The sequence below is a fragment of the Thalia democratica genome, chromosome 8 (genome assembly GCF_965202585.1).
Source record: "Thalia democratica chromosome 8, ktThaDemo2.hap1.1, whole genome shotgun sequence".
NCBI classification, from domain to species: domain Eukaryota; kingdom Metazoa; phylum Chordata; class Thaliacea; order Salpida; family Salpidae; genus Thalia; species Thalia democratica.
The window spans coordinates 48,248,495-48,320,583 of NC_139172.1; the positions used below are offsets into that span (position 1 = coordinate 48,248,495).

The following is a 72,089-nucleotide window of genomic DNA, read 5'->3' on the forward strand; positions in this document are numbered from 1 at the left end:
ATCCGGATCCGGCCGGATTCTAATTTGAAAAAAAAGTCCGGATCCGGTTCTGGCCGGACTCTTATTTGAAAAAAATGTCCGGATCCGGTTCCGGCCAGACTCTATTTTGAAAAAAAAAAGTCCGGATCTGGGTCCGGTACATCACTGGCTGTAAAACATGTGTAAAACATAATAACTAATTAATTTTTAGATTAAGTCATTAAAAGCTGTGCTGACTAAGTTAACTAAAAAATTATTTAAAATAGTTTGATTACAGTTTAAAAACATACTAAACAATAAACTTAGGTGTGTATATTTGCTTATGAAACGGTGATAGTTTTCAGTTTATCTTCCTACTTACAACTATATAAAACAAAATAAAGATAAAAAATGCTTTTAGTGTGAATAATAGTTTTTGCTAAAGCTATGTAATTTTTTTGTCTTTTATAATATAAAAATATGTGTTACTTAATAATCAAAACAAATAAGATAAACTATTATCCATGTCTTTAAATCTTTATTATACAAAAAGTCTCGTTTTTTAAAATTGATGATGATATAAATTACTTATAAGTATGTTAAAGGTTTTATTTAGTTTACATTTGAAAATTTTTATATCTATACATAATCAACTTTCAACTAACAAGTACATAGAGCTACTAAAAACCTTAAGTTACAAACAAAGTTTATTGAGCAGTAAACACAAATCTAAATAAAGCTTATCAAAAGTATTTAGTTGTATTTAATATGTGTACATAAATAAAACAACATTATTCATACACTTTCAATCGTATGTATAATTTTAAACAGTGGCATCTAGAGCCTTGCTAAGACATTTTGAAAAAATCCCCTCGCTACTAAAGTAAAAAACTTAATAAAAGTGTACTTTTCTGTTTTGTTAAAAACACATTTATAATGTTTATTGAACGATAAAAAACGCTCAAAAAGTATTAGAGAAAATGAAAACAAAAATTTTTAAAATTAAACTTTTAAACCTTAACAAATATAACAATTAAATAAATAAATGAAAGAAAAAGAAAATAAAAACTATGTCATTTGTTTACTTAAAAAAAAAATTTAATGATAATATACTCAATAACTTGTCTTAATTAAAGTACAGTCTAACCCTAAGACTTTAAAGAATATAAATAGAAATAGAAAATTGTTTTGGACTTAAATTTTAAATTTAACTTAATTGGTAAAACACGATAAACAATACTAAATTGACGTTAAAAGATATTCAGGTAGTGCGAGACTCGATAACCGAAAGATTCTTCGTGCACCAGTTGCTAGGACCAAATATTTTCAGCGTTTATTCTGCATTCTATAAACTAATATTACTTAAGGAAACACGAAAATATTTGAAACAAAATTCATAACTTCGTTATATAAGTTAATTTTTAATGAGCTGAAATCTCTTTACATTGAGCATTGTTATAATTTTATGGTAGAAAATAAATTTTTCATTTCATAAAAAATAATAAATTTAGTTTATTTAAGCACTGACGAGGTCTTTGACCGAAACTTAGTTTGTAAGATAAATTTCTTAAACAATAGATTCATTATTTCTCCTCTAGTAGTTGAGATCTTTTCATCTCTTTTCTAAAAACCAAAACATATAACACAAAGAGTTTAAATGAATACATAAAAAAATGGTTAAAAATAATTGAAAATTTACAAAAATCACACTGAATGTATGAAGTAAACTTCAAAATTTAGTTATCCGACTTTATTATTTTTACATAGCATCAGAGACAGTTTTGCTTTAAAGTAAGTCCATATAAAATGAAACTATTTTTACACTGTTCAAAAAGTTATTAATCATAGCTAGTACCTGGCAAGTTAACGAGTTGCCTATTTGACTAGCATACTTATTTAAACCATAAATCTTTAATTAAAGTCAGAGATTATTGAGTTTTCAGACAACTACAGTTGTAATTTAAATACATTAAATAAAAACTTACTTTTAAATGTTGTTTGGCGGTTTTAAATCTTCTAAAGCTAATACCTTGAATAAGTTTTATTTTAGGTTTAAACGCATTTTGAGATGCTATTTAGTGTTACTGAAATATAATAAATCGAGTAACTTAACAGGAACACATATTATTTTTTAGCACAGAGGTCAGCAAACTGCGGCCCACGAGCCAGCTGCGGCCTGCAAGACAAAATCTGCGGCCTGTAAATGTTACCCGCTTATCAAAACGGTTAAGTTTTTTTTATTCGGTTAAAATACTATAGTTTGATTAACTTTGTTTTAAGTTCCTGGACAACATTTTTAAACCATTAAAACTATGTACTGCTTCAGCTTAAAAATGTGAACTTTTTTTGTTTGTTTAATAACTGTGATTGTAGCTATTTATTTATTACTCAGCATTTTTTACATGATTATTTTAACACTAATTTTTTTTTAACTCTTTCGGCTGATAGCTAACTATTTTCTATAGCTAGATGGCAACGTTTTCTTTTTTAACTTAAAAAGGTGTTTAGATAAATAATTAAAGTTTATTAATTAAAATATCTACTCTCTAAGTAGGTCCTCTAAGTGTTATTAAAAATGACTGAAGCTAAAACAAAGTTGAAATAAAAAACGACTAAAACAGAAACTGGGGCCACAAAAATTTTTAAAATTTATTTTGGCTTTCAGGGACCATTTTCCTGTTGAACCCTGTGTTAGACTATGAATAACATACTAATTTTTATTCATTTTTACTTAAAAATATTTCTACCTAAAATCTATTCTAAATACCAAGAATAACTACAAACAATAAAGTTTCAAAATTTCTCTTATCAGTTTACATTCTAAAAATATGAAGTTTACATCAAATTTGTATTTTATAAGTTTATACTTGTTTTGAAATGTCTTGTTTTAAAAATAATTTTAATGAAAAGTTTTTTTTTCTTTTAACATTAATCTATTTTAACTAATGCTAGTACTAATCAAAATCATTTTTATTACCAGTTACATACAGTTTCAATGTAAGATTAAAATAAATAAAATGAAAATATTTTATATTGTTTAAACGAATACTGATCATAGTTAGTACCTGGCAACCTAATGAGTAATTTTATGAAAAGTTTCAGATGTGTTTATGTTAAGGTATTAGAAGTTTATGAATGACCTTGTTTTTAATGTTACTACAGTGGCTTATGATAATTAAATTTAAAGTAAGTTTAACTTTGATATTAGTAAAATAGAGTCTTAAAACTACTTTTCTGTTAAAATAACAAATAATTTGGTTTTTGAAAATATTTAAACTTTCACAAAAAACAATTTTGAGTTAAGTTTCATTATCTTTAAGTAGCTTTTACATTTTTACTTACTTTTAAAACTTGAAATACAATAATTTGTTAGTAGAATGACTTTAAATTGTTTTTTATAGAAACTTCTTACTTAAGAATGTTGTTTAAAGAAACAAAAGGACTCAAGCAAATTATTAATTTCGTGCAAATAATAATATATTTAATTCTAACAAGTCTAGAAGAATAAAGTATGTCATCACTAATTTACCATAGACATTTTATAATGAACTTCTTTGTAACGTATTTTTAATTTTGATTTAATCATATTATAGTTGTTTAAAAAACAGTAAAATAAAAACACTTATACGTTATTTAGTTTATATCTTTCTCTTGAAACGTTTTATCATCTTTGTTTTATACATATATGATAAGACTTGATACTAAACTTTATTTTTAATATTAGTAAAAAAACATACCTTTAGTCTTATTTACATATTTAATTTCAGATTTATATTATTTAAAAAAGATTTACAATAAAATAACAAAAATTAAAGCTGTAATTATGCTTACATCGATAGTGAATTTTTTTCGATAAAAACTGTTATAAAATACTAATTAAAAAAACTGTTAAACGCCGATTAAAAAGTAAAAAAAACTGGACAAAAAAAAAACGATTTATTTTGATAGAATAAATATAAAACTTCTAATAAGTACAATTCTAAACTACTTGTAATATAACAAAGATCATATCTCAATACAGAGAACCCGACGTTGTGTCTAATGTTTTTAAGGGGTAGTAGGGATTAGTAAAGTAAAGAGATTAATGCAACAATCGAAACAGCACTTATTTTTTATTTACATAAAACAAAAAACACAAAGATACATTATAGCTACACCACACTATACTAAAACTACAGTTAAACACAAATGATAATAAAATACTAATAGGTATCTGATAATATAATCATGAAAGCATCTTAAATTTAACTTGTTTGTAATGCAGGGGTCGGCAAACTGCGGCCCGCGAAGGATAAATCTGCGGCCCTCGAGCACGTTATTTTTATGAATGGAATGCGGCCCGCGAAAAAAAATTTTGCGGCCCGCGAGCATGTAAATGTAGCCCGCTGAGCAAAAATGTATTTTAAATTAAACTTGTTTGATATATTTAGTTTAAGTTCCTGTATAACATCTTAAAATAATTAAAAGATTTTATGATTTAGCTTTTAAATGTGAAAAGTACAGGATAGCAATCTACCAGGTTTTTTTTTCTTAAATTCATAATAACTTTCTCTTTACAACAGCAAGTTATTTTCTGAAAAAAGAGTAAAAGAGCTTTAAACTAATAAGTTAGTAGTATAATACCTATTTCTTAAAAACTAAATGCAAATGTTTTCCGTTTTGTACAAAAGTAATGCACAGTAATTAACTAAAAGGTCATTTCTTTACAGTTTAGTTTTTTTTATCGTTTTTTATACCTAAGTTTCTATTACAGATGTTTTATTTCTAAATCTCATATTCTAGTTTACAAAAAATCATTTAAAATAACAAAATAATAACAACAATAATAATAGTAAGAAGAAATAAGGTTAATTTTATTTTGGTTTTGAAACCTTTGATTATTTAGAAGTTTTTTTTTCCATTTAAAATTAATTCTTATGAATACCAATGAACAAAGATGCTCATATTTTAAACCACTTTATATTAATGCTTAACGAGATAAAATTTAGTTTATGCATAGTTATCTAATATAATTGTTTCTACATGAAATATCTAAGTTTGTATAGACACATTTAAAACAATATATATGACATAAATTAAAATATAGTTTTTGTTAGGTATACTTTTTGATTTTTCAAACCTTGTTTTTTTGGAAATAAGTTAATTTTTGTGTTGCATACTAATATAAACAGTTGCTGTTTTTTGGAACTACTTAATTAATATAAACTAGATTGAGAAATGGTGATTTATTAAGTTTGTATATTTTTAATCAAAACAACTCAAATTCGATCAAATAAACAAATAAAAATTGCCACACACTCAGACTATGACTGTTTGAAAACTTCAAATCTCAAGCCAATTTAGTCATTTTTCAGTTTTTGGCTCGAACTGCTTTTTGTATGCTAAAATATCAGGGTAGTTTTGGTCACTCGGACTGACTTTTTTGCTTTAAAAAGTGGTAAATTAAGATTATGATGTATGCTTTGTTCGATGCACAGTGTTGGTTTAAATTAAAATGTATATTTAAATTTAAGTCTTTCAGCTGATATAATTTGAATTATTATTAATGCTAATTGTATACATATAAGTGATAACAACTAGTGTTAGCAAAAATCACGGAACAGCTTGGAATTTGACAATTTCTACTTAAAAGATCTGAAAAAGCCTTGAATTTGAGAGTTATCGAAAAAACCTAGAATTTTAAACAATTTTACATGTTAAGTAATGAGATTTTGATTTGACACAGAAATTCTACCATGTTAATATTTTTTATTAAAAACACATTTAAAGTATCTAAACAGTATCTTTTAAATTTTTCTATATTATTTAAGACAGTTTTTTTATACCTTTAACTTAATTATATACTAAAAATAGAAGCAAAAAGTTGTTCTTTTAGAACAGGGGTCGGCAAACTGCGGCCCGCGGGCCAAATATATATAATAATAATATAAATGTTGTTTATTAAGAAACACAGTTTAACTTAGCAGTATCTATTAAATTTATCTATATTATTTAAGACATTTATTTTTACCTTTAATTTAATTTTATACTAAAAATAGAAGCAAAAAGTTGTACTTTTAAAAACTTTATATTGGTGCATTGCACTTTTGCTTTTAAAATGTATTTACCTATTGTTGTGCTTTGTATTTGAACTAAACCGAGAAACACTTCTAAAATGTCATAATTAGTAAAAACACCTGTGATAAAAAATCTAAAATTAGCATCATCTGTTGTGTCAGTTCTCTTATCTTAAAAAATTGATTTAAGTCCTAATTTGATTTATGCGGCTTAATATTTTTCAGACATTTCCTTAACACGACTTTTTGTTAATATTGAAAAGTTAACAAAAATATCTTATTAACTCCAACAGAAATTATCTAAATCCGTTTTCAACTCTAAACGAAATCTTTTTTTAGCAAATACTTTTGCTTCTTTATAACTTGCCTGAATAGTTTTTTATAATCAATATGTAGTTACTGAAAAAGATTATGTGCGTTGTTAAAACTGATGTAAGCGATTTTTTTTCGGTTCTCGCAATAACTCCAAACTAACGTATTATAGTTCTCATATATCGTCTTATAACTCACATTTACTCTTTTTAAATACAATGATTTTATTGCAGATAAAGAATTGCAATAACGCTCAATAAAAAATAGGTTTTTGTAATTCATTAATAGCTTAATAATTTTTTATACAATTGTTGAAAGTGTTTAGAACTTAATTTTCCATGCAATCTGAATTATGTTAGTTTTTTTATTTATTAAAATTAATTCTCTGTTAAGAATCTTTGATACTACTTTGTTTTGCGAACTTTATTTTAAACAGGGTTGAAAAACAGGCTAGTTTAGAAATTTTAAAAACTCAGGCTTAATTAAACCTGTTCAAGAAATGTCTATAAAACTCAGGTGTATCTGAATCTTTTATTTCAAACACTTTACAAAAGTCTTCGAATTCTCAGAATAGTGTTTATGACTGTAGTGTAGCTTACTAATTGTAAATTTTTATGTCTATTTACATATTGTGCTTTTTTATAATACTGATATTTTAAGCTTGATTAACAGAAAGTTTTTAGCTATTTTAACTTTGAATACATTTCAGATATTTTTGATTTTAAAATGGCAACCGTGTACTAACAAAATACTTTATAAAACTATTCAAACATTAATTATGTTAAAAATTGATTTAGCTTATCTACTTGGCTTTTTATTTTATTTTACTAACTAATTACTGAATTTTCAAAAGAATGCAAACTATTTAAGACGCAAAAACTATTTTTAAAAGTTAATACATTTTAAAATATGAAAATGTGGTTCATAATATAAAAAATTCTAAAAGTGACCTATAAATACTTTTCAAGCTCGGTTTTTATAGAGAGTAAAGTTGTAAGTTAAATAATAAAAATAACTTATTAAGTTTAACTCATTAAGTGTTCAAGAAAGAACATATTTTATTAAGACTTAAGTATAGAAGATATAGTAAATTATATTCCAATAGATATTTATATATTAAATAGACATTCTATGTGTAGCTAAAAGTCATTTAAAATCTAAAGTGAATAAAAGTAAAACTATCTATGGTGTGACTAAAACTAAAGCCAAAAAATTATTCAAATATAACTAAAACTAAAACTTTGGCCCGCGAAGTTTTTAAAAACTGGAAATTTGGCCCGCGAGTACCAACTGCCTGCCGACCCCTGTTTTAGAACTTTATAATGGTGCATTGCACCTTTGCCTTTAAAATATATTCACCTATTTTTGTGCTTTGTATTAGAACTAAACCTAGAAATTCTTCTAAAATGTCAAAATTAGTAAAACCACCTGTAATAAAAATTCTAAAATTAGCAATATCTGTTATATCAGTTCTCGCATCTTAACATATTGATTTAATTTCTTATTTGGTATATGCGGCTTTATAATCTTCAGACATATCCTAAACAAGATTTCTTGTAGATAATGAAGAAATAAACAACAATATTTTATTAACACAAACACAAACTATTTAAATATGTTTTCAACTTTTAACGGTATCTTTTTTTAGTAATTACTTTTTCTACTTAATAACTTGCCTAAACAGTTTTTTTCTGATCAGTCTGTAGTTACTAAAAATAATTATGTGCGTTGTTGAAACTGAATTAAGCATTTTTTTTCTTTCTCGCAATAACTCCAAACTAACGTATTATAGTTCTTATAGATCGTCTAATAATTTACATTTGATCTTTTTAAATGCAATAATTTTATTGCAGATAAAGAATTGCTGTAATGCTCTATATAAAATATTTTTTTTTAATTCATTAAAAGCATAATGATTTTTATACATTTCTTAAAAATGCTTAAAACTTAATTGTCCATTCAACCTGAGTTACAGTAGTTTTTTTAGTTGTATAATTAATTCACTCTTATTAAACTTCGGTATTTCTTTATTTTGTAAACTTTATTTTAAACAGGGTTGCTAAACAAACAAGCTAGCTTAAAAATTAAAAAAAAAATTCAGACTAGGTTAACGCTGTTTGAGAAATTTTTATGAAACTCAGGTGTATCTGAAATTTTTTTTTCAAACACTTTAAATAAATCTTCGAATCCTCAGAATAGTTTTTACGACTGTAGTGTAGTTTACTATTTGTAATTTTTTGTCTATTTACATACTGTGCTTTTTTAAAATAATGATATTTAAGTTATGTTTTTAAGCTTGACTAACAAAAAGTTTCTAGCTTATTTAAATTTAAGTAAACTTTTAATATAATTTAGACATTTTTGTTTTCAAAGTTGCAAACGTGCAAAAGACTAATTAGTTACTGATAAGGTATTTTATTTAAGTCTTCTAGGATTAATTAGGCTAAAAAATTTAATTTAGTTAATCTACAATATAAATATGTATTAATTTTATTTAACTTATTGCTAAATTTTCTTAAGTGCAAAACTTTACATTAAGGTATCAAAGGAAATGGGGAATAACACGCACAATAAAAAGTAAGTAGTTTAAAATAATTTATTAAACTTAACACTTTAACAATTAATAACAAAACTAAATTTGTTTATTTATTGGTTAAAATAAAACTATTTAAATGTTTTTAATCAATTTTAACTTTTTTTGAATGTTTTAATAGAGCTATCATTTTGTTCTAAAATTAACTAGTTTGTTTAAAAAAAAAACTTAACTTGTTTAACACTTTTTTCTTTACAGAAGACCCGCCGCAACAAGGCTAGAAAAAAAAAATTAAGAAACACCTGCAAAGCAAAAATCGCAACAAACTCGAGAGGGCGCAAAACCGTGAAGAAGCTCAAGCAGGTCAAAACCAACCCCAACCCCCACAACCCAATCAAGCCGGACAAAATGCCGACCAAGAGAACGATGAGGAAGACGTCGATGAAGATAGAAGTTTTTTCTTTTTAGAACTTTTCCAGCATCTTACGCTTTGGATTGAAGATGTTCCAGAAGACGAAGTGCCAAAAGACGGAATTAAAAAGATTGGCTTGAATGGGTTCAAAAAAGAAATCGTTTTGAATATAGATATCAAAGAAAGGTTGAAGACAATTCTGAGTCAAACTACTGACAATCACAGAGTTGGCATTGAAGTTAATTGCGACGAAATAAAGACTCTTTGTGACATGCTAGTCGAGATCGAGTGCTATGATAAAGTTTGCGAAAAAAATTTCTTAGACCAAGCAGAAGAGTACTACGTAAGGGTCGCAAGTAAAAACATTGTTGACATGTCGTCACACGAGTACGCTGTCGAGGTCGAAACTTTAATTGCAAACGAAAAAGCACGCACTGGTTTGTACGATAATTAAAAAACTACTGATAAGACCAGAAGCGTGTTACAGAAAATTCTCATTTCTGACCAATTGCAAGCAATAGCTCATCGCCAAGGATGCGGCGGAGTTCCGAGAATGTTCGAAGAAAAATCGGAAGAACAGCTCAAGAGTGTGTACAAAACTTTCAAAAGAGTCAAAGGTGGACATAAAATCATGCAAGACTGTTTGGCAAGTTATGAACTAGCAGCAGGTGAAAAACTGTTGGAAGAAACGGCTAGAAACTCACAAGCCGCGGAGCATGTCAACGGATTGGTTGAGCTTAAGAACACTTGTAATAGACTTGTGTCGAACTCCTATTCCAACAACCATGAGTATAAGCTTGTGGTCGACGGCACCTTTGCTAAAATTGTCACCAACAAGAAAGTCTGTGAACACTTGTGTATCTTTATTGACATGAAAAAAATGAAATCGATCACTAACGAGCAGGAACAAAATGAGATGGGAACAATTTTAACTCACTTCATGACAAATTACAAAAAATTGAAACCGATGAAGTAAAACATTATTTCAACGCAGCGTTTAAAAAGTATTTGTGCAAAAGACTCGTGAGGCCCAAATCTCCATACATGGCCTACGACAAAATTGTTGTTGATTATTTGAAAGAATTCGGTCACCCGTACGACTCAAAAGAACCGATCAAGATAATAAAAGACTTCGAGACGTCCAAAAAATTGAACAAAGCCTTCAGGAAAGAAAGAAATCCTTGCAGAGATGTTAATTCGAATTTCAGAGTAATGAGCGCTCGCACATGGCCTGCTTATAAAAGGCTTGACGCAAATCTTATACCTGCGGTTGTAAGAGACGGCTTTGAAAGATTTCAACATTTCTACCATCATAGAGCGGAGGAGAACACATACAAGACTTTGAGAGTTTTGAACAAGAACTTTTTAGCCGAAGTAAGTTTAGACTTAACAGTCAAGACATACACTCTGCATTTGTACTCTTATTACCAGATATCAGTTATTGAGCTTTTCAATCAGAGAAGTCAATTTACTTTCGAAGAGATGTTAAACCAAACTATTTTGTCTGAAAACGATTTAACGGAAGTACTTCGCTCTCTAACATACGAGAAATCCAAAGTTCTTTTGAAGAATCCTTCTGGAAATACTTACTCACCCACTGACAGCTTCACGGTCAACCAAGGTTTGGATCATGAGTCCGACTAGATCAACGTCCAAATGCTTCCGAAAGCTTAAATTTGACGGAAACAGCGTTTTTAGTTATAGGTTGAAAAATTTGAAAAAATACATGTTCATTGTATGTATAAGTAGTGGTATATGTTATAGATTTTAATTATCTTTTATTAAATGAAAATTCCTAATTAAAAAAAATCTTTATATAAGTAAAGTAGTTTAAAGAATTTAGCAGCACTTTTACTTAAAGCTTCTGTTAAACTTTTTTAAGGCAGATTTTGATTTTGAAACGTACTTTTTTTGTTTTGAAACTCGTTTCTTGTTCTTATGTCGAAGTTTTTTAGGTGCAAATAAATTAGTTTATATTACTAAAATGTTTTGTGTATATTTTCAAACTTACATTAATCAGATTCAAACTGCTTATTTATAATATAGTACTTGTATGTCGATAACAAATAATTAAATATTGTGATGTTTTGAAGCATCTTTTGTTGAACAAAACTACTTGAATTTTAACCCCTTGCTTTTACAAAACGAAAAACTACACAACTAGTTCAAAATTTATGTTAATAGGAATCTGGTTGAAGATCAACATCCGACCAAATACTATTTAAAAATAGAATTTTAATCTGGCCGGATCCTTTGTTAAAAAATTATTCAGATCTACATGATTCTTTATTTGATGAGTCCCGTAGATTTTTTTTATTAAGAAGTTAACAGTAATTTTAAAGTCCAACAACAGATCATTTTTATATTTTATTTATTGTATACCCATTAAGAATTAAAATACTTTATACTACGTTTAATATACAGATAATTAGATGTATTTAATCAAAATTAAACACATTAAACTTATTTAAAATTACAATTACTAAGCTTTATACTAAAATGAGCTGAACAATAGTGTTTGTCACTTCCTTTTCAGTCCTGTTTTATGTAGCTTTTACATATAAAAATGTAATATTGCTATTCTCAAGACCGTCCTTACGTTATTTTAAGTTAACCACGTACCTTAATAGCAACTGATTACTAAATTTAGGTTTAAAATTTCAAAGGTTCATGAAAAGTTCCAAGTACAACTGTAGACTGCAATTTTATTTTTCATATGTAACCTTTTTTTTGCGAAGTTTAGACACATGTTTTATAGAAATGTGTTTTTGCACGAGTTCCATCACAATCAGCATCTATTTAAAACTAAATAACCTAAACTGTGAAAAGAATTTTAATGTTTTTGATGCTAATAACGTTTACATATGGTGAATAATTTCTTATGAATTTTTTAAATTAACTTAACAGTCTACAAGAATTAATAGATTGCAGTAATGAAAGGTGTTGACTTTTTATTTGTAAAACATGTTTTTTAAGAATTTACAGTTTGACTTATGTTTTCTAGTAATTTTCAGGCTAAATTGTTTTTTTTTTTTTGCACTGTTTTGCAACGAATAAAAGTTTTTATTGTTCAAAATGTTTGCGGTTTTTTTTTTCTTATGATAAACTAGTACAAATGTAACGTTATTAGTAATACAAACTTTGATATACACAGAACAGCCTTAAATTAAAAATAAACTGTATTTATTGTATATATTGAAAATTAATTCATATTTAAACTAAAATGGGAGTAAATGTGACTCTCTTGAGGTAGCCAATTATTATTATCTTTTTTTTTTAATTTCTTTAAAGTTTTATTAGAAATTAAAAATTTAAATATTTTTTAAATAAAAACAAACATTAGTCATATTGTAACACTAAATGTAACTTTAAATTGTATTATACTGTTTTTTATGACAGTTTTATGTCAATGACCGCTTGATCCCCGTTTTCAGCCCACTGTGCATCAACCATTTTAAACTATTTTTTTTATTTTTAATCAAAGTAGATTACGTAATGTTAAATAACAAAATAACAAAAAAAAACGTCGAACAAAAAAGATTATAGTAGAAAATATTAAAATTAGTTTTATTAAGTGATCTTAGACTCTGTTGTTTTAAAAAAGATTTATATTTCGTCTTAACTTTTAAATATTTAATAGTTTACTAAGCAAAACTTAAAAATTGAAAATAAAATTACTAATTAGCGTAAGGGAAAATGTTTAAATATAACCATAATTAAGTAATTTCTAAAAAATATAAAATACAAAATTTTTCTTTATTTATTGTTTTAAACAATTTTTCAACCTAAGGCTTTCAATCCGCCTCGACTGTTGTATACAAATTAAATTTACTATAAGTAAAAACAAATTTAAGTTCTAAAGTTTAATTTTCACTAATATAGCTTTGTAGCTCTCCTATGCAATATTAATATAATAATAGAACTTTTTACAACTTTTAAGTAACAAAAGTATTTTGAAAATATCAAGTTTCTAGTTAAAACGAAAACTTATTTGCTGTATTCAATTCCCAGAAAAACTTTTATGTTACTTTTAAACAAACTGTTAAAAAAAACAATACAATTTTAAAAATTTTCAATGGTAAAAACTTTGTCACTAAGTAAATTTGTTTTGTGGAAACATCAATATGTTTTAAATATACAATTAATTAACTATAATTGGCTTAAACTGTTTTACAAAAAGTTATCTCAATAAACATCATACTTAAAAAAGATAGAGTCTGTTTTCTTTTTATTTTATTTACGTAGAGCTTTTATTGTTTATCAATAGAATAAATATTTCTCATATAAAAAAAAGTTCAATAGTTTTTTAGTGTTTAGGCTTTAAATTGTATACTTAAGACTAAATTTTTTAAAAGGCGAAAGAAAATATTAAAAGATAAATTAAGTGATTGAACTACAACTCGGCAGAAAGCGGTTGAGATATCGATAAAAAGTTACTTAATGTAATTAGTAGGTTTTAAAAACAAAAAATAGAAGAACTAATGAACGTAAATACAAATAAAAAAAGTATAGGTTACTTTTATTTTACTAAGAAAAGAAATTGATTTGCTTTGAAATATTTTGAAAACACACACAAGTTCTATGAAGTTCTATTTATTAAAAATAAAGTTTAATTTTTAATGATTATTAAATTTAAAATTTTCAAGGTAAAAACTTTACTTTTTATAATTTTTTATTATCTATAATTTTTGTAGTTTTATATATTTGTTTTTATGCAGCTTTTTACATGATCTTTCTACATATATTTGCATATTATATTGAGCTATAAACGTTGTAAATTTTTATACCTTTATACTCCCTTTGTTTCTGATGTAAAGATAAAACCGACCTGAAAAATTTATTAAAAACATAATACTAAAAATAAACAATCCGTTTTTTGAATTTAATAAAAGTTGTTAAAACAGTCGACTAAATATTTAGTATGTAAGCAAGTTTAGTTAGTTTTTACACCTTGGTTTTTGAACTTTTTACTTTCTTCGTAAAGTTTATTAAAAGATAAAACTTTTTAAAATATTTCAGTTTTTGTGTTGAAAGGTTTAAAAGAATTTTATGATGAATTTGTTTAATATTTTTTTCCTTACTTTACTATAAAATGTTTTTTTTTGTAAACTTTTTATTTATGTGATGTTTACATACCAATGTCCTCGAACTAAATTTTTGTACGAGAAAGATTTGAAAAACTTCAGTCATTTGTATTATTTTTCAAATATATATATAATCTAATTTATTATAGCAAGCTACCGGCTAACATAAAACGAGAGAAATAAAAAATGAGAGTACAAATCAAAAAAGTAAAAGAAGCGAATATTTACACATAAAGTTTTAGTTGCATTCGAAGTGCTAATACAATTTATAAACACAAGTTGAGCGCCTCTCTGTTTTTTAGTTTAGATGCTTAAGTTTTAATTTTGTTAAATATAGGCGAAGTATTATACGTATATATATATATATTATATAAAGTTTTAAATTTATTTTTGCAACTATTGTTGTGTGTCGTTACAAAATACCGACAAAAATATCACAATTTAATTTTACTAAAATAAATTGGCGTGAGTATTACTTTAAAATTGCTTATAATTTTTACTATCGAAAATTTCTTTAAGCTATTTTTTTTTCTAAACTAAAGTAGCTAACCAAACTAAAAGATTTTTTTGATAAAATGATCTGCACACTTTGTAATATTTATAGAATTTAGAAGAAACAAAAATATTATGAATTTTGAATACTATTTATTTCTACTCATCAGCATCATAATGAAGACAGAAACGTTAAGGCTGAAGAATTACACAAGTTAGTTAAATGTTGACATTTATTTTCAATTTTGTGTAGTTTTTTTTAAGAATTAATTTTACTGCCTTAATTATAACTTAGGGGATTAAAATATATAGTTTAAAACTACTTAGGATATTGATATAAAGTAACTTATACAATTTTTTTTGTTTTTGCACTAAGTAAGGAAATCGTTATAGTTTTAAATTATAAAACTAATTTAGTTATATAACTTTTGTTTAAAATTAAAAAAAAAAACAAAAATTTACAAATTCTTGTCTTGATAGCATTGATTCTATCTAAGGTATTTATGTGATTTATACTATCCAATTTTGAGAACTTATAAAACTTAAGCAAAGGTACAAAATATAATTTTCTATTTCACGCCAAAACGGTTTTGTTTAGTAAGCAAAAATAGACACTAAAGTCATGAAAGAAAAAGAAATAAATATTCTATTTTTTTATGTAATTTATACGCATTTAACTCATAGTTTTAAAACATAGTTGTATTCTTAGTTTATATTTTTAACAAAAGTCATAATTGTTAACAATTCTTAGATCATTTGTAAAGTAGCACTGCCCTAATAACGACGCTATAACTTTTCTTAAAACAACATTTGTGGTACTTCAAAAGCTTAAGCGACAAAAAGTTTTGCAAATAGTTTCAGTTTTGATAACTGAAAATAATTCAATCAGAAATTTGTACACGTTTAAGCTAAAAGTATTTAAAAACATTTTTATGACATTGGAATTTATTTTTAAATTGAACATTAAAAATCCCTCATCGTATATACATACTTTAGTTCTTTTAAAGATTAAGTTATGGGTGAAACATTGTAACTTTTTAAATCATTTGTAAAAAATTCTAAACTAGTTTTAATGGAAGCTGTCGTATCATTAATTGTGTTAGCTTATATTGTTAAAACTTTAATAATTATTTTCATATTGTTTTTTAAGTTGCTAACATTTAGGAAAGTTACAAATTTTATCTAGTTAAAAATTGCATTGAAAGTGATACGGCTATTTTAAAGCTATTTATCTAAAACAAAAAATACAAAAACGAAAAAATAGAACAAAATCAACGTAAAAGGGATATGTTTACAATATTCGTTTTGAAATTATAACTATTTAACGAGTTTTTTGCAAAACTAACTATATTAGCTTATGCTGACTATTATTTAGTTTTTAGAAGTTTAAAACTTGCTATGTTACTTACAATAATAAAACCCTGTTTAAAAATTTTAATTGTTTGAATAGTTCATCAAATACTGCAAAAAAAAAATTGTAATTCAGATATGTTTTGTACCCACGGGTTAAAATTATTTAATATGTTTATACAAAAACTACCGTGTTATTATTAGCATCAGCTTTTGTTATAATTTTTATTTTTTTTTATAACTCTCAAAACTTTAACCTTACCAACAATACTGCAACCTCAGTTAAAACAACAAATGTGTGATAAATGAGCCACTGTTGAGGAAATTCTTATTTGTTTTGTTCTTTCGATTTGTTTGAGTTTTGAATATAATAGGCGTGAGAGATAAATAACTCAACAATTTTTAGTGTGTCGGTCAAAAACTTTGTGTTTTTTAATTTTTTACTGAGTTAAATAAGTGATTAATTGATAATGATTATTTTTGGTGGTAAATTACTAAGAATATATTTGATATAGAATTCAGTATATAAATATTATTACATTTTAGACGCTATAGATATGTTTATGTTTATTTTGTTTATAGAATGTTAATATTCTATGAATCTAACCAGTATTTGACTAATTATAACTGGTTTTAATTAAGTGTTATCAAAATTATTTTTGCGACAAAGACTTTAATTTATTAATCGGCAGTTCATATTTATTTTGTGTCTATTTATGTAAAAGTATTTTTTTGTTGTCATAATTTTTTGGGTTTAATCAGATTTTAGTTGATTTTAGGTAAATTTTATGCTTAACATTTTAGTTAGAAAGACTTTATTGTTTTACTTGCTATTTAAATATTTTAAAATAAAATTTCTATAAAAAATTCTATAAAATGTTAAAAGTAAATAACTAAAATATATTTAGTTGATCGGTAATATCTTTTAGTATAGTTTTAAATAATTTTACTTTTTTTTTTGTTTGTATACCAATGATATAAATTAGTGAAGATATACAAAAGTTTGTTTCTATATACTTTATTTGTTTGAATATTATTACTTGTACTAAACTTAATTTAATTATGCATTATCAAGTTATCTTAAATTATAAGTGTCAGTTTTTAAATTTAGTTTCATGACAAGTTTAGTTAGACTGATGGAAGGCTTTAAAAAGGTTAATATTTTTAAAATATTTTAAGTGTTATTATTATAAATAAAATATGATACTGAATATTTTCTGAAAAATCAAGAAAAACATGAAAACTTTCGGTACATAGTTATTGTGTTATTAGACTTTATAAAGTCAGACAAAGAATTTTGTAATAATTTATAAAATGCATGCGACAATTTTATAACCGCAGCAAAACTAGTTTTGAAATAAAAGATAAACGAATGGTATGTTTAAAAGCTGCTTCCGTTTCAGTAGGTTGGAAAATTATATCATAGACAAAGTATTCATTAAAAATTTGTCAATAATAAAATATTATAAAAACATTATTCATCCTTTTTCAAAACTAAAACAATCTTTTATCACTAGTTTTCAGTTAAAATCTTATAAAAAGATCAAGTTATATTCAGTTAATTAGTTAAATACGAAAATCGCAATAAAAATATTAACAAACACGTTTTGAAGGGCAATAAAGTTATAAAATATCAAAAAACACTTAAAATTTCTTTCAGCGATCCAAGTTTGATGTGTATTTTGATTTTAACAACTTTTTAATAAAGTCTTGAAATTTTTACGACTTTAAATTTGATTTTAAAGCTTTCCAAACTCGCATTTAAAAGTTCAAACTGTTTTCATAAAATAGTTTTTGCTTATCAAAAGAAATACGAGAGGTATTAGTTAATACAAAAAAGCTGTGTCAACACACACTTAAATAGTGTAAGGCTCTTTTTTAATTTTGGAGTTGTTTGAACTTAAAATATTTGTGAATAAACTTTTAAAAAATTGTTGAAGTTTACAATACACAATTAAACTTGACTTCAACAACTTTTTTCTCTTCTTTCAAAATATTTAAGATAAATTTTAATTCGTTTGAAGAGCTGTGTCAATACCAATTATGAAACTCAACTCCATTATATATCTTATAGCATTTGAATAATTGAACTAACTTGAATGTTTAAGCTGTGTAAAGTTACATTATGAAATTTAATTTTATATCAAAGCAGTGTTAAAATAAAAATTAAAAGTTTAGTGGTTAAAATGTTACGATTTCGTCAAAATTACTATTATTTACAATAATTCAATTATTTAAAAAAGAATTTCAATTAATTACTCTATAAGTAAAACGTTTAAATTTTTTTAGTTTGAGCAAACGCACAATTGAGTTTATTTAGTTATTTACATTATTTAACAAATAATATAAGAACAATTAAACAATTAAACTAATATCAAAGATTCCGCTTCATATAAACACTAATAACAAGTTACCGCAAGTTTTGGTAATAAAATACGTAATTGACAGTACGTAATAGTAGTTCAAAAAAATCCTTGCACTTTGAAAAAATCAAGTAATTTTAAATATGATTCGATTTTATTTGACAAATTACCTCTCTAATATTGACTTTCGAAACGGATAATTGAAATCTAGAGAGTCGGTTAACTGAACTGTTTGAGGGTTTTGACCCCATTTTAATCAGACCACACAGCCTTCTTATGAAGGCAGGAAACTGATTTTGACGCGTTGATTGAACTTTTTATTAGCAAATTGACTGTTTTTTTCATAAAATTAATATTAAAGTTTCCTTATGAGATGTAAAAAGTTAAGTTTTGATATATTTTTTTTATTTTTATATTAATTATGATTATTTTTTCTGAATTTTGTACAGACAAATTTAATGATTTCATGTATCTAACCGTTAGTGTAAGATTTCGGTCAATATGCGAGAAAATTAATGGTTATTTTTCAAAATGGATCTTTTAATAAAGTTTGCAAATAAAATTTTTGACAAATTAACTATAATAAGTAACTAATCGTGTTTATTTTTATAATTTTTTTTTTATTTAAGGGCGGTGTTTATTGAATTTTTATTGTTGAACAAGGGTCAGTAAGAGTTTTGATTAAAGTAATAATAAAGAGTCTTTTATTTTAATTATTTCTATCTCCTATGTATTAAAAAATACAATATTAATCAAATAAACCACAGCAGAGTTGTTATACTTCTGAAAGCTCCGTTTATGTTGTGCTTTTTTTCGAAATTTTTTAATGCTTAAATCGGAATCACTTATACTTTTGCCAACGAAGCTTTTGTTCATAGTACAAAATTATATATAGATAGCTTTTAAACCTTACGTTGACTTATAAATACATAAAAGCAAAAGGATCTGAATCAAAATTTTTCTGTATGTATTAATCAACTTTTCATGGTTAATTGAAATTTAATGTCGGCAGCCTTTGTTAGAGTTATTAAACAAAAATATACAAAATAAACACTTTTTATCTACTAGTTAAAGTTTTGATTTTTATTTTTATGTGGAAAAAGTGATAACTAATGTAATAGATAAATTATCTAATAAACCAAAATTTAATATATAAATAAAAAGCGAATAACAACGTACAATTTATTAAGCTTAAATAATTTTATTTAAACAAAGTGCAGATTGATGTCTTTATTAAAAACTTAAATGTATCAGTTCAATTTTACTAGAGTTTAAAAAAAAAAATTGACTCACGTACTCAATTTGTCTATGAAACACCACCTTTATACTTAAAATACATGATAATAAAAGTTTTTTTAACCATTATTTATTTATAGTTCCAGTACGTTATAGTTTATACTGCTTAACTTTTCAATGCAAAAACGTTGGTAGCAGATATGACAAATATTAATTTTTTTTAGCAAAATATTTGACTAAAACAAGTGTACTTATTGAACTTTTCAACTTTTGCTAAACTCTTCTCATAGCATGCTTAAAGCTGAGTGACGCAACAAATGTGATAAATCACGTATGTTTTTTTTATATAATTTTGTAAAAAAAAATACAGTTTTTTTACAACTAATATATTAATGACAAGCATTTAAACTGATATTTATTAAATTTAACTTTTTATTTTGATTTAAAACTAAACTATACTCATATTTATTGTACCTTATTTGTTACAATTATCAAACATAAAATAAAAAAACATATGCATTTACGACCTAAAAGTAAATTATAGAACTTGTATTTTTAAGAGTTAAATTTTTTAACTATTTAAATAGAACCAGCCACAAACCTAGTAAAAAATATTTGCTTTAATTTTTTTCAAACATATTTTCAGTTGATAAGGTTTAAGTTTTTTTAACTTATAAATAATACGTCTATACGCTACACATCATAACAGTTAAATTTGTAATTAAATTTATTTATTTTAATCTTCAGTATCAAAACATAAAATACTTCATCACTAAGTATATTTTCAGTTTCTTAGAGTGAAACTTTAGTTTCTAGATTGCATAATCATACTTAAACTAACTGTTATCTTAAAGTGCTTTTGTTGTCATCGAGTAATCCTACTTATTTTATCTGTTTGGACAGACCTTTTGTAACTTTCTAAAGTATTTTAAATTTATTAAAAACAGTTTAAAATTTAGTTTTTAAGTAGTAAAAGAAAACAAAATATGTTTAAAATTAGTGGATTAGTGGAGGAAATCGTGAGTCAACGGGTATAAACTTATTAAGTGATAGGATTAATTTTAACACTAACAAGTTTTCCTATATAAATTGTAACAACAACTATTTAAAAGTTTGTTACACTAATATAAGATCTGTTTTAAATAAATTTTATATTTTAGAGAACTATATAAATTTGAATAACATTGATTTATTTTTTTTGACTGAAACATGGTTGACTAATAAAGTCAACGATGCCACAGTGTGTCCTTTTAACTATAACATTTACCGAAGTGATAGGTCTAGTAGGGGTGGAGGTGTTGCTATCCTTTTCAAAAATTCGCTTAAAGTTATTAAAGTTAAAAACGATTCTATCTCTACAAGCAACATCAATTTTGAATACCTATGTGTAGATGTAATTTTTAAAAAGATGAAATTAAGATTTTGTTGTGTCTACCTTCCTCCACTGTCTGCTAGATGCGCACTGACTGTTCAAAATGTAATCAAAATGATTAAAATGGTTTTTCCAAAAGAGTGTTCTTTTTATGTTCTTGGTGATTTTAATATGCCAAATATAGATTGGAGGATTCCTAGCACAGATTTCAATAAACCCCATGAGTGTTTTCTTGATTTTTGTACAGACAATTTTTTAACCCAAGTAATTGAAAATCCAACCCATAAGAATGGTAACATTCTTGATCTCATAATTTGCAATCATTTTGGTCTAGATAGAATCATATCACACTCAACTAATTTTCCATTAACAAACACTTGTGACCATAACTTGCTTTCACTTAAAATTAAAATTGAAAATAAAATAGTACCTATTGCTAAAGAAGTCTCATATGACTATAAAAAAGCAGATTTTGAAAGCATCAATGATTTCCTGTCAAAAATTAATTGGACCTCTTTATTTAAAAATTCAGAAAATCTCCAGCATTTCTACGATCAATTCATCAGCTCAATCCAAATCTCAATCAAACGTTTTGTTCCAATTTTTTCTAAAAATAACAAAAGTAAAAAATATCCATCTCATATTAAAAAGTTATTAAAAGAAAAAGCGAATCTATACAAAAAAAGTAAGACAAATAAATCACTTTTGATAAAATACAAAAACAAGTCTAAAGAATATCAATTAGCTGTTAAAAAATACAACTTTGAATATGAAAACAAATTCTGCAAAAACCCAAATTTAAAAAAGTTTTATAGCTACGTGAAATCTAAACTTAAGTTAAATAATTCCATACATCTCTTATATGATAATGATAAAAACAAAACAGTAACCTCAGATTTTGAAATAGCAACACTTTTTAACATAAATTTTCAAAAAGTTTTTAAAAAAGACGAGAGTTACCAGTCTTTTAAGCTACCCCAAAATAATTGTAGTAAGATGCAAAATTTTTTCATAACCTATGAAGACATTATAAGTTCAATTAACCACTTAAAAGATAAAATCGTAAGAACGCCAGAAAACATTCCACCCTATTATATCAAGCATGTTATCCAATCAATAATATTTCCACTTTCATTATTATTTAATTGCTCTCTAGAACTATCTGATGTTCCTAAACAATGGAAAACATCTTTTATTATTCCTGTGCACAAGAAAGGTAATATACACGATGCATTAAATTACAGACCAATATCTCTAACAAGTGGCTTTTCAAGAATTTATGAACATATTGTATCTGTAAAAATTCTCAATCACCTCTTTGATAACAAATTATTAACTAACAAACAGTTTGGTTTTGTTCCAAACCGCTCATCAACCATTCAACTGTTAACATGCTTACATTCTTGGTTAGTTCCTTATCTCAAAAATGAATTTACTAAAGTAGTTTATACGGATATTCAAAAAGCCTTTGATTCAGTATCACACAAAAGATTATTAAAAATTTTAAATCAGTATGGGCTACATGAAAGCTTAATTGATTGGTTTGATAACTTTTTAAATAATAGATCACAAAGAGTACTCATCAATAATACGCTTTCTGACTCTTTAACAATCTACAGTGGAGTACCACAAGGTGGTGTAGTTGGTCCTCTTCTCTTTTTAATTTATATTAATGATATTTGTTCAAACATTGATATTAAAAGTGAGTTAAGCTTATTTGCAGATGATGCCAAAATCTTTAGTCAATCAAATACTTCATTACAACTATCTTTAGATAATATTTACATATGGTTAAAAACAAGAAAACTAAACTTAAATCCTAGCAAATGTAAAATTCTAACCATTAACAAAAAAGAATCTTCTCCAACTGACCTCTTAATCAATAACATCAAGTTACCAGAAATTAAAGTTTTTAAAGATTTAGGAATTTATATTTCCAAAGATTTGAAATGGAATGAACATATCAACTATTTATATAAGATTGCAAAAACTACATGTTATCAAATATTGAAAAGTTTTAAAACTAATTCTGCTTCAATTCTGACAAAACTATTTAAAACATACGTTCGCCCTAAACTTGAGTTTAGTACCCAAATTTGGTCACCCCATTTAAAAAAGGATATTAACAAAATTGAATCTGTGCAAAGGAGTTTTACCCGTCATATTTGTAATCGTTGCAACATATCTTACACGTCATATAATGATAGAATGATTAAATTTGGATTGAAATCACTGGAATATAGAAGATGGGAATTTGATTTATTAATGCTTTACAAAATTATCAATGGCAAATATAAAAGTTTTTTTGACCAGTTTTTTAATTTTTCCCAAAATAAATATCAACTAAGAGGAAATAATTTGAAAATAAAATGTAAACATGATTTTCAAAACAGTCAGTGGCAAGGCGCATTTTTTCACAGAGCAAAAGCTATGTGGAACAGACTACCTCAGGATATAGTATCTTGTGAGAGGGTAGAACAATTTCGTTTAAAGCTAAAAATATTTGACTTAAATACGATAAATACCAGTAAAATTAACTAATTTTCCACCGTAACAAAAGGAAAAATATTCGTTTCCCTACGCCTCCCCCCTACAAACTATTAGTTTACTTATATATTTTGTAGTTATGAATATTGTTTTATAAGCCATGATTTTAGACAAACTTCTTTACTGTGTGTACTAAGTAATATATAAATTTGAATTTTTTGAACTGAATTTTCAATTTAGTTCATTTGTTTATCATATTGTGTTTAACTTTGTGTTTCCATTTAAATTATGTTTGTATATATATATATATATGTACAATTTATCTTAAAGTTTTGAATATAAGTTTATTTTCTTTTTCTCTTTTTGTGTGTCCTGTTTAAGTGGCTCAGGTTTTGATGCCTGAGTCCAACATTGCACAATAAACAATATAATAATAATAATAATAATAATAATAAAAATGAAAATAGAATAAACAAAACTATGTAACTTTGACAGTTTTGTAAGAGCTTGAATTGAATCAAAAATTAACCTTGTTTTTTTTACCAAAAGCAATTTTCAACTATTTATTTAAACAGACTTAATTCGTTTTATAACAGTTGTTCGCTTTGACCACTTATTTTTTTTGAGAAATTAACTCACACATCTTTTATAAAAACACAAATTATTCTTGGTTTGTCGTCAAAAGTTCTTTTGCCGTCAAAAGTTGATAAACTAGCTAGATAAGAATGTTTTAATGAAAAGATCAATAGTTTACTTGCTGCAGATATACACCGCATTCTTTTACAAACTTTTTTTTTTTTAAATGCCTCAAAATCTATATATGTACTAACTTTGTGTATGATCTAAGAGTAAACAGTTGTGTATCTTACAGTTTGTATTAAATGACGAAACTTAAATATTTTTATACTATGAATTACATAGTTTATGTTCAAGTTACCTCAAAAACAAAACCAACTTAATCAATGTTTATAAAGTTTTTTTTCTTATGTTTTCTTAATTCCTTTAGATTCAATTAAAACATTTAAAACGTAAGACACAACTTGTTTGTGTTTCTTTGAAATCGATTTTATTTTAATTTAAAAATAATTGATAAGTAAGACCACCCAACAACATAAAGTTAATTTTTTTAATGGAAAATAGGTAAGATTGTTTCGGAAATAAATTTATTACGGCTCATTAATTTTTAATTTTTTAATTTCTAATTAATCTTTATACACAAGTTTTGAACGAAAAATAGTTTAAGCGTGTTAAAAAACACCTTTTACAGATGCTTTATTTAAAATAACACCTATAAGGTCAATTAAATAAAAACAATTTCCGACCAATTTGTTAATTATGTCTCATTAAAGTTTAGATATGATTTATGAAGTAACAAAACATTTTTGTGCTATTGCTTTTTATAAAACAAACACAACTTCTACGATTAATAATTTTTATTTCCATTTAGTAAAGTTTTACTTTTTTAATTAAATTTTGAGAGGAAATTTTTATTAGTAAAAGACATTTTATTTTAGCAGTCGTAAGTTTGTTTTAAGTTATTTGTCGGACATTTAAATTCATAAATGTTTTAAAATAGTTCGACAGAATAAATAATCGTGAGCTGAACAAATAAAATAAGTTGGAAAAAATGTTGAATTTCAAAGTTGTTCATGTAATTTTATATGCTTACGTCATATTTACGCAATATCTTATAATATTTTCTTGTTTGATAAAATTGTTTTTAACTATTTTCATTACTTTTATCTAAACTTTATAAACTCATACTTAAGGTTTGATTTTTAAACAAAATGTTAAAATTACTATCAATACATAAATAATTCAAGTAAAATAAAAATAAGCAAATAAAGAAAACTACTGTGTAGTGGTTTGTTTGACATATTGAGCAATATAAGTAAGTTATGTGTAATGTTAATTGAAGCATTTCATCACTTGAAACATAAATAAACTCATTAAAATAGAAAATTTCATTTTAATTTATTTTATTGCTCTTTTTATAGATTTTGCAGTACAAATAAGTTTCTTTCTAATTTATTTCGTCATAAATTACCTGAGTTTGATTAACCACAGCTGATATACTAACTTTATTTTCAAAATCAAAATTACAAAAACTTTAGAATTTTCGAACTAGGTATTTTTTGTGCTACTGAACAAGATTTTTTAGAACTTTTAACTTTTTTTCGCAAATGAATGTTTAGTTTATAATACAAAAAATGATCCACATGACTTAAAAAAAGTGTTTAAATTACAATTAAATCCTGAGAGACATAACAACATTTAAAATAAAAATAAGTATATGAAAATTTTTGAAATAAATTAGTTGTTTCTTAATGGAATTTTTACCGATTAATACTAATAAATCGTTCATTTAAGTATTTATTGTTAAACTTTTAATATTAAAATCGAAATTGGATTATACAAATTTCATAAAAACTTTAAAACAACTGCAAGCTATTTGATTTCAAATGTTGCAGACGTTTTGCGGCATTTTGTTTCTATATTTTTCTCAACCACTTACAATGCTACTGAAAATAATTTATGTTGCAACAATCAGCTTTTTTATCAACTAGCTTATTCTTAAATGAGATATCAGAAATAAACTTATTGCTATAATGTTCCAAGCTGTTTTGTAATTTCCAGCAAACTTATTTTAAACCGACTAATTTTAAAATTTTGTAGCAATGTCTAACACTACTGAAACAAAACTTACTTTAGTAACCAGTTTATCATATTGATATTTATATGATATATGTGCAGTATATGTTTTAAATTGTCAAGCTGCTGTTTCGAAAAGATTTATTTCTCAACATTTTGTTTACATATCAACACTGATAAATCACGAAGTTTGACATTGCAACCGTGATTATGTCACGTTCAAATATCTAAACTTTTTATCTTCAATAAACATTAAAAACTTTTTTGCTTCACAAAATACTACACTTTCAGCACACGTCTTACAAAAGCAAACAATCAAAAACTTTGCTTGAAACTTCAAAGTTTTAATGTTTATTGAAGTTTTCACTTTTGTTTTTTTTAAGCCGTTATCTGATTTTAAAAGCTTTTAATTTAAAATTTAAACAGTCAATTGATTACTGTTTTATTTGAATAATTCGTTTCACGTGTAACTAGTTAGTATGAAAAAAATATTAAAACTTCTTTAATCTAATGCTTCTTTAATCTATGCCAGGCGAATTTTATATAAAATAATGATTTAACTAAAACTTTTCTAAATTTTTTTAACGTTCTAATGTTAATTTCATTGTAAACTTTACTGTCTTCTCTTTTTAATGTCAAATTGAACACTTATGTAGCTTAATTAAGTTTAAAACCTCGTTAAACTTTTTAAGTAATTTAATTTACTTTTTAACTTAATATCTAAACATCAATCTATTGTTAATAAGTTCTTTTGGTACAATTACTTTACTCACTTATGACTGATGTAAATTAGAAAAAACAACAATTTCTTTAATTGTGTATGGCACATTAAAGCTAGTTTGCTAACATTCATTTACTTTGTTTGTTTTGTTAGTTTGATGTGTTTTTTATTACTTATTATGCAAAAATGTAAATTAAATTGAACTTATTATTTAAAGGTAAAAGCTTATAAGTTAAACAAATTTAATTTCATATTTCAAGTGTAAGTTTGTGAGCTATAAATTTTGTTATGAACATTAAACAAACTACTATAGGTTATTACTTTGTTAAAAATCTCAAAAATAGATATTTATTAATTATGATAAACTTTTAAACGCCATAACTTAACTTCTGAAACATTATATTAACTCGTTAACCATTAATTAGAAATTACAAACTACAGATGTTAATTGAAATACTGTTAACAGATGTAGTATATAGTAAATAAAATAAAATTCTGTACTTAGAAGGTATGTTAATTGACCACACATTTTTTAATAAAGTTTTGTGAGTGAATTTGTGTGCTTTCAAAATTCGTACGTACTTAAAGTTTCAAAATATTCAAAAAAGTTTATTACAAAAAAAAGCTGTTTTTTTTTTGTAAACTTTATACCCAAACAAACACCTAAAACATAAACAACTAAATGTACTCATCGCAATTTTTCTTATCCTTTTTTTTGTAAGACTTTGAAAAGTCAGCTTGCTTTAGTTAAAATTCTTGTTGTTTGCATGGTATTTTGTAATTTTAAATGGAAACTGAGCACAGTGTCACAATTTCTAAATATTTCAACATATCTTTCACTGGTATTTTTATAAGCAATTATACGCAAAACTATAAATAAAAACAAAACAGTTTAATACAGAATTTTCTGAGACGGAGCACAGCGTCAGATGCCAGGTCAGGGACGTTCTGGTTCCAACCAAGAACCTCATCGTATCCAATGAACCGCATCATGTGAGCTACAAACCGTGGAAATTAGTGCAGAAAAAATGCGTCGTTGTTACGTCACAATGCAACGCGACAAGCACCTACACGCAATCAGTTGTTGTTAGTTTTTTTTTAATTGTTTTCAATACAGAACTTTAAATGTTAGTTTGATTTTTTTTTCAACTTTACTTTTTTTTAATACAAACTTTTGAATGTTTATTTTTTTAATTTTGTATCTACTCAATTGTTATCGTAGCTTTTTTTTAAGTATTTAAACTAGCCTTACAGCCTGTAGTTGAAAGTAGTTTACTTATTTTAATTTTTTATACTCTTAGTTTTAATTAAAAAATATGTTTAAGTGCCAACTAATAAATACATAAAGTGTGCATAAGTAAAACAAAAATCTGTTACTGTTAGTTGCTTACACTTTAAAAACATTTAGAATTTTTTTAATAAGTTCTTTTTTTATATTATGTTTTTATTTTTAAGTATTTAAGTATTTTTTTAAACTGTAAAGCAGTTTTGGCCGGCACTTTCTGTTGTAATAGTATTTTTTACAATTACTGTTTTATAATTATAGTTGTGTTACAAGTTTATCATATTTTCTCTATTTTATAATCAATTCAGAATTATTTGCTACGGAATGATTCAAAGCTAACTTGCTAAAGAAATATTATTTATATACAGATAAAAAAGAGTTCTAAATCGGGGATACCAAAAATAATCACCATCGATATTCTACACCATGAAGCATGTGAATCTTTTAAGTGAGTTAACTTATTTATATACCTTTTATATTTAAAATACTCTTACTAAGACTTTAAACGTTTGAAAATCATAAACAATAACTTGATTTTTACTAAGCTCTATTTTTTTATAATTCTTTTGTGGGTTCGAAAGCTAAAAAAAATAAAATGGACTTTATAATTTTTTCAATAAATTTTCCTGATTAACTTTTAAAACCTTTAATAATAATTATACTTAATACCATAACTTTATATTTTAAAGGTATTTGTGACAGCTTTAAAATTTCAAAATATTCTTAAGTAATTTGGTTTTGTACCAAATTCTAGATATTTTGACGAGATTTTTAACAGCTTTAAAAGTTTCGTCAAGTTTGTTATGTTGGTGTTTGAATTTTAAGATACTGCGTAACTTGAAAAAACTTTAAAAAGCTGTCTGATAAGCTTGATTGGCGTACGTTTAAAATGATAAAAATTTTGCGCTTTAATGTAATCTTGACAAATGTATTTAGTAGCTTTCAAAATTTATAAAAGATAAACTTTATTGGTTGAAAAATTTATGAACTACACTTAATCTCTAAAAGCTACTGGAAAGTTTTAGTTTAACATACATACAAGTTTATTAGTTTTTAATTAAAGTCATTATTTTTGCTTGATCTTATTTCTAAAAGTAATAGTCTTATTTTAATTTTAACAGTGTGAAGAAGCAAAAACCAGTTTGCCATAGAAAACATTCATTTACACCTAGGTTTGCAAAAATACATAACTGCAGGTCAGTATAATTTTGAATTAGAAAATTTTAGGAAGTATTTGATATAAATAAAAGGCTACGTTATTTAATAATAAATTAAAAGTTATTTAAAAAAAAAAACTAAAATATACTTTATTCTTTTTGTGTTTTATTAAAACCTTTGATACATGATATAATAAGGGCCTTTTAAAATTTTTTAAGTAATTATTAAAAAATATATCTCTTATAATTTTAATTTTGAAAACAATATTCTCTAAAAGTTAAGGCTTATTTTATTTGAAAAAAAATAGGTGTTACGATATTGGAAGGCATTTTAAAAGGCACCGATACAGAAGAAATTAGTAAATTTGAATTTATGAAAGAGTAAAAAATATTCTTTTTTAATATTTGAAGTGTGATTTAGTGTTGTGACAAAATCTTATTTAGGTAACAAGCTATATCAAAAGTTAGTTAGAGTAACCAAAATAAAGAAAAGAAAACAATAATTATAACTAAATAAAATTATAAGCTGTGTTATAAAACCTATTACGCAACTAAAAAGTAAAATTGAAATAAACTAGCTTTACTTTACTTGTTAAATAACAAAACTAAATGCTTAAAAAGTTAAGTTTTTATAATTGAAAACAAAATAAGCAAAACAAAACTTATATCAAAAACTCTGATTTAAACTAAACGTTAACACAAAACAGATACTAACAGATTCGAAAGTTTTTGTTGTTTTAATCTTGTTTCTCAACTCTAAACTTGCCAACTTTCTGATTGAATGATTTGATGAACTCATCCCTGAACTATATGGATCCATCCTTGTTGAAATCCACTTTTTCCTTGAAGATTGATACTTATCATCATATAAAATACTGGCGCTTTTCGTAACTCGTTTCTGTAAAGATTTTCTTTCTACTGGCTGTAAAATAAATTTTAATTAATGCATTATATTAGTGTTTTTTGTAATATTTAACACATTTATCACAAATATCTGCTAATTATTTTTTTGGTTTTATGTTAAAACTAGCTGTTTGTTCTGTATAAAATCAATATAGCATAGCTAGTTTTACTAGCATGTTGATTTTATTATAAAGAACTGAGATTTTTTGGGTTAAAATTTAATAATTAGTTTTAGTAACTTTCTTCTTTGAGTGTGTTCTTCGTTCGGCTAATATTAAAATAATTATTATGTAAATTATTGTCACTGTATTTTATTGTAGTGTTTGTTATATTTTATAGCTTAATAACAACTTTTGTAACTTGTATTTTGAAAATTGTTCTGCACTGTCTAAAAATTAAAATTTAACTTGAATTAAATTTGGAACCGTTCTAATTATTTTAAGTTTATTTAAAGAAAACTAAAATGTTCCTAATATTTTTTACTTGCATTTTTTTGTTGGACTTGCGTTATACTGACTTGAAATGTTATATTAAAACCAATTATATTTTTTCAAATCATGAGTAGTTTGAAAAAATAGTGCTTAAACAACGCAACAATAAAGAGTGTTTTTTTTAACTTAACGAAAATTATAAGTGGATTTTCGATGGTATAAGTGTGTATCGTTTTTCAATAACATTTAATCAGTGTTTTTGGTATTAAACTTTTGTAAGTGTTTATTAATGTTATTTCGATCTTTTAATAAACTCTTTTTAGCACATTGAAAAGCATACTATTTTTGTGACTTTATTGGTTTTTAGTCTAAATGAATACACAAGGTCACAGTTAGTAAAACCAATTTCAAAATAGCAGTTGATTTAAAACGCTTGGTTTATTTTTTTTATTAAATTAGTCAATGGAATGTTATAGTGTTGAAAAAAATAGTTTTTAATTGAACATATATAGTACTATAAATCTATATCCTTTAAACATCAATAAATTGTAAAACATTTAATACAGTTGAATGTAAGTACAAATGCACTAAGAATTATACATACATAGAACTTAATACAGTGAAATGAATGAAGACATAACCAGCTACTTTTAAACTATATTATTTAATTCTAATGAGAATAATAAAAAAAATGATTTTAAATTGTTGTACTAATTAACTATAAAATTAATCTTACAAAAAAAAGCATTGTGCAGAATAAAGAAAGTATTCATCTTTTCAAAAACACAGTGTTCAAAGTAATAAAAAAAAGAACTTATTAGACATTAAAAAAAAATAATGTTGTTAAACTAAAGTAAACATTATTGTGCTTCGTTTAACATGTTCGATTTTTATTCATTTTTCCCTTAATTGTTTGCAACACTTATTGTTTTATAGTTAGTAGCCAGAGTTGGTTTATAAAAATTGAGTAAATAAGAAGAATTAAAATTGAAAAAATAAAAATAAAATAAAAATTACTACATATTCATAAACTTTATAGACAAAATAACCTTACAATTGAACCACAAGTATGCTAAAAGATCAGCATTAAAAGTATAACAAACGAAAAAATGTTATGAACTTTTAGAATTTATTTTTATCTTAACAATTTGTAGTTCTTTTCATCTGATAAAATATTTTATTAATGTTTTGGCAACAAACAGAAGCTCTTTAGTAAGCTCAAATAAAAATTTGTTAAAGCTATTGCGGCTGGGTGGGTGTCTCTTTTGCACGAGCGTCACTTTTGCACGAGGGGAAACTTTTGAACGAGGGTCACTTTTGCACGAAGGGACACTTTTACACGGCGACTATTTTGCACGAGCGTCACTTTAGCACGAGGGGACACTTTTGCACGGCGACTATTTTGCACGCAGGGTCACTTTTGCACGGCGACTCTTTTGCACGAGCGTCACTTTTGCACGAGGGGACACTTTTGCACGGCGACTCTTTTGCACGGAGGGTCGCTTTTGCACGGCGACTCTTTTGAACGGAGGGTCACTATTGCACGAAGTGACACTTTTGCACGGCGTCACTTTTGCACGAGGAGACACTTTTGCACGGCGACATTTTTTCACGATGGTAGTTTTTTACGGCAGCATTGTTGCACAACGTCACATTTTTACGAAGAAATTTTGCACAGCGACATTTTGGAACAATGACTTTTTTGCACGGAAAATAAATTTTGCATGTTGTTTGCATTTTGCAGGCCGATTAAAAGTTTTTTAGCTACTACCAAGTCTGTAACATAAAAAGAAACTGAAAACTAAAATTTTATAACATACTTATATTAAAGGCAAAAAATAAAAGATTTAAAATCTTAAATAGTAAAAGTTAATGTTAGAAACAAACTAGCGAAAAGATGAAATAGAATTATTTATAAAAGATTTATACCAGGGACAATAAAGTTAATTTATTTAGAAACTAGGATAATAATACTTTAAGTCTAAGTAAGTTGTTCTAGTTTATTTTGAATTTTAATATATTAATCAACAACTATGCCTTTTTGTATATTTTACTATACGGTTACAAGTTTATTGTTCATATGATTAACCTAGACATCAAAACCTAGACCACTTAAACTGGAAGACACATAAAGAAAAAATAACACATATAGTTTATTCATTATAACAAAGGTAAAAACATAATTTGATATAAAATTTAAAGGTTAACATAAAAAAAAAAATTTAACCAAAAACTTATATTTATTTACGCTTTGATGTAGAAGGAACAACATCAAGTATTTAACTGCATTGACTAACAACAAAAACAAAAACCTAACGCTCCAAGGACATTAACGTTAGGCTCTCGTTGGCTTATTTCATGATCATAGAATGCTGGTGTAAGCATCTCTTGATACTTTTGATGAACATAAGTTCAAACCTCGAAATTTTACTCTTTCATTGGCTTATCATTATCATGCAACATAAGTGTAATGAAATAATCTAAATTTAAATCATGAAAAATGCGCTATTTTATTGTTTTTTTTTATTCTCACGCTAAACTAAAAAATAAAAATAAACATCAGGTAAAGTCTTAAATACTTTTACACTTCATAAACTAACTAAATCTTTATTTTAATTTAACAATTGTTTGAAATAAAAACAAATTTAAAACATTATTTTAACAGCTATATAATGCTAATTATAACATCGAGAGAAAATAATTAAAAATAATACTCAAAATTCGTGCTTTAATGCCTTACTAAATTAAGTTTATCTTTCTATTAAAACAGTAAGAAAATTCAGATTATTTTAATTTAATGTATTCAAATTGTTTTTGTTTAAAATTAAAAATGTGTATTTAACTAGTTTATTAAATTAAGCTAATAAATACAAATTAATGAATTGTGGTACGTTATTAATTATTATATAGTTCTACGTAAAACTTCAAAAAAAAAACTGTACATTAAAATTTCATTAAAAACTACCACATTTTATTTATTTAAAACAACTTGCGTTTAAATGCGAATATTATTAAGTAATTTTTTTCTAAGTGAAAAAAAAATCTCCGTGCAAAAGTGTCTCCTCGTGCAAAAGTGTCACCTCGTGCAAAAGTGTCCCCTCGTGCTAAAGTGACACTCGTGCAAAAGTGTCGCCGTGCAAAAGTGTCCCCTCGTGCAAAAGTGACGCTCGTGCAAAAGTGTCGCTGTGCAAAAGTGTCCCCTCGTGCTAAAGTGACACTCGTGCAAAAGTGTCGCCGTGCAAAAGTGTCCCCTCGTGCAAAAGTGACCCTGCGTGCAAAAGTGACGCTCGTGCAAAAGTGTCCCCTCGTGCTAAAGAGACGGTCGTGCAAAAGAGTCGCCGTGAAAAAGTATCCCCTCGTGCAAAAGTGACCCTTCGTGCAAAAGTGACCCTTCGTGCAAAAGTGACGCTCGTGCAAAAGTGTCTTCGTGCAAAAGTGACGCTCGTGCAAAAGTGACCCGTTCCCATTGCGGCTATGTATTTTAATATTTACTTATTCAGTTAAAGCAGGGTTATTTAAAATTTTTCCTAAGGCCCATTCTAAAAAAGTGTAATAAATTACGACCTCTCAGCAAAATTGCTCAGAAACTTACCATTAATTGCGCATAAGACCTATTTTTACGATAATGTATTTTACTTGTATAAGTTTTAAAACTATTAATCAACTCTAGTGTACAGATAGATAACTTAAAAAATATCTTTTGACTAACAGTTACCCTTAAGGCTATGAGTGCTTTGCCAAAACTTACTCAAGAATGAAATATTAGTTTAAAACAGACAAAGTGTTCACAACTCTTAAATTTTGCGACTCTCCTATGACTATGTTTAAACAAATAATTTTTCATGTTTAAAAAATTAAAATCATTCAATTGTTGTTTTTCTGTTTATAGGCCTTTACTAAAAATATCTAAAACTAAAACTTTTACAATATTTGATCAACTACTTTTATTTAATAAGAGTTGTAATGACAGTGCAAAATTCCCTGCGTTGTCATTGTTTTGGATAATATTTTGAGTCAGATACGCTTCACTGCACGAGCCAATGAGAATCATCTGATGTAATGTTGAAACTAAATACTGATGCAACGGGGCGTCAAGGATGATAGGCAGTTTATTTGTAAGCAGTTGGTTAGTTTTGGTGTGCAGCTCGAAACAACAACATATATTGAACTTGTTTTGTGAATGCTTATTGTAAGTATTGTTTTATAAGTGAATAATTCAACTGGTTAATAATTGTTTAAATATCTAAGCCAGGTTTTTAGTTTTTTAGTTTTTTAAATCCTTTAAAGTTTCTTGTTAACTAAAAGTTTTATTTAATTTTTAGTTTATATTTTAAGTCTTTTGAAATAGATTTAAATAGCTTGTAGTTTCTAAAAAGTTTGTAATAGTAGTTTATAGTTTTGTGTATGCTAGTATTTCTTGTTGTGTTTTATAAAAAAGATTCATCACTCAAAACTGTCTGTCTGATTTATATAAAGTAGACTAGAGTAGCATTAAGTATTTTATATATATTGTCAACTGATAATTACAAATTAGCACTTATAAATTAGTTATAGTACTATGACCAACTTAGATAATATTGATGATAAGTTGCCTGCAGCGGGTCCTGAAAATAAGCCTGTTAGAAGGTCACCCCGCTTGCAGAAAAAGTATGAACAAAAAGGTCAGGTTGACAATCTGCCCACAGAAAGTCAACCTGTCCCAACTGAGGCCTTAGATGTTGGGCCACCAACATCAATAGCCCACAGAGTAACTACTGACAGACGAAGTTTATGAACTTTATTATGTTAAGAACGTTTATACTGTAGTAAGTAAATATATATAAAGTAATTTTAATATAAACTTTATTGTAAATCTATACTTAAAGATTTATTGCGCTTTATTTACAAACTTTTAAGCAAAATCTTTTTTTAAAGTTAATTTTTTTTATACTATTGTTAGCCTTTATTACTACCTAATTTGTTACTAAATGTTTAAAATTTTTCAAACCTTGCACTTTGTTAAAAAAAATAACAAGAAAAAATGTTTTTGTCCTTATTTTTTAAGTGATACTTTTTTTACTTAAATTATTTAAATAAAATATACCAAAATCCTTTCATTACACACATTCAATATATATAATCAGATTTATTTTATTTAAAGTTATTGAAAAAAAAAAAATTAACAGTTTAAACATTTTAGTTTTCACTTGAAGCAGTTAACAGTCTCAAAGCGGTTTTTTAAATGTTAATGTTCATTTAAAACAAGTTTTTATTAAAATATGTATTTTTTGTCAAATGAAAATAAATTTTAAAACTATATTATTTAGCTCTAATGAGATTAAAAAAAAACAAATTGAAGTTTTTGTACTAATGCTCTACTAAAAATTTATTTTACAGACAAAAGCATTGTGCACTCTAACACACTTAGTGACATCACCAGCTTTTTACACACAATAAAAATAAGTTTTTGAAAATATTAACTTGCTACATTTCAAGTATTTAAGTTTACAATCTAAACTCTTATATACCAAATATTAAATTTTAAAAGGCACAGTAATGTCCCTAAATTTAGCTCTTACCCAAATAAGTTATTTACAAGTATTTAATTTCTTATTAACAAATTTTTCATCTTATTTTGTTGAACGACTTGGTTATTTTATGGTTTATCTCCAAATAATAACTAGCTGATGATTTTTTAGAAAAAAAAAGACAAGTTTTACCAAAACGCAAACTTATAAAATACAAGACCAGATGTAACAGCAAAGAAAAGTCTAACATTTTGTTCAGAGTTTAGGGTTAGTCATAACAACAACTATTAGAACAAGTTGAAATAACTTTAACTTCTTTGAGGTTTTAACTTATTTAAGTAGAAATCAGCATTGGTTTTGTACATTGAGCATTAAACATAAAATCTGCTTGTTAAGTTATACTGAAAACTGGTGTTAGGAGTCAATAAATGTTCATGTGTTACTAAAGCTTTATTATTCAAAATCGTGTGAATGTATATTGAATTTTTTGTAACAATAAAATCCAAGATAAACTACTTAAAATATTTTTCTAAATTAACCAAAACAGCATTGTTATTCAAAAGAGCTTGGAAAAAATAATTATTATTGGCAGCGATAGTTAAAAATTTTACTATTGTTCCTTTATGGATAAAGTTTTTGTTATCCGGGGGTTTTTCTACCAAACCCGCAATGTGATCAACTTTGCATTAAACTAGATACAGTAGAATTAAGTATAAACATACTAAGAGAATGAATGGAGATAGAATTGAACTAGCTTTTTAAACTCTTTATCTATTTATTAAAAGAGTAATAAAAAACATGATTTCAAACTATTTTACCTATGTTCTACTAAAGTGTAACTTTACAGATAAAAGCATTGTTCACTATAAAAGATAGGAATCATATCTTAAGAAAACCCAATGTTCACAGTTGTGCAAAAAAAAAATTTTTCAATTAAACTTAAAAAGTATATTTTTTATAAACTAAAGTACAAATTATTGTGCTTTGTTTACCTTTGTTTTTGTTTATATTTCTCCTAACTGTTTGCAACTCTAACAGTTTTATAAATTGTCGCTAGAGTTTGTTTAGATAAATCAAGTATTATGTTAATATTAGTTATTAATATCCTTATTAATATTCTTATGAAAATATTACTTAACTACATTTTAAATTAACAACTAAACTTATAAGTACTAGTTATCAAATTTTACAAGGCACAGTAATGTGCCTAAAAGCAGCTCAAAAATATACCCAATTTAATTTGTAGAAGTTTACTGTTTTTTTAATTAACATATCTTTTATCTTGTTTAGTTAGACCAATTAATTTACTTATGCTTAACCTTTTATAAACTTGAAGTACTTTGTTTTACTACCAAACTATAATTCTAAATTATAACTAAATTAATACTAAATATCTTTTATTATCTTATTTAAAATATTTTCAAGGTTTTCTTGTCTTAATTAGCTTTTTTGTTTTTAAAATTAAGCAAAGTTTAAAATATTAAGTCTTATTTTAAATTCCCAAACAAAAACTAATGAAGACTAGTGTAACTTTTGAAGCTTATTTAAGTAAAAACAAAAATATCTAATAAGTTGTATAAGAGGTGTGAATACTACTTACAACAGAAAGAAAATATTTGTTTTTAATTAAATATACGTTTGTTTTAAGAAACTAATTATGAGATTATATAGCCCTAAAGAGCAAAACATTTTGTAAAAATTTTCTATGTATTGTTGAGTTTGTAATTCTTTTTATAGTTATAAATGCAGTAGCTTTTAAACATGCAGTATTTTTGTCAGGGGGTGCGCAAATTTTTTTATCAAAAAATACCCTAAATTAAAACTTTTAGGCCGCAAATTTTTTGGGGTCAATTTTCTCTGAAAATAAAAAAATTACTATAAATCTATCTCCTGCTTCATTTTTCAAGTAATCTTCTTAAAATTTTAGAAAATGTTCCTTACAATACAAGAAAAAAATTTACTTATGAATTTAGATAATTAAAATAAATAAAAATTTTATAAAAAAATTAAAAAAAAATAGTCTTTTTTTTTTCAAAAAAAAATATATTTTTACTACATTTTTTTTATTTCACAAGTAAGGTTTTTTTTTTATTGTATAAAGATTAAACTGTTTAAGTTTGAAGAAGATTGCTTGAAAAATGTATTAGGAGATAGATTTTAAACAAACTAGCCTTTTTTCGCTGTTTTAGTTTTCCCTTCCCATAGGGAACCTATTATGCGGCCCGACTTTGACTGGTCATATCTCAAAAAATAGCTCGAAATTTTTAAAACAACAAGAGCATCTTAAAGCTTTAAAAAAAATCTATAAAACAAGATCAACTTCTAAAAAACATGGCTTGACCCCCCACCTCCCTATGGCCTTAAACTACAAATAAATAGTTAACTAAGTATGACAATTAATACCTCAAAACAATTTTCTCTGTGCAATTTCTAAATAATGTTCAATATCTATTTTATATCAGCAAAAAAGAATTGTATTAAACTCAAAATAGCTCATACATTTAGTTTGTTGCAGCTTTTAATATACTATTTTAATCTTATATATAAAAATTTTAAATCTTAAGTATTAAAATTGAAAGTTTTTATTTTTTTTATTTTTTGTAGAAGAAATCTAAAGCTCTAGTTTTTTTTTAACTTCTACATTTTTACCTATATTACAATATAAAACTGTAAAAATATATCTTAACAAATGAAGAAAATTTATAATACAAACAAAATTAAAAATAAAAATTTCATACCACTTGAACTGCAGTTTTGAGTAATAGCAATATCTGATGTTTGTCAGCTATTTTTCAATTCAAGCTTTTGAACTTCAGATAATTTTACTATTTGACATTTGAGTTTTTCCCTTAAGAAACATCAATTAAGAGGAAAAAACAAAAAAATTAAATGTAAAAATAATCTTAACAACAGTCAGTGGCAGAGTTCATTTTTCAAAGAGTAGAGACTATGTGGAACAAATTACCACAGGGTGTAGTATCGTGTGAGAAGGTGGAACAATTTCGATTAAAACTAAAAAGATTTAATTTGAATGGTATAAATATCAGTTATATAATATTATATATAATAATAATATATATATATAATTTTAGACCTGCAACATTCCATACAATATCATTTTGCATATTTTTTTAAATAATATACTAAAAATTAATAAAAACAAGTGTTTACTTTTTCTTTAGTATAATAAAACATATTTAAAAAAAAAAATAATTTTGAAGATATCAGGATTGTCTTGCCACTCTTTGAGTCAAAATAACTGTCCTAAGTTAGTTTTTTATGTCATGTGTCATCATAAGCATTTAAAATTGTTTTTAAGATTTTTTTTATTGTTTTTAAATTTCTAGAAACTAGGCAATTTAACAAAGCTTTTAAAACCACTAAATCTACCCTGAGTTAAAAAAACAAATCTATCCTTAGTCAGCCTGAGCTTAAAAATACTTAAAACATTCTGAGTTATCCTGATTTTTACTGAGACATACTAAAGTTTTCCAATACTTCATAAAATCCTGAGTTATCCTGAGTGTGTGGAAAGATTTTACTAAATGTTTTTGATACAAAACAAAGTGTTTAAAAGATAAATTTTTTAAGGTCAACTTTTTCAATACTTTTAAAAATACACAAGAAATATAACTTTTCATTATCTTAAAATTAGTTTTTCTCAGATCTTTAGGGAATATCATTTTTTAAATACTACAAACAGTTGGTAGAAAGATTTTTTTTTTTAAATACCATTTAAAATTTGATTTAAAACTAAATAAATTTAAATTCAAAATTAATCTGTTATGTCTTTTAGACTAAAAATTGATTGTAAAAGTTTTGTTTTACAAGTTGCTATAAATTATTTCATGATGTGACTACAGAAATTATAAAATAACTTGCTACAAAAATTTTTTAATTTTTAAACTTTATGGCTGATAGAATAACAAAGTTTGATTTGTTTCTTATCTTAATAAAAAAAGAAACTACTTTAAATAACATATTAAAGTTTAAACAATTTAAAAAATACTTTTTGTATAGTAAGATTAAAACTGTAATCACAGTATGAACTGTTTGTTTATTATTTATTTTAATTTATTATTTCATCTTTTTCTGTTTTTTGTTATTTTCTTTTAAAATATGTTGTTACTGTTTTTTATTCTTATTTTCAATTTATTTTTGTTTATTATCAGTTGTTTATTGCTATTTTTACTACAATTTGTTTATTCTTGAATCATTATCAGTATAAAACAGGTTTAGCTTCATGGTTTGTTAACAAAATGTTAGCATTTGTCCTTGTAAAAAGATCTGTTATAAGGTTATACTACTGCGATGCACTAACTAGTTGCGTACTGTTTAAGTTTTAATTCTTATGAAATTAATGAAGTTATAAAATGTTTCCTTATAGAGTTTTTCATCAACATCGGTGCGCATTTGCAATTACGCACCGAATCAGTATACTGGGTAATTACTTTAACTTGTCACTAATTGTTATTCGAAATTTCGTTTCACTTTTCAAATACTAAAAAAACATAGTTGAAAAAAGGCAAATTAAGCAGAAAAAATAAACAATAAAGGATAAAATTATTGCATTTTTTTTACTTCTTTTTTTTTTTTTGGGTGGCACGCATGCGCCAGTGTCCCTCCCCACGCTACGCCCCTGGTTTGTAATATATTATAACTAAATTTTGCTTTTTGCTTCTTTGCAAGTTTAACTTTTATTATAAAATGTAAAACTATTTTTTTAAGATATAATCTTCATAAAAACTGACAAACTGCATTTGATAATTGTTTAAACCAGATGGAAAATTTTGAGTTAAAGTTCTTGTTCATCCAAGCGTTTAAGAGAAAGCTCTCAAGTTAAAGTGTCTTACTGATGCAAGTTTGTAGAGTTTGGATAAGGAGAAAATAAATAGCAGTCATGAGTTTACTGATGCAAGTTTACATAGACTTATAAACTGACATCAATTGGCAAGGCAGCATTCTAGCCACATCCTGCTGCAGTAAACATGATATTCCGGAACAGACAATGATGTTTTTTTTTTTTAATTAAAGCATGCTATTAGTAAAATTACTTTTAATAAGGATCTTTTATTAACATTCTAAGTAGTTAAAACTTACTTTGTTTTGTACATATTTTAAGGATATTCCTGGACACGACTTTAGACCTGGACACGACTGTATCCTGGTGTACGACTCGATAACCGAAAGGTTTATCGTACACCAGGTCCTTGGACCAAACATTTGAGCGCTTTCAATATTATATTAAACTTTGTGTAAAAGTTTTGACCTTATTTCAATTATTTTCTAAATAATTATATTTTTAAATATTTTTTAGTGATTGCACTTGTTCTTAAATACATTATGTTCCTTTTATGTTCATATTATGCCTAGTTTTATATGGAGTAGCCCTAAGTATTATTCATTATCAGCATTTAGTATAAATTAAATGTAAATTTAACTATGGTTTTAAAGTGTTAATGTAAATTACACTATAAACCTACAAAATTATTATTTTAGTTCAAGTTTTTGCCGTTTATTAAAAACAAATTCAATTTTATTATTTTTACTAAATTGAAAAAAGTAAAAATAGAAATTGAAAAAAAATCTAAATAAGAATTTTAAGTTCTGCTTACTTTCGTTTCTTTTAAATAATATACTTCAAAGACATAACAAGGTGTTTAATTTTCATATTTTTTTACTTAAAGTGTTATATATTTAATTTTTATATCTACAATAACTTGTTATTTTCTCACTAGATACGTTGTACATTTTTAGTTTTTATCAAATTATTAATTCCTATTGTGGTCCAAATAACTTCCCAAATTAATAAAAGTTACTGTATTTTCCAATACAAACTAAATCAAATTTAAGAAAAACAGTAAAAAGAATTTCCTATATATAGCTTATACGTAACTTTATGTAATTTTCTGCAGGCAATTTTGACAAAACCTATGAAGATTTCGGAGTAGTTTTAAAACTGTTAAAGGCAAAAACTGGTTGTATTTTAAGTTACATAACTGTTCTGTTTATCTATTGTTAAAATTTAGAATAATTTTCTTATCAGAAAGGTTATTCTTTTATCATCAATGGGCCCTGTTTTCAGCCAACTGTGTTTTGATAAAGTTTTCATAAGGTAGTTATATTTTAAGGAATAAATATGCATAGCCTTATTATTAAACAAAAATATAAACAAAACCTGTTACTAAATTTTTAGTCTGAGCTTTTTTTGATCCTCTCAAAAGTACATACAAGTATAGGAGTAGGATGAAGTTTATTTTAGTAATAACTAATAAATAATAAATAAATTGTAATAAAAGAACCAAAAAATTTTAAATTGTTATTCAAAGTTTCTGTAGGATAATTAATTAAAACTAATATTTTTCAAATGATGACTTGTACTAGCATTGTGATATATTGCTGAATATTTAGCTCTTATTCGTTTGTCACAAATCCAACATTATGCATGGTATGAACATTAGCTTCTTAAGGATTATTTTTTTTTTATCAAGATGTTTTATATGGAAAAACTTAAGCTTTTATCATTGAAACTTCTATTCTCTTGAGACTCAAAGTTCTCAGTAGAGATGTTTTAGATACTAAAAACAGTTGGTGCAATATTTAAACTGTAACAGGATATCAAACTGCATTTGATAATTGTTTAAATCTAATGAAAAATTTTGAGTTAAAGTCACTGTTCATTCAAGCGTTTAAGAGAAACCTTTTTAGGTGATGTATTTTACTGATGCAAGTTTGATAGAGTTTAGATAAGGAGAAAATAAAGAGCAGTTATGAGTTCACTGATGCATGTTTACAATGACAAATCACAGCCATATATAAACTCACATTAGTTGTAGCAGGCAGCATTCTAGCAACATCCTGATGCAGTATACATGATCTTCCAAAATAGACATATGTGTTGATTTTTTTAAATTAAAACATGCTATTAGTAACTTTACTTTTAATAAGTATCTTTTATTAACATTTTAAATAGTTAAATCTTAATCTGTTTTATTCATTCTTTAATATTCCTACTTGATATTTTTTTTAAGTTTGACTTTGTTCAAGTTATTTTTCAAAAAGTATATTCTTTATATATTTGTTAGTTATTGCAGTTGTTCTTAAATACATTATATTCCTTGATCATTCATGTCATGCCTAGTTTTATATGGAGTAGCCCTAAGTATTATTGAATATCAGCATTTAGTATAAGTTTAGTATAAATTTACCTATGGTTTTGAGGTAGGTTTTACATTACACTATAACCCTACAAAATTATTATTTTTATTTAGGTTTTTGTTGTTCATTAAAAAGTTAAATGATATTATTTTTATTAGATTGAAAACAGTCTTTATAAAAAAATTTAGAAATAGAAAAAATCTAAATCAGAATTATTTTTTGAGCCAGTATTCATTTCTTTATAAATCTATAACTCAAAGACATAAGAAGGTGTTTGATTTTCATATTTTCCTCTACTTATAATGTTCTAGGAATATTTTTTTATACTTACAATATCTTATTCTTTTTTTACTAAAAATATTTTAGACTTTTTATTTTTTATCAAATGATTAATTCTATTTATGGTCCAGATAAATTTCCAACTTCTTTTTAACTGGTTTCCTAAATAAAAATTTCAGAATTTATGTTGGTGATGATTTCATTAATGTAAACCTTTTTTATTTTGATTGGTAAATGTAAATTTTATACTTGATAACTTTTTTTTAACTTTTTTACATTTTCTTTACAGGATACAAACTTTTTTACTACTAGGACATTAGTACTTTCCCTCTTGTCATTTTTTATTTATTTCTAAATTTTAGAAATAGAAAAAAATCATCTTCTTCTATTTTTTATTCTAATTTTTGAGTACTTTTAAAGCTACTTTATAGTCTTTTTAATAATATTTCTCTTTAACCTTACTTTAATGTTTACTTTTGGCCTATAAATTTCTTTCAATTAAATCAATTTGTAAGATATCCTTCGCCTTATCCGCTGTTATTTGTTTTGAAACTTTGTTCTACTCTTTTGTTTGTTTTTCAATAAAAAAACTTTCTGTTCAAATCACAATTTTACACCAAAATTTTTAAATTTTTTTTATTTTTGATTTCAAGTGATTCAACCGATTGGCTCTTTAGACTATTTTTGGTATCGTCCATGGTCTTTTTCGAATCTCTGCTTTCTTTCCTTGACAAAGATAATTTATTTGTAAACATTTTTTTTCATCTCATAACAATTTTTTTACCCTGCTTTCCTTTGCTAGTTAATAATTAAATTTAAGTTGTTATTCATATTTATATTGCTCTTATTATATTAAAACAGAATTTTTAATGTAAGTTTCTGCACTCATATATATTATTTCAAACTCTCTAGGTTACTTTTTCTCTTAAGAAAAATAATGATGAAATTTTTTTAAAGTTTTAGTGAGAATTAGTATTTGTCTACTTACATATTTAAACAAAAAGGTTTTAAGAATTAGATGTATTGTTTTAACTAAGCAATATTTTTAAGGACTAGTAATATAACTATCAATTTATATATCGTACGTATCTTATTTGAAAAACATTGAACCGAAAATTAATAAGCCTAAAGTAATGTAAATATTTTCACGATTTGGTTTGACAATAAAATTTTTTACATAAAAGTACTTTTTGTAAATTTACTGTAAAACTTAGAAATTGGCTGTAAGCAAAATAGATAAAAACCAAAATATAACTCCTTTGATTAAAAAAAAAATTTTAAAGCTGTTAAAATATTTAAAACTAATGGGTAATAGTCAATTATGCACGAAGTTACACTTGTGCACTTAGGGTCACTTTTGCACAAATACATTTTGCACGGTTTGAATTTAAGATATTTTTTTTTTAATTTTATTTTAATTTTTCAAATATTTACTTATCTATCATTTTTTTTATTGTATATTTACTATCACTGTTACTCTTATACCCTCGGTCGGTTACTTTATATTTCTTTTGTTTTTTATTGATTTGTTTTTTGAGCTGTTTTTTTTTTTTCTAGTTTTTTACTCTCGTGCAAAAATGACCCGTCATGCAAAAAACTTTCGGGCAAAGTGTCCCTACGTGCATATATGATACTCTTTCCAAAATGCTTTTGTGCTTATTTCACCCTTTTCCAAAACTATTATACTTAATATATATGTTGGTCTGTTTTCAAAAAGATGATCTTTTTCATCATAAAACTAAATAGAAATATATTCTTTTAAATTCTTTGCTTCTATTCCGTTTTCGTTGTTTTAACAGGGTTGCAAAATAACCTTGAAACCTGGAAAACCTTAAATAACCTGAAACCTGAGAAATTAAAAAAGAAAAAAACTAGAAAAACCTGGAATTTTGAACGAAAATAATTAAAAAAACCTGGTGTTTTTAACAGTTTAAACATGTAAGAAGTAAAATTTTGATTTATCTCAAAGATCTATTGTATAGACAAAAAAAATTTGTCATCATCAAAGTTATTTTCATAATAAAACATTTTAAAGTAGCTTTATAGTATCATTTTAATGTTTTTATACTATTTAAGCAGTTTCTTACCTTAAACTTAGCTTAAAACTAAAAATAGATCAAAAAATGTGTACTTTTGAAAACCTAGTGGAAATTTTAATAACCTGATGACAACTTTCCAAAACCATTTGCAACCCAATTTTAAGTTGTCATATTAATTTTAAAGTTAGATTTTACCACTAAATTTTTGTAAGTATTTAGATTATATTCCTAATTAATGATACTTAGTAGTAATTTTTGATAACGTTAAGCTTCTTTACAATAATCATCTAAAAACTTCCTTTAAAAACCTTAAACTGTAAAAGTGTTTTGAACTTTAACTTAATTATATACACTTATATTACTGAAGAATATTGTGCTATTTTACAAATCAATATAATTCTGTCAATATAACTGTTCGTCATTCTTTTGTCACTCTACAGCACACTATTACTTTATGCGTTCTATTGTTATTTTTAAGTTTTAACACATAAAAGTGTTTTCAGTTATTTTAAAAACTTTTAGATTAATATGAAATCTATCATTTGAATGAGTTGTTTACAGCTTTAAATCAAGAGCTTGACTGTTTTAATTGAATACATATTAGATGTTACAAAAAGTAAGTTGACCTTATTAATTATAAGTACTCACAGCATACAAAAAAATCAACGTTTATCACACAGTTTTATTTAACTTCTAAAGTTTTATCTGTATTACTTTAAATTCCTTGTTTTTAAATAACAAAAATAATAAGTCTTTAGTACCTTTTCCAACTGTACCTCAAAAATTTTATAAAAATGAGTTTCTTTTAGCATTAAGTACACTAAAATCACAAAAGATAATAAAAGTCATTTAAAGTTTTTTCTAAGTAAATAATAAAGTTTAAACGAAAGGTTTCTGTTGAAAATAGTTCTCAATCTTAAATGTATATTATACAGTAGTCTATGCTAGTTTTCTAATAAAATTTTGGTGACTTTCTAAACTATTGCGTATATATTTAAACCTGTATAATATAAAGAGTTTTTTACCCTGTATAATGACTTATGTCTTTAAAAAATAACTAAATTTTGTTAAGTTACTTAAATGATCACAAATAATACTGTTAAAAATTATTTAAAACAACATTTCAATACTTTATGTTGGTTTAAATATTTAAAAACTAGCTTTAGAAAATATGTGATTACTTCGACTATTTAAAAATGATCATGACTTGGTCATCACTTTAGATGGTGTAGTACACAAATTTGAAACTAATTTAAATGCTTAACTTTTGTTAAGGCCCTTTTCCAATATAAAAGAGAAAAAAGTGTTATACATTGGTAAAAACAATTATAGCTTTTTGAAAATTACGAGTTCGAAAAAAGCAACTTACATAAATTTCTTAATTTGAGTTATCGTAGTTTTACGTTTTAAACTTCTTAATAAAATTTTATAAATTTTTGTATTTTGTTAGATACTTGTTTACATATAAATGTTTTTATGTTTTTAACATTTTAATAAAAATCAGGTTTGTTTTTAAATTTTCTTTTGTTAGATATGTAGTTTTAAAGATTTCATTTACATATCATGATTTTGTTAATTTTTTAAGCTCTCATAACTGTACTTTTTGATTTTAGGCTAATACATTTTGTTTTTCAATTTTCACTTAAACCCAGGCTGCTTCTAGCTAGTCCGGTGTAACTAAGAGTAGTTTTTATTTCTTAGCAAGTGACAACCCTGCTGCAAATTAGGTTTCCTAACGTAAATACTTTAAATTCCGAGAATTTTTAAGTGTTTTTTATTATCCAATAGTTGGAATTATTTTAAAACTTAAACCAGAATCAACATGTAAAATTTAAGAAAAATTATTAAAAACCTTTTCTAAAGACCATCTTCAATTAATTAAGCTAGGAGTAACAACTTACAGAATAGGCATTTACAGATAAAAAGTTGCAAACAGGTGATAACGTAGGATTTAAACAATTTGTTGTTCTTTTTTTAAATGTCAGCATTGTTAAGATGTAGGTAGGTAATTAAAATGAACTTTACAAAATTAATGTAATTTTTGGTTTTCTTCTGTTTTATTTGACACAGTTTTGCTGTTTTAATAGTTTTTTATTACGCTCATTTTTTTCTTAAACTAAGAGAAGAAATGCAGTGGTAAAGATATTAAAATCTCATTGACGTTCTAAAATATACTGCCTTTTTAACCAGCTGTCTTTTTAAATTGCGTTTTTTAAAGATGAAGATTTAAAAGTAATTTGCAGTTTATGTAAGGAGTAAAAGTTAGGCGTGTGTATTGTATAGCTATACAAGTTCTTTTTTTTTTGTTAAAAATAATCACACTTCTATGACACTTCTTTTATTTAGCACGTTTTTAAAGTAAATAAAATTTTCAGAAAATAGTTTAACCTTAACATTAACGATGATACAAAGAACTGAACGCTTCAAAGCGTTAGAAGAGCATGAAAATCAAATTGAATTTTTGAGGGTTTCAGAAGCGAGAAAGAACAACAAAATTGAAGACAAAAATCTGCAGCTCATAGACTTTTGGCAGGGCTGCGTAGGAAACTGTGGGATGATGGCCGCTCTTGGAGCTCTTTCGCTACGACCCGAGTTCTCGAGCAAAATCGCCCCGTTGATCGATCACCCGAAAGGACTGCTCCACTTCAAAATGTTTTGCGAGGGGGCGGAGGTGCGAGTGACGGTTGACGACAGGCTGTTTTTCCAAAAAACCGAGAAAAGAGACCTCGCTTACGCGGCCTCGCTGAGGAATGACGAGCAGGGGCGAGATCTGGTGGGCTTGTCGTCGTTTTTCGAAAAAGCTTATGTCAAGCAAACTTGCTTCAATGATTACCTGAAATCCGAATGTTCATCGGCTTCTTTTGTATTTTCCTGCTTCAGCAACAGCATGACGAACCTAATCATTTACGATGCAGACGAGTCGAAAGAAACCTTGACGAAACACCTGCAATTCGAAATTGGTAACAACAGCTCTGTGGTCCTCGGCTTCACGCCAAATATTTATTATCCAGTCGATTCTGAAAACGACGGACATTTTTTTACAGTTATCGGTTATAACGAACAGGAAAAAGCGGTAAAACTCTACGATCCATTTTGGGAACCGGGTCGTTGCGTTTCAAGTAAAAGTTTACCTCCTTCGCTTACTATGGATGCTGATGATAATAATGGAGAACTTTGGCTTGCTTTAAAGGATGTTGACCAAAGAGAGGTTGAGTTATGTTCTTTGCATTCTGAAAAAATGTATAAATCAGCTTACCAAGTCAACAAGAAAATAAGTCTGTCCGATTTTGATGAAAATACATTTGCACGTCTAGATATTTGTAAAATTACTCTGAGACAAACATCGAAATTAATGTTTAACTTATTTTCTTACTGCCATGAGTTTGAAGATTTAGACATTACTGTACGGGCTGATGATGATGAAAAAAAAGAAGTTGAACTAGATGAAGAGTTGCCTAGTATTTTAAATAGTCTTTATTGTGATCATCATCGGAAAGGAGAACCAATGACTCAATATAATCAGAGGTTCCAGCTGCAACCAAACGTTTATATAATTTCTTTAGAGCTCAGTCCACTCATTGAAGATCAAACAGAGGAAAATCTAAACTTACTGCTGAGAATAGGTTCTTTTGAAGAATGCACATTTGAAAGTTTAAATGTGAAAGCTGAGTAAAGGTTTACATAGAAAGATATTTTTATAATGAAAGTTCAGTTTGTAGAAATTTTTATTTTGTTTTTTGTCTATTAAGTATAGTTTTAGTGCTAGTTTTAAACGGTAGCTAAAAATAAACAACTCGCAATATTTTTATTGTTTTTTAATGATTACATCTATTCAAACTTTAGTTTTGATTTAAATGAAATAACAAACTAACTAACAACTTAAGTTGATTGTATATAAATAACAATAATGAGTAATGAGTAAAACAGTCTTAGTATTTAATGTATATAGTGGTGTTTACGAAATATATAAGTAGCGCGATTGGTTAAGACACAAGTACAGAAGTGCATTATTTTTCATTTCTTTCTTGTTTTTTATTTTTTTTTTTAGGAACTTTATATCTTTTGGTTTTTTAATTAAAACTTATTATTGACAGATCGAAACTTAGCTTATAAAAGTTTTATCTTAATCATTTCATCTGCCATACAATGATTTACTATCTTGTTATAAGTCTTATTAGGCTCATCCATATGTTACTTTTGTCTGGTCTAATTTATTTAGGTTTAGGGCCGGAGGTTTAGTAATAATTTTTAAATTTCTAGGTTTCAGTTTTAGTCACATGCAACATAACATTGATTTAATTTTACTAAATGTTTTGCTTTCATTTACTTTTACATAACTATTAGCTATATACAAAAGTCTTTTTTAGTTTTACATATTGTTTAAAATAAAATTTACTTGGACTTTTATACTATGACTTAATAAACTTTTTATTGTTTAAAAAACTCACTACATTGAATACTAGGTCGTTACCCTGTAACAAAATATTAAAGCTATGTTAACTAAATAAAGACGTAAATAAGATTTATTTTAAATTCCTTAAAACTATCCAGTTAAAAACTAATATTGGTCATTTAATTTAAAAAATAATAAATAAACAGCCTGAATCTTTCAAAAAATATTCAAACTAGTTTGAGCTAGCCTGATTTTCATAAAATTTAGCACAAGTCTGAAAATGTCTAAATGTAAAAGCAACACTAAAATCTATGATTCTTTTAAGTACTAAATCTAAAAACTATTTAACTAAACAAAAATCATTTTTTACATATTAATACAGAAAAAAAATATATATATTAACCGTAAAATTGAATCAGTTTTAACCATAAAAATAAGAAGCTTATTTTTTATATTTTATAATAGATTTTTAAATTTACTTTTGAAAAAATTTTTCTGTGTAATAATAACGACATATGTAATCAAATAAAAAATAATTTTTTTGTGCTATTTTTAACCCTAAAAAAAAAGTAAACACAGAAGCTAGCCATTGAAACTATTTTATTATATATTATTAGTAGAATTAGTTTTGTATACTTTTATTACGAATAAATTTTTAAGTACAGTATTGTTCTATGAAATAAAGTTAACACATTAAATGATATGTTTTAATTGCCATTTAAGTTTTAGAGGATCAGGGCTTACATTCTTTTAAGGCAAAAAAAAATTATTCTTAGTAACTAAAACGTAGTTTGAATCAGCTTGGGTTTGTTTAAGTTTTTAGGCTTAAATGCAATTGCTTACAAAGCCATTGTGCGTTTTTTAGGCTTGTGTGCTTAAAATAAATTTAAATATTGCTTTACAACATAGAACCTTCAGGATTTGAGGTTTTACATATAATTTAAACCAAAACTGTAAACTGAAATAGAATTCATAAGTTTTTACTGCAAATCTTCAAAGTAAAAACGTCAGTCTGATAATCAAAACCTAGTCGGAAATTTTAAAAATTAAAAAAAAAATTCAAAAGAATTTATTTTTTCCAAAAATAAAGAAGTGTCGCTTTATAACTTTCTACTAAGTCACTATAAGTCGTCGTAGGTTAGGCACAAGCTGTTTAGTAATACATGCCACATCTAAAATATATCAAACTAAAAATCTAAGGCGCAATTTTTTCGGTCCAGCACATAGTTTATTGAACGACAAAATATTTGGTCTCAGGATCTGGTGCGCGAAGTACTTTTCGGTTATCGAGTCGCGCACCACGCACACCTTTTAATACTTTTCCGGGACTTGCCTTCTTGGTGGTTTTCAGAAAATTAAATATCGTATAGATGAAATTTTCTTAAAATTATCTTAAATTTTACACAGGGTGTTTTTGTGGAATATACAACTAAACAATAGGTTCAACTCAAAGGTCATCGGTATTTGTAGGCACCTTAGTGTACACAGAAAATTGGAAAAACTAAAAGACTTAAAATCAAACAATATAAACTCTTACCTTATGTCTTTTTGATATGATGTTTTAAATGTTTCTCTGTACAATCAAACATAATTCATAGTGGATATATATTTTATAAAAATTTAGGTATATTTACACGCTAAACACCTAAATTAAAAGAGTAAAAAATTACTGTGCATTAGCTTTGTAAAAAAAAAGCAAATATTCGTATCTGGTTAATTTATTTAATATTTTTTCAAAAATACAGGGTTGCCACTTGTTTATTTCCAGGTTTTCCAAAGTTCTTTCAGGTTTTTAAAATTACACATTTTTGGGTCTATTAGTATCAAGTTAAGTATTAGGAAAGAAAATGTTTTAAATAATAAAAAAAAACATTGGAAAGATAATCTATAACATAAATAAAAAAATTTTGATGATGATAAAACTTAAAAGTTTTTAAAATTCTAGGTTTCTTAGGTTTTTTTAGTGATTTTTGTTCAAAATTCCAGGTTTTTCCAGGCTTTTTTAAAAATTTCTCACACTCCAAGTTTTTCAAGGTTTTTCCAGTATTCCAGATAAAGTGGCAACCCTGTAAATCACTTTTAAGCTCGAAGTACTTTTAAACCTATCTTTAGTTCACCAGTTGCAGCTAAAAATAGGAAATTATTATATTAACAGAAAAAAAAACTGCAAGAAAACCAATCTATATTTTTCACAATTTTAATCCTGAGCAGTAATATTCAAATCGGTTTAAAACGTTTACCAGTGACTTCAAACCAAGAATACTCAACTACATCATTTCACCACAAAAATCGATTTTAAACATATTTTTCTAGTGGGCCACATCTACATCCAAAATAAAAACGCGCATGCTGGCTGTAGATTTACTCTTCGTGGGCCCTAGTTTGCCGACCCCTGATCTAGTACATACATACGAAAATAATAATAAAAACTTATAGTAAAAACTTATTCTGTAAAACGGTTGAGTTAAAATTTAAATCGCTAGATAAGCCAAGTGTCGACAAACTGCGTCGGCAGGCCAAATCTGACGCTCCAAGCAAAGTCAATGGCCCTATAATTCATTTTTGCTTTTAATCAGCCTTTGAAAAGCAGAAATTTTGACATCATTTTAATGAGTTTTTTAACACTGCTTTTAAATTTGTTCGCAATAAGCAGTGACGCTTGTTTTAAATAGGGTCACTAAAAATATATATTTACAAAGCACTTGTTTTTTGTTTTATACAATTCAAAAATTATTGTGTTTCGCAACAAGGATTTATTGTAATTGTTGACGGTCATGAAAAAAAAATTTTGGCAATTAAATCATGAATTGAAAAACATTAAAAAGTAAGAAATTATATAAGAAAATGTTTGTTGTTTGACTATAAAAAAAATATAAAATACAAAATTGTTGTAAACAGCTGTTAAAACTATAAACTTAGTCTCATTTTGTATGTCTTACTTGCAAATAAAAGATTTATTATGTTTAATGCTAGAATTATTAATTACTATTGTAGCTATTTTAAATAATTCTAGTTTTATATAGATAACATATGATAAGTAACTGCTCACAATTTATATTAATTTAATGAGTTTTTATAGTACTTTTAACAAATCATACAAACTTAGGAGGCAGATTGCATCTGGCAAAACAATATTTTGTTTTGCTTAAAGAAAATGATGAATTATGATGAAGCACTTATAATAACCCATGTATGTATGAATACTATTTATAATTACTACTTATTATAATACTATTTATACTTATAATCTGTCGTATTATCATACTTTTTTGATTCAAATTATAGTATTTATAAATGAAGTTTTTAAAAAAGGATGAACATGTTTTAGTCAGGGAACAAGGTTACAACTAACAACTTTTCTAGGGCTGGATATGTAAAAAAACTTTAGTTGGGTGCGTAACTTTAAAAGTTTTACTAGAAAAATTAAAAAAAACTTCTTAAAAGCGACATTGTAATATAAAAATCTTCAGTAACCACTTCTGTGTCTTAAAATTAAAACTAAAACAATAGCACATTTTAAAGGTAAATTTAAGTTTATTTACAGGAGTTGCTTTAGAGATAAAAGTTTCATTGCAGGCAAGAGGTTTTTGTAAGCGGATATTATCTTTATTAACAAAAATAGAAGATGTTCTGTTCCATGAGTATAATTTTATTAATTAACTTGCTAGTAGTGATGTACCGGACTCACTATCCGGGTCCGGGTCCGGCCGGATATTGCCATTTTTGTCTGATATCCGGACCCGGCTAGATTCTAATTTGAAAAAAAAAGTCCGGATCCGGTTCCGGCCGGATTCTGATTTGAAAAAAAATGTCCGGATCCGGTTCTGGCCGGACTCTAATTTGAAAAAAAAGTCCGGGTCAGGCCGGATCCTAACAGAGCTCAAGCCGGACCCGGATCTAGTTAGTTAAAAAGATACTGAAAAGTATTTTTTCAAAAACAAACCCTGTGTAAATTAATAAGAGTCATTTTCGTCAGTTAAAACTAAACACCTACCGTGATTGGCTCATTTTTTACACTAATTTACATTTGTTTACATTTAAACTATGAAATAAACATTTCAGAAATGCAACTCTTTACATATGTTGTACAATTGAAAACTTAGGAATGAATACTTGCACTATTTACTGTTTAAAGTTGAGCTCAGAGAATATTTAGAGTTAATACGGTTGAATGTACGAGCCAATGAGAATAATATGACGAAATGTTTCAAACTAAATACTAATGCAACAAAACATCAGAACATGACAGGCAGTTTATATGTATGCAGTTAGTTAGTTTGGTGTGCAGCTTGAAGCAACAAAATATCTTGAACTTTTTTGTGAATGCTTATTTTAAGTAGTGTTTTGTTCTAAAAGTGAATATTTCAACTGGTGTTGAATTGTTTAAATATTTAAGCCAAGTTTATAGTTTAATAGTTTATTAAAAATTTTACAGTTTCTTTTTTACTAAAAATTTTATTTAATTTTTAGTTTATTTTCTTAAGTCTTTTGATATAGATTTAAATAGCTTCCAGTTTTTAAAGTGTTACCAAAGTAATTAATAATTTTGTATATGCTAGTATTTCTTGTTGTGTTTTATATAAAAGATTCATCACTCAAAACTGTCGTGTCTGATTATAGAAAGTAGTCCCAGTTAGAATTTAGTATTTGTTAGATATTAATTAAATAAGGTAGGATTAAATTATGATGGGTAGTGCTAATAAGTTAAGTGTACCACAATTACTAAAATAAGTCGACATCTTTACTATCAAATTGTCAATCTTTGTCAGCTGTTCTACTGATTATTAGATTAAAGTAATTTTTCAGTTTTTAAAAAACCTCATACTTACTCAGGCTTGTTTATACTCACTCTAGCTAGTTTTTTTGACTTAAACAGTGGCAACCCTGCTAGTTTGAAAATTTTTGGGAATTTTAGAAAATCTTGGACTGTCTCAGGCTAGTTTAGTTTTTTATAAAAACTCAGGCTAGTTTTCTTTTAGATTTTGAATGAGTTTGAGCTGATCCAGTTTTCAATATTTTGTAATTTTCTAGTGTATTTTCTTCGAGAACTTGATTTCAAATTTTTAATTGTAAATAACACCTAAATTTTTAAACCTTGTGGCTAGCTGTTCTACGTATTATTAGATTAAAGTTCTTTTTTTTTCAGTTTTTAAAAACCTCATTCTGACTCAGGCTAGTTTATACTAGTGATGTACCGGACTTACTATCCGGGTCCGGGACCGGCCGGATATTGCCATTTTCGTCTGATATCCGGATCCGGCCGGATTCTAATTTGAAAAAAAAGTCCGGATCCGGTTCTGGCCGGACTATTATTTGAAAAAAATGTCCGGATCCGGTTCCGGCCAGACTCTATTTTGAAAAAAAAAAGTCCGGATCTGGGTCCGGTACATCACTGGCTGTAAAACATGTGTAAAACATAATAACTAATTAATTTTTAGATTAAGTCATTAAAAGCTGTGCTGACTAAGTTAACTAAAAAATTATTTAAAATAGTTTGATTACAGTTTAAAAACATACTAAACAATAAACTTAGGTGTGTATATTTGCTTATGAAACGGTGATAGTTTTCAGTTTATCATCCTACTTACAACTATATAAAACAAAATAAAGATAAAAAATGTTTTTAGTGTGAATAATAGTTTTTGCTAAAGCTATGTAATTTTTTTGTCTTTTATAATATAAAAATATGTGTTACTTAATAATCAAAACAAATAAGATAAACTATTATCCATGTCTTTAAATCTTTATTATACAAAAAGTCTCGTTTTTTAAAATTGATGATGATATAAATTACTGATAAGTATGTTAAAGGTTTTATTTAGTTTACATTTGAAAATTTTTATATCTATACATAATCAACTTTCAACTAACAAGTACATAGAGCTACTAAAAACCTTAAGTTACAAACAAAGTTTATTGAGCAGTAAACACAAATCTAAATAAAGCTTATCAAAAGTATTTAGTTGTATTTAATATGTGTACATAAATGAAACAACATTATTCATACACTTTCAATCGTATGTATAATTTTAAACAGTGGCATCTAGAGCCTTGCTAAGACATTTTGAAAAAATCCCCTCGCTACTAAAGTAAAAAACTTAATAAAAGTGTACTTTTCTGTTTTGTTAAAAACACATTTATAATGTTTATTGAACGATAAAAAACGCTCAAAAAGTATGAGAGAAAATGAAAACAAAAATTTTTAAAATTAAACTTTTAAACCTTAACAAATATAACAATTAAATAAATAAATGAAAGAAAAAGAAAATAAAAACTATGTCATTTGTTTACTTAAAAAAAAATTTAATGATAATATACTCAATAACTTGTCTTAATTAAAGTACAGTCTAACCCTAAGACTTTAAAGGATATAAATAGAAATAGAAAATTGTTTTGGACTTAAATTTTAAATTTAACTTAATTGGTAAAACACGATAAACAATACTAAATTGACGTTAAAAGATATTCAGGTAGTGCGAGACTCGATAACCGAAAGATTCTTCGTGCACCAGTTGCTAGGACCAAATATTTTCAGCGTTTATTCTGCATTCTATAAACTAATATTACTTAAGGAAACACGAAAATATTTGAAAAAAAATTCATAACTTCGTTATATAAGTTAATTTTTAATGAGCTGAAATCTCTTTACATTGAGCATTGTTATAATTTTATGGTAGAAAATAAATTTTTCATTTCATAAAAAATAATAAATTTAGTTTATTTAAGCACTGACGAGGTCTTTGACCGAAACTTAGTTTGTAAGATAAATTTCTTAAACAATAGATTCATTATTTCTCCTCTAGTAATTGAGATCTTTTCATCTCTTTTCTAAAAACCAAAACATATAACAAAAAAAGTTTAAATGAATACATAAAAAAAATGGTTAAAAATAATTGAAAATTTACAAAAATCACACTGAATGTATGAAGTAAACTTCAAAATTTAGTGATCCGACTTTATTATTTTTACATAGCATCAGAGACAGTTTTGCTTTAAAGTAAGTCCATATAAAATGAAACTATTTTTACACTGTTCAAAAAGTTATTAATCATAGCTAGTACCTGGCAAGTTAAGGAGTTGCCTTATTGTTACCCAGACTAGGAGCCTCACTGATTTCCTTCGAAATTGCCTCGGTCTCAGGCTCGACAATCTCATCAGATTCCAGGTTAGCAGTAGTCTCGGAACAACTCATTTCGGTGCACGTTTGTGTGCGTGGCACTTTCAAGACTAATGCCTTTTTTAGGGGTTTTAAGGACATAACTATATAATTTATATAACTAAGTATAATAAAACTAAGTAATGTTGTTTTATTATGTACAAATAAACGCAATGACAGCTCACAATAAGTCTAAACACTTAAAGTTAACAATTAGAAGGAAAACGTGCTCTGGATTCCCTCCTTGACGTGTCACTGGAGACGTGTCACTGGTCTCCGGTCGCTCAGTTTCTGGCACTCGACGTTGGTCCGTCTCGTTTACAGAATCTTGATGTACGTGGCTTGATCTTCTTCCGTTTCCTTCCCGTAATCGGAGCGTGGCGATAAAATACAATATAAATAGGCACGATGATATAAATATGTATAAATATTACAATACAAGTACAATAGTAAGTAGATACGATAATATAAATATGTATAAATATTACGACAGAATTATTTAAAAGGACGAAAACAACTTGTTTGTAGAAGTGTAGCTAAGGTTGACGCCACAATCTGTGTGGGCTTGCTCAATAAGATGAATGTTCAAGTTTATTTCTTTGAACGCTGTGGACTCAATCGTTGAATTCAGTGTTCAAATTGATCCAAAGAAGTTGTCTGCTACAGTATGCGTAGGCTTATGATTATGGCACGTTAACAACTCAAATCGAGTTGTTCGCCCCGTCGACGTTGTTGTATAAGAAGGTTTTCTCGGGTGTCATCTAGCTTTTCCAAGATGGCGGCTAACGCTTAAATTTGCGAGCAGCAGAGTGTCGCTTCGTGCTTGTTTCGAGGTAAATGACCTGCTTCACGCTCTGATTGGGCGTATTTATAGTTTTTCGATTCTTTTTCTAGAATTTTCAATAATCACGCGATCTCTCATTTGATTCTCTCATTTTCCTGGACTTTGGACTGTAGATCACTTGATCTATCATTTGATTCTCTCATTTTCCCTTAGCCACACCAATAAACAAGCTATTTCCAGTTCAATCAAGAAATCAAAGACAAAAATCATTTTAACTAGCACTTATTTTGTTTGTGAAAAATAGTTTTTTTGGGAATTAGTTTTACTATATTTATTTGTTGTTTTTTTTAAAGGAAAAATATAATATTAAGTGATTAACATTAATTTCTTTAAGTTATCAAAATTTGGACACAAGGCAAAATAAGATTTTGCATAAGTGTCCTACATCGACTATTGTCTATTTTATTTTTCGTTTTTTACCAAAAATTTTCTTTTTTGTTTTTAAATTGTAAAAAAATAAAAAATGAATGGATAAGAAAAAAATTATTAGGTAGACGAATATTAACTTATAAATTCCAAGTTTGAAACAGCTTGTGAAAAAAAAAAATAAAGCGATATCATGTTTAGAAGAAAAAAAAAATAAATCGGAAGTTTTAACCAATCCAAAAATTAATTATACATAAATTCATCGACACATAAAATTAAAATTACAGTTTAGTATAGAGTGTAAATAAAAAGTCTAACGATATTTCTAATTTTTAGAGTTCAAAAAAAAATAAAAAAAATATTAATAGTTAATGAAAAAACAATAATTAGAAAATTCAAACACTTAAATATCAAGATCCAAGACATCGCGTAAGAATAAAGCAAGAAAAAAAATACAGGTTTACAACGACAATAGTAAAAACATTGTCAAAAGAAAACTAGAATTTGTTTTTAACTCTTACCTAATTATCCGTATACAAGACATGTACTTATCCAAAGAAAAAAATTAAAAAAAGTTAATTCTAATTAGTATGAAACGTTATCATATCAAAGTTATAATATTTTTTTTATGAATGAATTAGTTAAATTAAAAAAAAATTAAAAACATCTGAAGTAAGAATTCGAAAAAGTCTAAATTAATATATGGTTTGATTTTTTAATTTTTTAAGGTTAGAAGATAAAAAAATCGACGTTTACTTAATTGATATAAGATATTAATAAAAGTTTATGAAGTTCAAAGAAAACAAGAGAAAAAAAAATATATATAGATAAATAAATTAATAGAATGTGTTTTTTTTTTTTTTGTTTTATAATTTTGTTTTTATTTTAGTTTTAATTTTTTTTCGAAAAATATACATATTTTTGAAAAACTAACATGCTATAAACTCACTTCCACACTGTCAGTGAATAACTTGAAATTAGAGATAGGTGGAAAAGCGACATTTCAAACTATTTAGATTAAGCAATTTGATTGAAGGAACATTTTAATAAGTTTGTTTAGTGGCAAAAAAATTTAGCTTAACAGCTGGAAGTTATTTATACTTCAAGTTTTTTGTGAACTGCAAAAGTGATAAAACAAAAATACGGGAAATTAATTTGATTGTCAGAAGCTTTTTATAAAGTTATTTAAGTTAGCTTAGCGCAATAGTTAAACTCTTGGGAGTTAATTTTGACTGCGCATATTTCGAACTTTAATAACACGTGTGTCGTAAAAAATTGAGGGTTGAAAACAAAATATCACCTGTTATATACGAACTTCATTGCTGCAAACCTCACGTGCAACTGTACGATAGTGACTAACAGTTAAAGTTGTAAAAAGGCAAACCATTATCATCTTAGAGTTCAGTAAGTTTGCTGCATTCAGTTTAGTTGATTGTACTAGTCGGCAAAAAAATCATTTGAAAGGGAGAAGATTTTAGCAGTTTAACTTTTTTTGAATAGATGTTCAAGAAAAACAATGTTTTCTTTTCAAAGATTTTTACTTTAAAATAGACCAGCTTGTAATATAAAAAATACTTCTTTTTTGCTTCCAACATATAAGTTCAATAAGTATATAATTATTAATTTTTGGTTTCAGGTTAGTGAGTTTACGCACTCTTTTTAGAGCACGATTTAAATAATTAAATTCTTAAAGTTATAAAGAGAAAAAGACCAAGTGCTTATTTGGAATTGAATTCTTATTAATCTGGGGTCAAATTCATACCGGAAAAAAAAAGTCAATGATTTAGAAAAATAATAATTTGAACGCTTCCGGAATTTAATTTAAAACGAACAGAAGAATCATTTATTCTCTTTTTTTTTTATCGTACAGCTGCGCGAGAAAAAAAAATAAATTTGTAAAATTGCAAGAACAGATAATTTAACTATTAAATTGTAAACTTGCAGTATTTAGTTTGGTTATTGTGTAAGCGAAAAAAAAATTGTTAGAAAGAGGGAAAAAAAGTGTGTTTTATTTTAAGTCTCATGTTAGGAAAAGAATAAAATTAGTATATACACATGTATACATTACATATATAAATATATAAAAGAACTAGAATGAGTTTATAGCTCGTTATTCACTGATAAAAGAAACTTGAAAAAATGAACGTAGATGTGACAGAATTAAGAAATTATTCCAGTTGACAGAACTTATGTTGTCTTAATATCGTTAAGTGACGAGATGCGTGTAGTCTTTAAGGTCATTTTTTTGTTGGAGATAAAAGTTGTCTCTTGTAATTTTCTTTGTTTCTATTAAACAACTAAGAGATCGATTACTATGTAAAGAAATTACTTTCTGAGTACTGTTCCACTTTTTAGAAAACAAAATTACAGCTTTAGTTAATTTAATTGTTTTGTTTACACACTTTTTGACGGTTGGTAAAAATGATATTAGGAGGTTGTTTTTATCATTATCAATTGTTTTTGGAATGCTTCCTTTTGACAACTTGTTGAAGATGTTTTCTTTTGTTTTTGATATTATTGCAATCGGTGCTATAGCTTTTTTATGACGAGGCAAGACTTCGTTTTTGAGTTTCATATCAAGAACATGGTTATGTTGTGGTTTTTCTCTGTTACTTGATTCTTTTGCGATTACGGGAAAAGTTTCTAAATAATTTTTTACTTCTTTTCTAATGGTTTTTTTACGAGAAGGATCTGACAGTTCGAGTTTAAGTTTAACTCCTGTTTCTGTTTGTGTTATCGTTTTTTCCTTTGCATTGATTGTTAAATTTCTCTTTACTATAAAATTTGAGCCAAGAATAGCAAAAGGGTTGTTTGATTCTATTACATAAAACTTGTGAGGTAAACTTTGTTGTAAACCAATGTTGACCTTTAGAGTTGCATATCCTAGAGCTATCATATCATTTCCCCAGACGTTCCAAATTTCAGGTACTAAATCATCTTCTTCATATGAACTAATTAGTCCCTTAGAAATAATCGAATGTTGTGCATTGATATCAAACAAATAAGGTATTTTATTATATTTATCTGTAATAACTAGTAGTTTGGTAACTTATATTTGACTTTGTTTCACAGAGTACTCTATTTTCTCGAAATTTGCTATATTTTCTTTTTGGTTCAGTTGACTTTTGTTTAAGTTTTTCGTTAAGTGTTTTATAGGTTGAGCACGAACTTGCTTCTTTGTTTCTTATTGATTTATCTTCACATATGCACTTCAACTTTTCTCTTTCCAACCTTTCTTCGATAAATAGTTCTTTTTTTACCATTGTTGATTTTTGCTTAAAATATTTTACTTTATTTTCTACAAACTTTTTGTACATTTTACATTGCGAGCCTTCACAATTTTTAGCTTTCTCACCAAAACGAACATGATAGCGACATCTGTTAAGTTTTTTATTACTAAAATTACTTTGATGTTGTCTATAGTCTTTTGAGTAGTTGTTTATGTTTTGATTAGGTTGCGAATAATTTTCATTTCGGTTTTGATGAAATGTCTTTTTAAATTTATTATTCAACTTATATTGGTTATTTGATTTTTTACTATTATAACTCATTTTCAAATCAGTTGGGCCTTGTTCGAGAATCCACATAAGACGGTTCTTAAACTTCTTGATAGGAAGTTCAAGGTCTTTTATTAGAATTTTACTCGCCCATTTGGGACTATAATTAATAGTAAGATGTTTGTAGAGGTCATCTGGAGAGCAAGTAAGACTTTTCGATACCAACTGATGAATGTCTTTAAAAGTTGGGGTATGACTCCAAATATGTGGAGGTTTGTGTATATCCGGTAAGCATGGTGTCAAGCTTAAGATTTCTTGTTTGAAACAGACATAGCTAGATGGTTTACCAATTTTTACATAGTAAAGTATATCATCAATTGGCCATATTCTGATTATAATTTCAAACTGAGTTGTATCATCAAAAATGCCCTGGCTTTCACACTGAAGCTCAAACAATTTGAACTCCTCTCTCGGATTTTTTCCTTTAATTTTCCTAAACATTCGCTCGGGAAAACGCCTTGAATTTGTTGCTTTGTGGAAGTTTTGATTCTCGGGCGAAGATTCTTGATTGAAAGAGATATGATTGCCATTAGTCTGATTCGAATCTGTATAACAATTAAGAATTTTGTTCACTTTATTTTGTAGAATGTCGAACTGTCGTTTAAGCTGCTCGATATTTGAATTACTGCCGTAAAAGTGACTTAAATTTTTCTCATTTGATTGATCAAACTTTAGGTTAGAATTTAGTTTTTCTTGATGGGAATATGGTCGTGAAAAACTGTCTAACGAATTTGTTGGACTCATGGATGTAGTAGGGAGTGTTTGTGTTACAGCTGTGACTTGGTAACTGGATATTTGTGATGTTCTTGTGTTTAGGGAGTCTTGAAGGAACGTAGGATTGTTGGCAGCCGTTGTTTTGGTCATCATATATTTACTGGCTGAGGGCGAGTCTGTCAAGTTTATATGTGAATTAAAACAACTAACTGAACTTACCACACTTCTTGCAGGGCTGTTGATTGATTGAGAATTCTGTAAAGAAATTGTTTTTAAAATAGTACTAAATCTATTTTCTATTAGTTTGTTATTATTTTCTACTAATTTAGTTAATTCTTTTATTTTTTTAGTGTTGTCTTCAGTGGTTGGCAGATGGTTGCTGCAGAGGACGCCATTATTGTTATCCAGACTAGGAGCCTCACTGATTTCCTTCGAAATTGCCTCGGTCTCAGGCTCGACAATCTCATCAGATTCCAGGTTAGCAGTAGTCTCGGAACAACTCATTTCGGTGCACGTTTGTGTGCGTGGCACTTTCAAGACTAATGCCTTTTTTAGGGGTTTTAAGGACATAACTATATAATTTATATAACTAAGTATAATAAAACTAAGTAATGTTGTTTTATTATGTACAAATAAACGCAATGACAGCTCACAATAAGTCTAAACACTTAAAGTTAACAATTAGAAGGAAAACGTGCTCTGGATTCCCTCCTTGACGTGTCACTGGAGACGTGTCACTGGTCTCCGGTCGCTCAGTTTCTGGCACTCGACGTTGGTCCGTCTCGTTTACAGAATCTTGATGTACGTGGCTTGATCTTCTTCCGTTTCCTTCCCGTAATCGGAGCGTGGCGATAAAATACAATATAAATAGGCACGATGATATAAATATGTATAAATATTACAATAAAAGTACAATAGTAAGTAGATACGATAATATAAATATGTATAAATATTACGACAGAATTATTTAAAAGGACGAAAACAACTTGTTTGTAGAAGTGTAGCTAAGGTTGACGCCACAATCTGTGTGGGCTTGCTCAATAAGATGAATGTTCAAGTTTGTTTCTTTGAACGCTGTGGACTCAATCGTGGAATTCAGTGTTCAAATTGATCCAAAGAAGTTGTCTGCTACAGTATGCGTAGGCTTATGATTATGGCACGTTAACAACTCAAATCGAGTTGTTCGCCCCGTCGACGTTGTTGTATAAGAAAGTTTTCTCTGGTGTCATCTAGCTTTTCCAAGATGGCGGCTAACGCTTAAATTTGCGAGCAGCAGAGTGTCGCTTCGTGCTTGTTTCGAGGTAAATGACCTGCTTCACGCTCTGATTGGGCGTATTTATAGTTTTTCGATTCTTTTTCTAGAATATCAATAATCACGCGATCTCTCATTTGATTCTCTCATTTTCCTGGACTTTGGACTGTAGATCACTTGATCTATCATTTGATTCTCTCATTTTCCCTTAGCCACACCCATAAACAAGCTATTTCCAGTTCAATCAAGAAATCAAAGACAAAAATCATTTTAACTAGCACTTATTTTGTTTGTGAAAAATAGTTTTTTTGGGAATTAGTTTTACTATATTTATTTGTTGTTTTTTTTAAAGGAAAAATATAATATCAAGTGATTAACATTAATTTCTTTAAGTTATCAAAATTTGGACACAAGGCAAAATAAGATTTTGCATAAGTGTCCTACAGCCTATTTGACTAACATACTTATTTAAACCATAAATCTTTAATTAAAGTCAGAGATTATTGAGTTTTCAGACAACTACAGTTGTAATTTAAATACATTAAACAAAAACTTACTTTTAAATGTTGTTTGGCGGTTTTAAATCTTCTAAAGCTAATACCTTGAATAAGTTTTATTTTAGGTTTAAACGCATTTTGAGATGCTATTTAGTGTTACTGAAATATAATAAATCGAGTAACATAACAGGAACACATATTATTTTTTAGCACAGAGGTCAGCAAACTGCGGCCCACGAGCCAGCTGCGGCCTGCAAGACAAAATCTGCGGCCTGTAAATGTTACCCGCTTATCAAAACGGTTAAGTTTTTTTTATTCGGTTAAAATACTATAGTTTGATTAACTTTGTTTTAAGTTCCTGGACAACATTTTTAAACCATTAAAACTATGTACTGCTTCAGCTTAAAAATGTGAACTTTTTTTGTTTGTTTAATAACTGTGATTGTAGCTATTTATTTATTACTCAGCATTTTTTACATGATTATTTTAACACTAATTATTTTTTAACTCTTTCGGCTGATAGCTAACTATTTTCTATAGCTAGATGGCAACGTTTTCTTTTTTAACTTAAAAAGGTGTTTAGATAAATAATTAAAGTTTATAAATTAAAATATCTACTCTCTAAGTAGGTCCTCTAAGTGTTATTAAAAATGACTGAAGCTAAAACAAAGTTGAAATAAAAAACGACTAAAACAGAAACTGGGGCCACAAAAGTTTTTAAAATTTATTTTGGCTTTCAGGGACCATTTTCCTGTTGAACCCTGTGTTAGACTATGAATAACATACTAATTTTTATTCATTTTTACTTAAAATATTTCTACCTAAAACCTATTCTAAATACCAAGAATAACTACAAACAATAAAGTTTCAAAATTTCTCTTATCAGTTTACATTCTAAAAATATGAAGTTTACATCAAACTTGTATTTTATAAGTTTATACTTGTTTTGAAATGTCTTGTTTTAAAAATAATTTTAATGAAAAGTTTTTTTTTCTTTTAACATTAATCTATTTTAACTAATGCTAGTACTAATCAAAATCATTTTTATTACCAGTTACATACAGTTTCTTACATACAGTTTCAATGTAAGATTAAAATAAATAAAATGAAAATATCTTATATTGTTTAAACGAATACTGATCATAGTTAGTACCTGGCAACCTAATGAGTAATTTTATGAAAAGTTTCAGATATGTTTATGTTAAGGTATTAGAAGTTTATGAATGACCTTGTTTTTAATGTTACTACAGTGGCTTATGATAATTAAATTTAAAGTAGGTTTAACTTTGATATTAATAAAATAGAGTCTTAAAACTACTTTTCTGTTAAAATAACAAATAATTTGGTTTTTGAAAATATTTAAACTTTCACAAAAAAACAATTTTGAGTTAAGTTTCATTATCTTTAAGTAGCTTTTACATTTTTACTTACTTTTAAAACTTGAAATACAATAATTTGTTAGTAGAATGACTTTAAATTGTTTTTTATAGAAACTTCTTACTTAAGAATGTTGTTTAAAGAAACAAAAGGACTCAAGCAAATTATTAATTTCGTGCAAATAATAATATATTTAATTCTAACAAGTCTAGAAGAATAAAGTATGTCATCACTAATTTACCATAGACATTTTATAATGAACTTCTTTGTAACGTATTTTTAATTTTGATTTAATCATATTATAGTTGTTTAAAAAACAGTAAAATAAAAACACTTATACGTTATTTAGTTTATATCTTTCTCTTGAAACGTTTTATCATCTTTGTTTTATACATATATGATAAGACTTGGTACTAAACTTTATTTTTAATATTAGTAAAAAAACATACCTTTAGTCTTATTTACATATTTAATTTCAGATTTATATTATTTAAAAAAGATTTACAATAAAATAACAAAAATTAAAGCTGTAATTATGCTTACATCGATAGTGAATTTTTTTCGATAAAAACTGTTATAAAATACTAATTAAAAAAACTGTTAAACGCCGATTAAAAGGTAAAAAAAAACTGGACAAAAAAAAACGATTCGTTTTGATAGAATAAATATAAAACTTCTAATAAGTACAATTTTAAACTACTTGTAATATAACAAAGATCATATCTCAATACAGAGAACCCGACGTTGTGTCTAATGTTCTTAAGGGGTAGTAGGGATTAATAAAGTAAAGAGATTAATGCAACAATCGAAACAGCACTTATTTTTTATTTACATAAAATAAAAAACACAAAGATACATTACAGCTACACCACACTATACTAAAACTACAGTTAAACACAAATGATAATAAAATACTAATAGGTATCTGATAATATAATCATGAAAGCATCTTAAATTTAACTTGTTTGTAATGCAGGGGTCGGCAAACTGCGGCCCGCGAAGGATAAATCTGCGGCCCGCGAGCACGTTATTTTTATGAATGGAATGCGGCCCGCGAAAGAAAATTTTGCGGCCCGCGAGCATGTAAATGTGGCCCGCTGAGCAAAAATGTATTTTAAATTAAACTTGTTTGATATATTTAGTTTAAGTTCCTGTATAACATATTAAAAAAATTAAAAGATTTTATGATTTAGCTTTTAAATGTGAAAAGGACAGGATAGCAATCTACCAGGTTTTTTTTTCTTAAATTCATAATAACTTTCTCTTTACAACAGCAAGTTATTTTCTGAAAAAAGAGTAAAAGATCTTTAAATTAATAAGTTAGTAGTATAATACCTATTTCGTAAAAACTAAATGCAAATGTTTTCCGTTTTGTACAAAAGTAATGCACAGTAATTAACTAAAAGGTCATTTCTTTACAGTTTAGTTTTTTTTATCGTTTTTTATACCTAAGTTTCTATTCCAGATGTTTTATTTCTAAATCTCATATTCTAGTTTACACAAAATCATTTAAAATAACAAAATAATAACAACAATAATAATAGTAAGAAGAAATAAGGTTAATTTTATTTTGGTTTTGAAACCTTTGATTATTTAGAAGTTTTTTTTTCAATTTAAAATTAATTCTTATGAAAACCAATGAACAAAGATGCTCATATTTTAAACCACTTTATATTTAATGCTTAACGAGATAAAATTTAGTTTATGCATAGTTATCTAATATAATTGTTTCTACATGAAATATCTAAGTTTGTATAGACACATTTAAAACAATATATATGACATAAATTAAAATATAGTTTTTGTTAGGTATACTTTTTGATTTTTCAAACCTTGTTTTTTTTTGGAAATAAGTTAATTTTTGTGTTGCATACTAATATAAACAGTTGCTGTTTTTTGGAACTACTTAATTAATATAAACTAGATTGAGAAATGGTGATTTATTAAGTTTGTATATTTTTAATCAAAACAATTCAAATTCGATCAAATAAACAAATAAAAATTGCCACACACTCAGACTATGACTGTTTGAAAACTTCAAATCTCAAGCCAATTTAGTCATTTTTCAGTTTTTGGCTCGAACTGCTTTTTGTATGCTAAGATATCAGGGTAGTTTTGGTCACTCGGACTGACTTTTTTGCTTTAAAAAGTGGTAAATTAAGATTATGATGTATGCTTTGTTCGATGCACAGTGTTGGTTTGAATTAAAATGTATATTTAAATTTAAGTCTTTCAGCTGATATAATTTGAATTATTATTAATGCTAATTGTATACATATAAGTGATAACAACTAGTGTTAGCAAAAATCACGGAAAAGCTTGGAATTTGACAATTTCTACTTAAAAGATCTGAAAAAGCCTTGAATTTGAGAGTTATCGAAAAAACCTAGAATTTTAAACAATTTTACATGTAAAGTAATGAAATTTTGATTTGAAACAGAAATTCTACCATATTAATATTTTTTATTAAAAACACATTTAAATATCTAAACAGTATCTTTTAAATTTTTCTATATTATTTAAGACAGTTTTTTTATACCTTTAACTTAATTATATACTAAAAATAGAAGCAAAAAGTTGTTCTTTTAGAACAGGGGTCGGCAAACTGCGGCCCGCGGGCCAAATATATATAATAATATAAATATTGTTTATTAAGAAACACAGTTTAACTTAACAGTATCTATTAAATTTATCTATATTATTTAAGACATTTATTTTTACCTTTAATTTAATTTTATACTAAAAATAGAAGCAAAAAGTTGTACTTTTAAAAACTTTATATTGGTGCATTGCACTTTTGCTTTTAAAATGTATTTACCTATTGTTGTGCTTTGTATTTGAACTAAACCGAGAAACACTTCTAAAATGTCATAATAAGTAAAAACACCTGTGATAAAAAATCTAAAATTAGCATCATCTGTTGTGTCAGTTCTCTCATCTTAAAAAATTGATTAAAGTCCTAATTTGATTTATGCGGCTTAATATTTTTCAGACATTTCCTTAACACGACGTTTTGTTAATATTGAAAAGTTAACAAAAATATGTTATTAACTCCAACAGAAATTATCTAAATCCGTTTTCAACTCTAAACGAAATCTTTTTTTAGCAATTACTTTTGCTTCTTTATAACTTGCCTGAATAGTTTTTTATAATCAATATGTAGTTACTGAAAAAGATTATGTGCGTTGTTAAAACTGATGTAAGCGATTTTTTTTCGGTTCTCGCACTAACTCCAAACTAACGTATTATAGTTCTCATATATCGTCTTATAACTCACATTTACTCTTTTTAAATGCAATGATTTTATTGCAGATAAAGAATTGCAATAACGCTCAATAAAAAATAGGTTTTTGTAATTCATTAATAGCTTAATAACTTTTTATACAATTGTTGAAAGTGTTTAGAACTTAATTTTCCATGCAATCTGAATTATGTTAGTTTTTTTATTTATTAAAATTAATTCTCTGTTAAGAATCTTTGATACTACTTTGTTTTGCGAACTTTATTTTAAACAGGGTTGACAAACAGGCTAGTTTAGAAATTTTAAAAACTCAGGCTTAATTAAACCTGTTCAAGAAATGTCTATAAAACTCAGGTGTATCTGAAACTTTTATTTAAAACACTTTACAAAAGTCTTCGAATTCTCAGAATAGTGTTTATGACTGTAGTGTAGCTTACTAATTGTAAATTTTTATGTCTATTTACATATTGTGCTTTTTTATAATACTGATATTTTAAGCTTGATTAACAGAAAGTTTTTAGTTATTTTAACTTTGAATACATTTCAGATATTTTTGATTTTAAAGTGGCAACCGTGTACTAACAAAATACTTTATAAAACTATTCAAACATTAATTATGTTAAAAATTGATTTAGCTTATCTACTTGGCTTTTAATTTTATTTTACTAACTAATTACTGAATTTTCAAAAGAATGCAAGCTATTTAAGACGCAAAAACTATTTTTAAAAGTTAATACATTTTAAAATATGAAAATGTGGTTCATAATATAAAAAATTCTAAAAGTGACCTATAAATACTTTTCAAGCTCGGTTTTTATAGAGAGTAAAGTTGTAAGTTAAATAATAAAAATAACTTATTAAGTTTAACTCATTAAGTGTTCAAGAAAGAACATATTTTATTAAGACCTTAAGTATAGAAGATATAGTAAATTATATTCCAATAGATATTTATATATTAAATAGACATTCTATGTGTAGCTAAAAGTCATTTAAAATCTAAAGTGAATAAAAGTAAAACTATCTCTGGTGTGACTAAAACTAAAGCCAAAAAATTATTCAAATATAACTAAAACTAAAACTTTGGCCCGCGAAGTTTTTAAAAACTGGAAATTTGGCCCGCGAGTACCAACTGCCTGCCGACCCCTGTTTTAGAACTTTATAATGGTGCATTGCACCTTTGCCTTTAAAATATATTCACCTATTTTTGTGCTTTGTATTAGAACTAAACCTAGAAATTCTTCTAAAATGTCAAAATTAGTAAAACCACCTGTAATAAAAATTCTAAAATTAGCAATATCTGTTATATCAGTTCTCGCATCTTAACATATTGATTTAATTTCTTATTTGGTATATGCGGCTTTATAATCTTAAGACATATCCTAAACAAGACTTCTTGTAGATAATGAAGAAATAAACAACAATATTTTATTAACACAAACACAAACTATTTAAATATGTTTTCAACTTTTAACGGTATCTTTTTTTAGTAATTACTTTTTCTACTTAATAACTTGCCTAAACAGTTTTTTTCTGATCAGTCTGTAGTTACTAAAAATAATTATGTGCGTTGTTGAAACTGAATTAAGCATTTTTTTTCTTTCTCGCAATAACTCCAAACTAACGTATTATAGTTCTTATAGATCGTCTAATAATTTACATTTGATCTTTTTAAATGCAATAATTTTATTGCAGATAAAGAATTGCTGTAATGCTCTATATAAAATATTTTTTTCTAATTCATTAAAAGCATAATAATTTTTATACATTTCTTAAAAATGCTTAAAACTTAATTGTCCATTCAACCTGAGTTACAGTAATTTTTTTAGTTGTATAATTAATTCACTCTTATTAAACTTCGGTATTTCTTTATTTTGTAAACTTTATTTTAAATAGGGTTGCTAAACAAACAAGCTAGCTTAAAAATTAAAAAAAAAATTCAGACTAGGTTAACGCTGTTTGAGGAATTTATATGAAACTCAGGTGTATCTGAAACTTTTATTTCAAACACTTTGAATAAATCTTCGAATTCTCAGAATAGTTTTTATGACTGTAGTGTAGATTACTATTTGTAATTTTTTGTCTATTTACATACTGTGCTTTTTTAAAATAATGATATTTAAGTTATGTTTTTAAGCTTGACTAACAAAAAGTTTCTAGCTTATTTAAATTTAAGTAAACTTTTAATATAATTTAGACATTTTTGTTTTCAAAGTTGCAAACGTGCAAAAGACTAATTAGTTACTGATAAGGTATTTTTTTTAAGTCTTCTAGGATTAATTAGGCTAAAAAATTTGATTTAGCTAATCTACAATATAAATAGGTATTAATTTTATTTAACTTATTGCTAAATTTTCTTATGTGCAAAACTTTACATTAAGGTATCAAAGGAAATGGGGAATAACAAGCACAATAAAAAGTAAGTAGTTTAAAATAATTTATTAAACTTAACATTTAACAATTAATAACAAAACTAAATTTGTTTATTTATTGGTTAAAATAAAACTATTTAAATGTTTTTAATCAATTTTAACTTTTTTTGAATGTTTTAATAGAGCTATCATTTTGTTCTAAAAATAAGTAGTTTGTTTAAAAAAAAAAAAATTAACTTGTTTAACACTTATTACTTTACAGAAGACCCGCCGCAACAAAGCTAGAAAAAAAGAAATTAAGAAACACCTGCAAAGAAAAAATCGCAACAAACTCGAGAGGGCGCAAAACCGTGAAGAAGCACATGCAGGTCAAAACCAACCCCAACCCCCACAACCCAATAAAGCCGGACAAAATGCCGACCAAGAGAACGATGAGGAAGACGTCGATGAAGATAGAAGTTTTTTCTTTTTAGAACTTTTCCAGCATCTTACGCTTTGGATTGAAGATGTTCCAGAAGACGAAGTGCCAAAAGACG

The 72,089-nt window shown here is 26.2% G+C and overlaps 1 protein-coding gene across 1 annotated transcript; it reads left to right on the forward strand.

Annotated features, from left to right (window-relative positions):
* Positions 1-8,877: 8,877 nt before the first annotated feature.
* LOC145843277 (cullin-3-like) lies at positions 8,878-35,519 on the forward strand. The gene is made up of 6 exons (XM_082950741.1): positions 8,878-8,903; positions 9,170-9,708; positions 9,787-10,116; positions 10,266-10,892; positions 27,930-28,114; positions 35,376-35,519. Exons 1-6 carry the CDS (start codon positions 8,878-8,880, stop codon positions 35,517-35,519), a joined length of 1,851 nt encoding a protein of 616 aa, XP_082806867.1.
* The last annotated feature ends 36,570 nt before the right edge of the window (positions 35,520-72,089 follow it).

Bases quoted from the DNA above. Each gene is read 5' to 3' on its own strand.
- LOC145843277 (XM_082950741.1), top strand. From the start codon at position 8,878: ATGGGGAATAACACGCACAATAAAAA. The intron at 9,709-9,786 runs GTTTGTACGATA...ACCAATTGCAAG, and splicing joins AAACGAAAAAGCACGCACTG to CAATAGCTCATCGCCAAGGA. The intron at 28,115-35,375 runs GTTAGTTTTTTT...TGACCAACTTAG, and splicing joins CCTACACGCAATCAGTTGTT to ATAATATTGATGATAAGTTG.